The sequence below is a fragment of the Gossypium hirsutum genome, chromosome D10 (genome assembly GCF_007990345.1).
Source record: "Gossypium hirsutum isolate 1008001.06 chromosome D10, Gossypium_hirsutum_v2.1, whole genome shotgun sequence".
Classification (NCBI taxonomy): Eukaryota; Viridiplantae; Streptophyta; class Magnoliopsida; order Malvales; family Malvaceae; genus Gossypium; species Gossypium hirsutum.
In genome coordinates this window covers 24,436,673-24,497,620 of record NC_053446.1, presented here as the reverse complement: position 1 = coordinate 24,497,620, position 60,948 = coordinate 24,436,673, and the positions used below count along the sequence as shown (strand labels likewise).

The window sequence follows — 60,948 nt, the reverse complement described above, 5'->3', positions numbered from 1 at the left end:
AATAAGCAAAATCTTGTGTTTAGATTCGAGAAGGTCGTACCCTAACATACTGGGTTTCGATTTTCACGATAAATCTAAATACACGAATCTTTTCAAACTCAAGTTTTAAACGATCTCAGGAATTAAGAAAAGATCGTGTCCTAACTTACTCGGCATGATCCCTTTTCTAAACCCGAGATAATTAAATGTCTTTTTAAATAAGTAAATTTTTCGGCATGTATTCTCGTATCGGGAATTCGATACATTGTGTCCTAACGCATTGGATATGACATGTCGTTTTCTCAAGATGAGGATTTTTCTAAAAAATAATAAAGGCAATGTTTTGCGTTTGGAGATTCGAGAAAACGTGCCCTAATGTGCTGGGTTCGATTTTTCTGGTTCGATCAAATAGCCAAATATCCTTTTAAAATTTCGAAGTAAGACAATATTTTGCGTTTGAAAATTCGAGGAAATGTGCCCTAATGTGCTGGGTTTCGATTTCTCGTTTGACCAAATAGCCAAATATCGAGGGATTTACCAAAAAAAGCCAAATTTTTTATAAAATTACCGAAATAGGCCGGTTTTTTAATTATTTACCGGACTGGGCCATTTCCCCTAAAATCGCGCCACGTCGGAGCGATGTCAGGGGACGGGGCAGAAGGTCGCGTCCACGTCAGCGCGACCTGCTGACGTGGAAGGAAATCACGCCCTCAAGGGAGCGATTTCCTTCCACGTCAGCAGGTTGCACTGACGTGGACGCGACCTCCTGTCACTTAGCGCGGTATCGGGAATGCGATTTTGACCCTGATTTTTACGTTTTATGGCTTTTAGGGTTTAGGGTGCAGGCCTTTAGGAGTTAGGGGTACAGGAAAATTTTTTTTCGAGTTGACGTTTCTGGTTAAATAGTGGGAAATCACTTCTACTAGGATGCTATTTAAGAAGAAATTGTGAAATAGTGGCCTCGTGGACGCGATTTCGCTACAGTGGTCATGTGAGAAATAATTTTTTTTGACGTTTTCTGAGGAAATAGTATAAAATCACTGATACCAGGTTGCTATATGAGAAGAAATTGTGAAATCGCGCCCTCGTGGACGCGATTTCGCTACAGTTGGTCATGTAGGAAATAATTTTTTTTTGACGTTTCTGAGTAAATAGTGTCAAATCGCGCCCTCGTGGACGCGATTTCGCTACAGTTGGTCATGTAGAAAATAATTTTTTTTTGACGTTTCTGAGCAAATAGTGTCAAATCGCGCCCTCGTGGACGCGATTTCGCTACAGTAGCAAGTTTGGGCTGAGGCTATAAATTAGGCAGAGAATTTTCTTAGAATGCATAACTCGGAGCAGAAACATTTTAGGTTAGGGTTAGGAAATTTAGAGTTTCAAAATGAGTGAACGTATTAGTGTTGTTATTTACTACGATGGTGAGGTTTGCCACACCGAGAATGGTGTTGTTTTTTTGTCGGAGAATACGGTGCGACTGTCATTTAGCCAAAACATAGATTTGACAGAACTCCGTAAAAGAATTAGGCGTAAAATCTTCGGAACCACGCCAATGAAAGTTCAGTCAATGACGTATCGATTTTGTTCTTCTGTTGATCCGGTGACATATGACTCGTTCGACATAAAAGGTGCCCGTAGCTTGGAGGCAATGGTGCAGACTCATCTTGCTAGCGGAGCAACTTATATTGAGTTATATGTACAATTTACGTCACCAAATGATGTACTTCCGTCTGGTGTTCGAGATGTATACACGACCCCTGGCCGACACTTGATTAGCGTGTTACAAAATACAGAACAGCCCATGTTCGGTAGCGGTGTCGAATGCACATCCCCCCCAAGACACTCTGTCGGTGGATGGGACATGTACGTCGGTGGCTCGACGGTTGACGCTGGAAATACGAGCTGGAGAACCGCATCAAGTTCTACAGGATGGCAAGCTACATCCAATTGGGGGCGTTATCAAATGCCTAGAAGAAGGGATGACGTACTACCTACGACATCAACTGGTGAGGGGACGTCGTACGCTGCAGATGATTGTGGGTTAGAAGGTGAGTCCGATGTGGATCCACCTCGAGAGCCCGGGCTGAATGGTGCAGAGGTGGGATTATTTTCTGAACCGGAGCCTATTCTAATAGAAGGTAAAGATGGTGATATGAGTGCAGATGATGAAGAAAATCCACGATTCAGTGCATATTCACCTCCAGCCCACATGCATAATGTCGATCTATCAGCAGATGATGCGTTAGAGTTTCCAGATCTACCACACCGGGTGCGCGATCGTACAAGTTCGGGAGTAGATGTTGGTGAACTTGAAGTTGGTAATCAGTTTACCAATAAGGATAGTTTTATTGGTGCTTTGAAACAGCATAGCATCAAAAACGGCGTTAATTACCACATCGTTAAATCAAAATCTGATAAGTTTGAGGCGAAGTGTGCGGTGCAAGACGACACATGTTCATGGAAAATCGTCGCCTCGTTAAGGAAGAGGACAGGGTTGTGGGAGATCAAAAAGTACAAAGGTCCACATACATGTGCTCCAGGTACAGTATTGAATGTGTATGAATAATTTTTGGATTTTCCAATGTTGCATTACTTAATGTACTCCCTCCCTATGCAGGTGTTTCAGAAGATCATCCGAAAATGGATTCAGCTATGTTGGCTAGCTTGATACTGCCCACGATAAAAGCAGATCCTCGGACTTCAGTGTCGGTGATAATTGCCAATATCCGTAGCCAAATGGGGTACACGCCCTCTTACCGCAAGGCTTGGATAGCTAAGCATAAGGCATTGGAGAAGATGCATAGTGGGTGGGACGCCTCTTATAATGAAATATGGCAATGGTGTCAGGTGCTAGAGAGATACGTCCCAGGTGCCATCACAGACCTTCAAATGGAACATGCGTACTACAACGGCCGATTGCTACGTGGATGCCAAGTGTTCAAACGCCTATTTTGGACCTTTAAGCAATGTCGAGACGCATTTCTGTACTGCAAGCCGTTGGTACAAATTGACGGTACCTTCATGTTCGGTAGGTACACTCATCGGTTACTGGTTGCAGTGGCACAGGATGGCGGTGGGAGAATTCTTCCAATTGCATATGCAATAACACCGAGGGAGTCGTCTGATGACTGGGATTTCTTTCTCTCTAGGTTAAGGAGGCATGTGTGCCCCCAACCTGATATCTATGTTATTTCAGATCGGGGCGCCGGTATACTAGCTGCATTTGATTGAGAGGGAAGCTTGTGGCAGCGTACACACCATAGATATTGCCTGAGACACATTGCTTCGAACTACTACAGGCAATATCCATCTAAGACGGAACGACGACAAGTGACCAACATGGGTATTTACTGTATAACTGTATTATTTCGTTTGTCAAATTGAATTAGTTTTATTCGTAGAAGGGGTATAAAATATTCGCTATGTTCTTATATTGGTAAGGTATGAAATGAATAAAGATCGTTTCCACGAGATGTTGGCAATCTTGCAATCCCAAAATAGAGAAGGGGCGGACTACCTTTGCAACATACGTTTCGAACAGTGGGCACAAGCATACGACGGAGGCCTACGATATGGCCATATGACGTCGAACCTGGCAGAATGCATAAATTCTGTTCTTAAAGGAACGCACCATCTACCGATAACAGCGGTTGTGCGAGAGATATATTTCCGTTTGGCGGCGCTATTTCCAAAGCGAGCAGCTTCTTATGCAGGCCAGATGCAGGGTAGGCATGTATGGTGCAGTAAGGTAGTTCAAGAAATGAACAAGGCGAAGGCGAGGGCAAATATCATGCACGCTGTGTGTCACGATCGAGACAATTTATGGTTTCGCGTGACGGAGTTCGATAGACCGCACCAAGGCGTTGTTGGCGGCCAATATCGTGTACACTTGCGAAACAGGACCTGTGACTGTTGGAAGTTCGATGCACTTCGTTATCCATGCGCTCATGTTATTGCAGCCTGTCAGAATCTCCGTCTGGATCCGCTGAGTTATGTGGACAAAGTGTACAAAGTAGAAAACATGTACAACGTATGGAGACACGTTTTCCCACCGGTCCCAGATGAACGTAAGTGGCCGCCCGTATCTCTTGCTCCCTTTAAGCTGTTACCGGATAGAGAATTGCGTCGCAAGCCGAAGGGTCGACCTTTCTCCACTAGAATACAGAACAATATGGATATCCGAGAAACAGCCAGTCAACAGAAATTGTGCGGATGGTGTAGGAACCCAGGCCATACAAGTCGATCATGTCCTAATCGCAATAGTTGAATGTAATTATAGGAGAAATTACCTTTTATTCAATTATGTATTGATAATTGTATTAAATTTTGGTTAAATTATCAAATTACTACAATTTCTTAAATGTTAGTACGAGTCAAAACATTTTACGAAATCCAACATTATATAAAACTACAATTTAATTAGGGTTTTTAATTAAATAGGGTTAGGGTTTTTAATTAAATTAGGTTAGGGTTTTTAATTTAATTAAAATAAGGTTAGGGTTTTTAATTAAATTAGGTTAGGTTAGGGTTTTTAATTTAATTAGGTTAGGTTAGGGTTTTTAATTTAAGTAGGTTAGGTTAGGGTTTTTTTATTAAATTAGGTTAGGTTAGGGTTTTTAATTTAATTAAAATAAGGTTAGGTTTTTAATTAAATTAGGTTAGGTTAGGGTTAGGGTTTTTAATTTAATTAAAATTAGGTTAGGGTTTTTAATTAAATTAGGTTAGGTTAGGGTTAGCGTTTTTAATTTAATTAAAATTAGGTTAGGGTTTTTAATTCAATTAAAATAAGGTTAGGGTTTTTAATTTAATTAGGTTAGGTTAGGGTTTTTAATTTAAGTAGGTTAGGTTAGGGTTTTTTAATTAAATTAGGTTAGGTTAGGGTTTTTAATTTAATTAAATTAGGTTAGGGTTAGGGTTATAAAATTAAGTAGGGTTTAGGGTTTTAATTTAATTAAATTAGGGTTTTTAATTAAGTAGGGTTAGGGATTTTAATCAAATAATGTCAAAATAACTCGGAAAAAATTCTATTTGTATTACATCGTCATAAACTTCTAATTCATTACATCAAATGATTTATTTTAATACGGTAATCTATGTCTATGACCGGGGGATTCAGTTCCACATAACGGCCGTCGACGGTTACGCGCTGGATTCCTCCTTTCTCAGCTTCCAGCGGCGGTTGTTGTTCTTCCGGTGGGGATTCTGGTTCTTCCGGTTCGGCATCTGGTTGTCGGACTTGGGACGATGATCCACCTTCAAAGAATAGTGTATGTGGAGGTGTTTGCATCATGAACGGCGACGGAGTCTGAAAGCCATGCGTTGCTGGCAATTGGTAAAAAGGAGAGCTCCCCGACGGCCCCCTTGCGACCCCTCCTGCACCGATGGCCTAGTTATCGGTGGTCCGCTCGGCATTACAGGAAATGGAGCTGATCCGGGCATTTGGCTCCAACCTGCCATAGGATTCGGAAAAGGATACATGTACGGGTTAGGGTACATATAAGGGCTAGGAAACATACTTGGCATCATAGGGAAAGGAGAATGCGTGGGTATCATCTGTTGAATGGCTGCGCCAGGTGACTGCGTTGGTGCTCTCGTTGGGGACGGTGATTTCATGGTCGCTGATGATGAACCGGGTGAATGTTTGGGCCTCGTTGAGGGGCTGCCCTCGTAGTTTTGTCCCTTTGGATTTTGAGGCCCGCGCCTTTCCCTTCCGACACGTATTTGCCGCCGCCTCTCCTCCGGCGTGAGTAAATACGGCTTCCCATGGGCCCTAAACCATGGCATGTATTCTGGAACGCACGCTAACTCGGGAACGATGATTGGTTCCCGAGTAGGTAGATATTCATTTTGATTTTCCCACATTTCTGTGTACACTGACCAGTACAACGGCCAATCCGTACCTAATAGCCGAAGGTCGATTTTGTGGTGCTCGTCAAACTCCTCAGGGTCCGCAGGGATCGGTTGTCTACATCCAAACTGTCGTAGGACTCTGTCTGTCTGGTGGGGCTCCACGGTTGCATAGTTGATCAACACCACTTTCACGTGCCAAGCGTTCGGATTTTGTAAAAACTTTTCCGGGATTACTGCCCGGGCTGCCGGATCCTCGTATGGTGTCAATTGAAACTACATGAACATGATAGAAATATTACATATATACATAATACTAAATTCAATCCACTAGCGAATGTATGGAAATATCTATTTGCAATAATACTTACTTCTGCTTCCGAGCGTTGCTCCAATAGAAGCCGTATATCTTCAAGTTCAGTCGATATTCCACGATAACTTGCCGGATGGCTCCACCTAATTAAATAAATTTTTAGCATTCTTTTATTCTTACAAAATCTACATATCAATTTCAAAATGTAATATAAAATTTACCTCGTTACGAGTGGGAATGTATATGGGTGGTTCACTTGAGGACGTAGAAATGGAAAGCGAAACCGTGCCCATGATTGCAGTAGTGACAGGCAACCTCCGATTTTTTCTCTCCTCGGTTTGGTCGCCCCGCACATCTCCCGATATAATGTTGCCAAGACGGCAGACCCCCAACTAAATTCACCGGCTGCTCTAAAATCAACGAGTTTTAGCAGCCACCTTAGATGTACACGGCTCCGTGATGTGTCAGCCATGAGATAGCCTCCAATTATTTGAAGAATGTATGATCGAGCATATCGGATTCTCTCAATCTCGGTTGAATTTTCATTGAGACCGGGGAAGGTGGCACGTAACCAGCCCATCTCCACCTTACCTCCATCCATTTTATCCGGAACGGCGCCCAAAAGCTCGTAGCACACCGCCTCCCAATTGCTAGCTTGGGCAGACCCGGTCACTGGGTGCCCATCCACCGGCAATCCCAAATGCAGATGGACATCTTCTAGAGTGATAGTGCACTCTCCACATGGAAGATGAAATGTGTGCGTCTCAGGTCTCCACCTCTCGATCAACGCACTGATCAGTTTCGGCTCCAACTTGCATCCCCGGCCTACCGTCGCCACGTGCCAAAATCCCGCTTCCCGCAGGTAGTTCTCTACTAACGGTGATGGAGCATGCATATTCCGAATATTGCATTCCAATACCCGATCTTCAGCCTTTTATAACAAAAAATATATTAATAAATATCTAAAAATACATAAATAAAAATATCTTTAAAAAAATTTTAAAATTTAAATTTAATACTTACCATGTTCATTTGCTCCCCCGATATGTGATTCCTATCAAGACGAATCAATGATCCGGCCATTGTTGAAAATATTAAAAATTTTAAAATTATTTAAAAAAAATAAAAAAATTTTAAAATTTTTTTAAAAAATGAAATTTAATGGAAAAAGAAATTTAATATGGATTTAGAGATTTTTTGAAGGAAATTGAGAGGATTTTGGAAGGAATTTGAGAGTTTGAGAGAATTTTGGAAGGAAATTGATGGAAATTTTGAAGGGAATTGAGAGAAATTTTGAAAGGAATTGAGAGAATTTTTGAAAGAAATTGATATTGAATTTGTTTGTGAAAATAAAAGGGGTGGGGGTTTATATAGTAAAAAACAAAAATTGATCGTTTGGGGGGGCAACGGTCAATTTTTTGACCGTTGGACACTGTTCACGCGCGTCAGCACATTGCGTCCACGTCAGCAGGTCGCGCTTTTGGGGGAAACGGCCCAGTCCGGTAAATAATTAAAAAACCGGCCTATTTCGGTAATTTTATAAAAAAAATTGGGTTTTTTTTGGTAAATCTCTCCCAAATATCCTCTTAAATCTTAATCCATGTCATTCAAGTGTTTTTTAGGATCGTATTTTAAGTCTCTCTAAAGTTTTCAGTTTTTCGACACTAAGACATTAAGTAATCAACTAGGTACCAATTTTGGGCATATCGAGGGTGCTAATCCTTCCTCGTGCGTAACCGACTCCCGAACCTATTTTCTGAATTTCGTGGACCAAAATCGTTGTTTTAATAAAATCAAATCGTTTATTAAAAAAATCACTTTTCAAGGTGATCCGATCAAACATTATCAAAAAGGATTGGTGGCGAATCTCATTTTCGTTTTCATTTTCAAAATCCAAGTCGACCCCGTTTTCATCAAAAAATGGTGTCAACAGGTTGGCGACTCCACTGGGGACAAACACGAGAGTCAAGCCACGAGTTGATTACTTTTTGTCAAAAATCAAAAACTTAGTTTAAATATACGATCCTTTCGTTGTATTTTTGTTCATCTTTATTACGATCTTTATCATTGTGATTTATAATCGCTGTGTTAGTTTAAGTTCGGATATATTTCTGTGCATTGCATTGCATGACCGTTGGTCATACCCTTTTAAGTAGGAGTGAGAAACTACGCCTTCGTGAGGTTTTCACCTCCGCATGGGATAGTGAATCGCTTCCGGGATACATCTGTACCTATGTCTTGGTGAGATTTTCATCTCCGCATGGCCATAGGGAAATGTATTCCCCTGAACTGAACTCAGTCCATATGAGCCTATAACGGGTGAGGACTGAGGAATCTGCTGGTTCAGGTACCCTCACTTTAGAACCAAACCACTTGTAAAAGACCTTAGGAGCCCACCCTAGGTAGGACTACTCCAAATCCCTAGTGGTTACTAGACTAGGTACTTTTGTTTTCCTTGTTTGCTTCTGTTTTGTACTAACCCATCTTGTTTTGTTTTGATTATGATTGCATTGTATTTGCATCTTAGGAATGAGATATTGATTCAAATCCAATTACTAAATTAGAAAGCTTGTCATGGAATACGAATTTCTTGATAAAGTAGAAATAATACGATTGCCTGAATATATTCTGAGAAACACAAGAAGGAGGATGGAAGAGTTCGTGACCTTGCTTCGTGGCCTAAGGATTCAAGACGATTGTCCAAGAACCTTCGACGTTCCAACTCCCTTAAAGAAGCTGACGAGCCTCCTGAAGATGACGACCAAGATCTAGAAAAGAAGCTAGCAGTGGCGTCTGTTGGAAATTGGTGAGATTATCATAAACATGCAGATGAAGGAAAAGATTGATGTTCTCTCTAGGAATATAAGGGCGGGGTCGTACATGCATCTGCTTTATGTAAAGGAATCTGCTTTCTAGAAAAGTTTCCTAAATATAATTGAATCAAAATCAATGTCTCTCTAGGCATTCATTTTATGTATCTGCATTACATGCATTATAATCCATTGAAAGAGTCTAATTGAGTCAATTTATTTCAGCTAATCTGGAAAACCAACCAACCAAACACCCTTACGGCACTCGTTGCAAAACTAAAGAAATGGATCAAAGATTAGAGAAACTGGAGCAAATGCAAAAAGAGATGCAAGATCAGCTACAGAGGCAAATGAAGGAACAAATGGAAAAGATTCAGCAAGACATGACACAAAAGGTGCTGGAATCTCAAAATGACATGATGACTAAGCTAACGCAATTACTGACAAATAGAGTAAATAAAGGGAAAAGCCCTATGGTTAATGATGATGATGATGAAGGACCTCTATATCCTCCAGGCTTTACACCTCCTCATGCGCAAGTTCAGACCGAGGTGTACCCGCGCAAATCCTCAGTCACGATCATGCCTCAGCAGTTTCAGGTCAGTGCCCCAATGAACTTCCAAAATGGACGGGGCTCTAACCTTGGCAATAACCCTGTTAATCTCGCTACCCTTGACTTCGATGAAATAGCTGAAAAGGACAAAGCAAATGAAGAATTGTCAAAACAGTGGGAAGATAGGTGTAAATGGTTGGAGGAAAAATTCAAAGCCTTGGAAGGTGCTGATAGCTATCATGTAATCGACGCTAAAGATCTGAGCTTGGTACCAGACTTAGTACTTCCTCACAAGTTTAAAATGTCTGAATTTGAAAAATACAATGGACCTAGTTGCCCCAAGGCTCACCTCACCATGTTCTGCAGAAGGATGACTGGCTACGTCAATAATGATCAACTGCTAGTACACTGCTTCCAAGATAGTTTGGTAGGGGCAGCATCTAAATGGTACAATCAATTGAGCTGTACCGAGATTAGTTCATGGAGGGACCTAGCACAAGCATTCATGAGGCAAGATATTACCCCTGATAGAATTACGTTACAAAACATGGAGAAGAAACCGAGTGAGTTTCAGGCAATACGCACAAAGATGGAGGGAGGTCGCTATCCAAGTTCAGCCGCCACTCCTAGAGAAAGAAATGACGATGCTCTTCATCAACACATTGAAGGCCCCGTTCATCACTCACATGTTGGGAAGTGCTTCGAAGAGTTTTTCAGACTTAGTCATGAGCGGTGAAATGATTAAAAGTGCCGTGAGAATTGGAAAGATTGATGCTGGAGAAAATAATAGAATGTCAGACTTAAAGAAGAAGGAAAACGAGGTGAGCAATGTGAACACTTACAACAAATAGATTACACAGCCAATAAAGGTGATTGCTAGTTAGCAAGGTTCATCTAGACAAGAACCTTTTGTGAAACAAGGTACTGAGAACCTCCAGTTCACGCCAATTCTGATGATGTATAAGGAGCTGTATCAAAAGTTATTCGATGCGCACATTGTTTCCCCTTTCTACTCAAAACCCCCACAGCCTCCGTACCTCAAATGGCATGATGCGAATGCGCAATGCAAATATCATGCGGGAAATACGGGGCATTCCATAGAAAATTGCATTGCCTTTAAAAAGCCGATTGAAAGGCTTATCAGTAGGGGCGTCGTAAAATTTGATGACGACTCCAGTGTGGGAAATCCATTACCCAATCATAATTGATAATGGAGTCAATGCAATGCATGGAAAAGAGTGGGAAATATTCACATCAATGAAAAACAAAGGAAAAGGGACATTGTTAGATACCCGCCCTTATAAACCTGGAGTGTTCTAAGCAATTAGCTTGTGGAAGAAATCCCTGTAGTTATCAGAGCTTATTTAGAGTAATGTTTAGAATATTTTTGTTGTTTTTAGCCTAAAGCGATAGAAATTCCTTTGTGAAATAGGCTAATGTCTGAACGTTATTATTCTAATAAAATACATCTTTGCATTCACTTTTGAGCCAATATTCTTTCATTCTTTTTGAATAATTATGTCTGATTATTTCATTCTTTTAGATTTTCTTCCATATCATTCATTCATTCATAATCATATTGTATAAATAATTATTCATAAATTTATACTTTCTTTTGTATATTCTTTGGTACTTATTATGAGTCCCCAGATATCAATGACATAAGTGACACTGCTACAGACTCAGATTTTCCTCTTGAGCGAGGCATGTGTTTAGACGGATCTCATAACTTTGGAAATGACACAGATCGTAGCTTATCTCCAAACTTGTTGAGGATGCTAGAACAAGAGGAGAAACAGATCCTACCTCTCAAGGAATCATTAGAAATTGTGAGCTTGGTGAATATTGGAATTGACCTGACTGCAAAGACGAAGCAAGGCCTTGTTGAGTTACCTCTAGAGTTCAAAGATGTCTTTGTATGATCATACCAGGATATGCTTAGGTTAACCGCTGATAATGAAATCTGCACAATAGCGCGATGTTAGAAATTTGCAGTATGAACGGTGTAATTCTTTGCCGGGGCAATGCCTTTCTCGTTGAGTCAGCATAGCTTTGCCTTTGAAATCGAGTTTCCGTCCCTTCAAGATGTTGTCAGATTTTATCCTGATTAAGAAGGAACATCCAAAGTTTTCTGTCGTAGTGGCACCCCAAAAGGCTCGATATCAAGGAAAATTCTTCGAAAAGGGATAACAAGGACTTGCCTAATCCTATGGGTTCAGATCCAATTCAAAAAAAATCAAAGTCAAAAATAAGAGAAAAAGAAAAAGGAAAAAGAAAACGAGAGGCCAAGGCGAAAACCCGCAAAGGGCGCTTTGTGACCAAAGGTGGTTTTGAGTTGAAAACCCGAAAATGGCGACTCAAATTTTGAGCAAAATGAGGCATGGACATCACCATTATCGAAGACTTCTAATGGGCATTGCTTTGCTATTGATATCATTAATTACTTCATCAAATGGATAGAGGTTACTACATGCGTCAATGTCATCATATGCCGATATAGAACTCTAGAGAGGATGGTATTGGAAATTGTATTGAACTTGAATGACAGCACGATAGTTGAGGGCTGTAATCAGTTCAAAATTAGACATCACGGTTCGTCACCGTACTGCAAAACAATGGATTTCAAGAACAAAAAAAAGGAAATGAAAAACGAAAATGAAAAAATGAAAAATGAAAGAGTAAAAATAGAGAGGCTAAGGGGAAAACCCGCAAATGGCATCTTAGGCCAAAGGGGATTTGAGTTGAAAACCCGAAAAGGGCGGCTCAAATATTGATTAAAGTGGGGCATGAGGTAATCAAAGCAACTCGAATCTTGACCAAATTAGGCATGTGGTGATTTTGCTATGCCTGAATCAACAGGAAAGGATAGGCGACATCTTGGGGCATCGACAGAGCACTGTAGATCTCCTAAACACATGTCCAACTCAAAATAATCTTCAGAAAGTTTGTACAGAGAAGTTCAAGTTGCGATATCTAGGACGCCCAATTCTCATATTATTTTTTGTTCTTGGAATACTTTTTTCCTTTCCAAGATATACATTCCCAATTAATTTCTTTCTCATCCTTCTTTACTATTTTCGATAATTTGTTCTTTCGAGCTATGCTCAGAACCAACTTTATTCTTATCCATCGTTATGACCTTTTTGCAAACATGTTGCATTGGAATAATGATTAATGGACTAATAAAACTTTCACAAAAGAAGTTTTGCATATTACTTTGAAAAGTTTCTAAATAATATAGGAGCCTAAAACAGGACTATTGTTTAGAACACACTAATTTTAAAGGTTGGAAATCTGAGAAGGAAGAGTCTGAACTTAGACTTTCTCTTTGAATTTCATTGTCGAATGCATTGGTTGAACAAAATGATAAGATGACAGGTTAATGACAAAGCTTAAATGAACAAGCAAGCAATGATCATCAGGTAATGGGAAGAGGTTACCTCAGAGAAGAGAGCCTTCATTTGCACACAAGTCTTTGGTACGACACCTTGGGAATGGTGTAAGGAACTAGAACGACTCGGATCTTGTATCCTTGAATTGTGATAATGAAGGATTGAGGAAAGGCCACATATTTCTACGCTTGGATTACAGTGGGAGAATGATGGTACAAATTTTGTGTCCCAGTGGATTTCACAGTGGGGGCAATCTGACTAAAGTGATTCTTTGAAGAAGTCGGTCAAGCGAGAAGACGTAGCACGTCAGCGTTAAAGCCTTAATAAACTTCGAGTAATGACAACCTAAGCGGGATCATTCTCAAAAAAAAATCTGCATTCATGCAAACACCATTCACACATGTCTAGTTAGGAGCATTTGATTCATTCTGATCATGTCATCCTAATCACTAGGCATAATTAGGTTCATAAAATAGAATATACAGGTCATGTTCCCCAGAGAACAGATCAGTGAAGATCGAAAACAAAGCCTTGCCTCCATCGGTTGCAGTAGAGCTGGTTAAAGATAACAGATCTTGCCTTCCTGCGTTAACAGCGAAGCAGATCGAAAACAAAGCCTTGCCTCCATCGGTTGCAGTGGAGTTGGTTAAAGATAGCAGATCTTGCCTTCCTACGTTAATAGCAAAGCAGATTGAAAACAAAGCCTTGCCTCCATCAGTTGTAGTGGGGCTGGTTAAATATAGCAGATCTTGCCTTCCTGCGTTAACAGCGAAGCAGCTCGAAAATAAAATCTTGCCTCCATCGGTTGCAGTGGAGCTGGTTAAAGATAACATATTTTGCATTCCTGCGTTAACAGCGAAGCAGACCGAAAACAAAGCCTTGCTTCCATTGGTTGCAGTGGAGCGGGTTAAAGATAACAGATCTTGCCTTCCTGCGTTAACAGCGAAGCAGATCGAAAATAAAGTCTTGCCTCCATCGGTTGCAGTGGAGCTGGTTAAAGATAGCAGATCTTGCCTTCCTAAGCACTAGCTGAGCAGATCGAAGATGGCGAATTTTATCTTCCCCAGAAGTAGGGAAACAGATTTAAGCCACAAGTCCTATGTCCCTGACCAGCAGTGGAATAGGTTGGAAATTACAAGTCTTATCTCCCTAAGCAGTAGTGGAGCAGATAGAAGAAATCAATCCTATCTTCCTGAAGTTGCAGTGGAGTGGATTAAAACCATAGATCTTATCTCTCTGAAGTTGCAGTAGAGTAGATCGCATCCCGTCTTATCTCCTTAAAGTTGTAGTGGAACAGACTGTAGATAGCCGATCTTATCATATCAAACCTTATCTCCTTGAAGTTGCAGTGGAGCAAGTTGAAGATACAAGTCTTATCTCCCTGACGTTGCAGTGGAGCAAACTGAAACCATAAATTTCGTCCCCCTGAAGTTGCTGCGAAGAAGATTGAAGCTACAAGTCGTATCTTTCTAAAGTGTAGTGGAATGGATCGACGCAACAAGACATAGTGGACTGAATGAGGCTACTTAAAGAAGAGAAGCGTCAAAAGAAGTCAAGACTCAGCGAGACTAGGCAAAATTGGTCTTTCTTAGTCTTTGCACTGTTTTTGTTACACGACAACGAGTAAAGAGGGGCAGCTGTACAGACCAATTTTACCCAGCCCAGTTCCAGCAGACCCAAAACCCAATACCCACTAAACCTAACCCAAAAATCAGCCCAGTACACTTAAACAAACCCAAACCAATTAAACCTACCCAAACCCAAATTACAGGCCCAGAATTAAACCCTAGCCCCTAACCTAGGTGCCGCACGTCCCTTCAGCCACCTGCCCTCTGCGCGCCGATGCCACCACCTGCCCACTACCCCGCCCCACCTACTCTGCCACCCGCTCTATCAAGGCCTACACGCAGGCAATGAAGGACAAAACAGCAGTAGAAATAATAGAAAAATTGTAAAATGGCTATTTAAAAGCCATTCAAACAGGTCTAAAATGGGAGGATATTATTTTCGGTACAAAACTAATTGAAAAACCATTGTAAAAGGGGGAACGATTTCAAGAAATAAAAAGTAAAAAAAATATATTAAAGGACTCTTTGTTTCGGTATAAGATTTATTTCCCTTTTATTTATTTATTTATTTATTTTCTTTCTTTATTTTCCTTCCTTTTGAAACTGTTTATATACATACATATATTTCTTTAGTTTTCTTTTTTAACTATTATACATATATATTGAAAAAGAGCTATAAAAAAGAAAAAAAAAAGGGAGAAAAACGCACCTTTTCAACTTTCCGGCCACCGTGGACGGCGGCACCGTCGCCGGTCGGTAGTCGGCCCGTCCTCTGGCCGGATTCTGGGCTGAGAGAGGGGAAGGGGAGAGATTTTGAGAGAAATAAATTTTTTTTTTAGAAAGAGGGCTGAAAGTGAAGTGTTTTGAGAAAAAAACTTGGCTTAAATAAGCTTTCAAAACGACGTCGTTTTGGGTAGCCTTCTCAGGCACCAAAACGGCGCCGTTTTAATCTGACCCGTTAGCCGACCCGACCTGCTCCAGGAGGATCCGCGTGTTTTCGACGGAAGGGCTAATTGCACCTTTAGCCCTTTCGCTTTTTAATGGTTTTATAATAAAGTCTTTTATTGTTTTTAATTTGGCCCAACAGTTTTTGCGCTTATTCCAATTTGGTCCTCAACGAAATGACGCGCTAAAGGTTGGGAATATTTGCTCAATCAGTCCTCCATTCTTTAGGCGCATTATATTTTGATCCTTTGGGACCCTTTTTTTTGTTTATTTTCGTTTTAAACCCCTAATTTTTATTCTAAAATTCGATTAAACCCGTTTGTAATTATTATTATATAATTACTCATTTTTTTATATTTTATAATTCATATATATATCCGTACATATTCATATTTTTATTTTTTATTTATATGCATATATATATGTATATACTTACATTGTTTTATTTTATAATGTACATATTTGTATCTCTTTTGTCTTTATGTAATATACATATACACATGCGTATTTTTATTTATATATACGTACTTATGTTTACATACCTTATAAATTATATACATATATATATAAAGTTATGCATATTTATATTTATATATACATATCCCTATGTAATTTTGAATTTATAATTTACATACATATATACATACATGTGTTTTATATATATATAATATGCATATTTTTATAATCTATCTATATATACATATACGTCCCCATATATTTTTCATATTTCCATAATTTTATGTATATACACATTTTTTTTATGTTTTTATAGCTTTATACATTTTCTTTGTTTATTTCTTTATTTACATTTTCATTATTAAGAATGAATGTTTTAACTTTATGCTTACATTATTGTATTCATTATCTTGTTACGTGTATTAATATCAAGTTTCATTTCTACTATTTCATGTTAGATTAATTTTATTCGATGCATAAATTATGATTTTTGAATAAGCAAAATCTTGTGTTTAGATTCGAGAAGGTCGTACCCTAACTTACTGGGTTTCGATTTTCACGATAAATCTAAATACACGAATCTTTTCAAACTCAATTTTTAAACGATCTCAGGAATTAAGAAAAGATCGTGTCCTAACTTACTCGGCATGATCCCTTTTCTAAACCCGAGATAATTAAATGTCTTTTTAAATAAATAAATTTTTCGGCATGTATTCTCGTATCGGGAATTCGATACGTTGTGTCCTAACGCATTGGATATGACATGTCGTTTTCTCGAGATGAGGATTTTTCTAAAAAATAATAAAGGCAATGTTTTGCGTTTGGAGATTCGAGAAAACGTGCCCTAATGTGCTGGGTTTCGATTTTTCTGGTTCGATCAAATAGCCAAATATCCTTTTAAAATTTTGAAGTAAGACAATATTTTGCGTTTGGAAATTCGAGGAAATGTGCCCTAATGTGCTGGGTTTCGATTTCTCGTTTGACCAAATAGCCAAATATCCTCTTAAATCTTAATCCATGTCATTCAAGTGTTTTTTAGGATCGTATTTTAAATCTCTCTAAAGTTTTCAGTTTTTCGACACTAAGACATTAAGTAATCAACTAGGTACCAACTTTGGGCATATCGAGGGTGCTAATCCTTCCTCGTGCGTAACCGACTCCCGAACCTATTTTCTGAATTTCGTGGACCAAAATCGTTGTTTTAATAAAATCAAATCGTTTATTAAAAAAAACCACTTTTCAAGGTGATCCGATCACGCATTATCAAAAAAGGATTGGTGGCGAATCTCGTTTTTGTTTTCATTTTCAAAATCCAAGTCGACCCCGTTTTCATCAAAAAATAGTGTCAACAGGTTGACGACTCCACTGGGGACAAACACGAGAGTCAAGCCACGAGTTGATTACTTTTTGTCCAAAATCAAAAACTTAGTTTAAATATACGATCCTTTCGTTGTATTTTTATTCATCTTTATTACGATCTTCATCATTGTGATTTATAATCGCTGTATTAGTTTAAGTTCGGATATATTTCTGCGCATTGCATTGCATTGCATGACCGTTGGTCACACCCTTTTAAGAAGGAGTGAGAAACTACGCCTTCGTGAGGTTTTCACCTCCGCATGGGATAGTGAATCGCTTCCGGGATATGACATGTTGTTTTCTCGGGATGAGGATTTTTCTAAAAAATAATAAAGGCAATTATACGAGTCACAAAGGCCTTAGATGCGTATACGAAGGAAAAAGCAAATCAAGATTCACTTACTTGTTTTCAAGAAAATCAAGAAACCGAATCTTGGTCCAATTTTGCTGTTTTGAGTGATTTCAAGAATCAAGAAAATCAATATTTCAAATCTTGGAAATATTGGTCCAAGAAACCGAATCTTGCAACTAAGGCGCATTGGATCTCATTTACAAGTATCAACGAACCAATTTCGGGAGAGAACGGATTAAAAGCCCAAGTTCTTGAAGACACGGCCCAATAAGATGTTCCAAGCCCAACCAAGAAGTTTAAACTAGACTTTGTTGAAAATCAGGCCGAATTGTCAAAGTGGCCCAATTTGTTAAGTTTTAATTTTTTTTAAATATTTAGTTTTAATTTTTTGACTTTATGAATAATTTTCTATGTAAAAATTCACTTTATGAATAACTTTCTATGTAAAAATTCAGTCCAAAAGGCCCATTTAAAAGCCTTGGACGAATTTCCTTTGAAAGTCAACAATTAGGTTTTTGTTAGTTTTCCTAGTAGGGCTAGGAAAGTAGTTAGGAGGCCTATATAAATGGCTTGGCCAGCCACCCTACATTACACATTACAATACATTAAAATTTCAGATTTTTGCTGAGTAAAAATTCTCTTAGAGTTTTCTCCAAGAATTCTCTCTTGAGTTTCTTTAGAAGTAGTTTTAACAATCTTTTTGATTGTGGGAGTCATCTTCAGCCTTCTTCTTGCCATTGTTCTTCATTGGAGGGGAGATTAGAGCCGTTTGAAGGGAGTTGTGAAATCTTTCGGGATTTCAAGGCTTCTTAGGACTTTATCTTTTATTTCTTGCTGGTCATTCTTTCTTTTAAGTTCTGCTTGTGCCGTTTTCTTTATCTAACTTATTTCAATTCTTTTATTGTGTTTCCAACCAACTTCAACCTTAAAGAAATCGATCAGCACTCTTCTTGGAAGCAAGAAAACGTTCTTCAATCATCATTTTCCTTTGATCTTGCCGTCCAAACAACCTATCCTCATTTTATTTCAATTTTTAGGTTGTTGAGATCTGTTGCGTTTTAATTTTTTGTTTCGTGTTCAATTGATAGATTCGACAGATTGGAGTCTTCTTTGGGGTTCAATTACGTGTTCTTGATTCTCAAGAATCCTTATTAATACTTATTTCGAGTCTCAATTTGATTCTTTGCTGATTTGGGAATTTTATTTCAGATCTGGAAATTCAAAGATCTAATCTTTTATTTTTTTCTGTTTCATTTCAGATCTGATTGTTTCGAACTTTCGTAAGAGTTTCTCGTGACTTGGCAACTCGATCTTGGTCCGCACGCAACCCTCTATCAGGCAATGTTTTGCGTTTGGAGATTCGAGAAAACGTGCCCTAATGTGCTAGGTTTCGATTTTTCTTGTTCGATCAAATAGTCAAATATCCTTTTAAAATTTCGAAGTAAGACAATATTTTGCGTTTGGAAATTCGAGGAAATGTTCCCTAATGTGATGGGTTTCGATTTCTCATTTGACCAAATAGTCAAATATCCTCTTAAATCTTAATCCATGTCATTCAAGTGTTTTTTAGGATCGTATTTTAAATCTCTCTAAAGTTTTCAGTTTTTCGACACTAAGACATTAAGTAATCAACTAGGTACCAATTTTGGGCGTATCGAGGGTGCTAATCCTTCCTCATGCGTAACCGACTCCCGAACCTATTTTCTGAATTTCGTGGACCAAAATCATTGTTTTAATAAAATCAAATCGTTTATTAAAAACAATCACTTTTCAAGGTGATCCGATCACACCTTATCAAAAAGGATTGATGGCGACTCCCATTTTCGTTTTCATTTTCAAAATCCAAGTCAACCTCGTTTTCATCAAAAAAATGGTGTCAACAATATCTTTTCAAAGTTGGGACTTAGCGAAAACCTTCACATTTTTCTTTCATTTTCGCAAGATTAGGCATATGTATCTGCATTGACTTTATACCTTTAAATGTTTAGGCTATTGGTCTAGAAACTTCACGAATTTGATTCTATTTGAATTGTCTTTTTTATTTTGATCAATCTATTCCATATTTGTATTTCTTAACAAATTCAAGATCCTCATTTTTTTTCATTATTAAACTGTCCTACTAGGACTTTGATTCAAATACATCTGCAGTTAACTTACAATAAAGTGAGTTATCCTTTTTGAACTTCTGATTCATATTACTTTTTATGACGATCCATCTAACTATTATTTCTCTCCCCTAATGTTAGGAAAACTGTCAAATCAAAATTGTAATCACCAAATCATGTCATAATTGAATATCAATTTATTCAACACAGTTAAGAATACAAGAAGACTCATAACTAAGGTATATTCTCAACTTTCTTTAAATATTCATTTTGTGCATTGTGGAGGAACAACTTAAACATATATTGCACATTCAAAAATTCTAAAATACATTATATTTAACTCTGACCAAAAACCAATTATAATGGAAAATATTTATCAAAACTTATTGGCATGATGTGTACAAGTGTCAATTCATATAAAATTACACAGATAATGATTAAACTAAAAAATTTTAAATTGGAAAAATAGGAGGGTTGAATCTTCTTAACTTTTAAATACATGGACAAATCCTGATGTATGGAATCAAAGGCCTTCCTCGTATCAAGAGGGGACAAATTTCCCATCACAACCATTTACCAACTCTTGAGCATAAGAACATTATTTACAAAACTCCAACCCTCCATAAAAGCACCATGATTAATAGATATAATAGATAGCAAGCATGAAATTGGTCTAAACTTAGGAACTTGACCTGGGTTTGGGACCAAAGCAAGAATAGTATAACTAAAAGACCCTAACAGCTGACCAGAATCAAAGAAAAAATTGACAGTCCTCACCACATCAGCTCCCAATGCTTGAAAGAATTTGGCAGTATAGCTATAGAGAAAATAGTGGATTTAATATCCTCATCTACAACAGGACAATCCAAACCAGACTTAAGATTCTCTTCTAACTTGCGATTACAATCACTCTCATCTAAAACTCAAATTATGATAAACAGCTTAAAAATTCCAAAAAAAAAAAAACAGACTGAACCGGTATCATCCCTACCATGTACAAACAGAAAAAACTGTAGTTAACCAGTAGTAACAAAACATGTAATTTTTCCTCGTATACTGAACAATGAACAATTTGTGACTGATGTTATGAAAATACTGATATATTAAATAAGTTTTTCCTCATATGTTAACATGAAATGTTTCATAAATATCAAGCAAACCCTTCAGGTTTCTGACTGACCGAAATATCTTCCTGAAATTGTGGCCAAAATGTTTAGCATAATAACTTCATCATCGACCTCACACTTCCCAGCTCTCAAGTTAGCACACTTCCGGAGCAGACTACGAAGAGATGCACAAGTATCCGCATCCAGAGGCGTGTCGATTGCTGCACATAAAGCAAATAGCCACACACAGTTGCTCCTTGATAGTGAGCTCATGTTCTCAACCGAACTTATCCATTTCCTAAGCATCGAAACTCGAGCTACTGAGTCCATCTTTCGGATTGTGGACAAGGTCGGGTACTCACCACAAGCATCACTGATAGAGGTTTTAGGACATGGATTGCTGTGAGACGATGAAATCTCGTTGTCTGCAGCATTCAATAAAGGTACCTGGTCAGAACGGACTTCACTGGTTGCGTGACTGTTCAATTTCTCGATAACGCCACTGGCCGGCAGCTGAAACAAATCATCCTCTCGAACAGATAATTTTGGTAGCTTACAAGAAATCTCAGTATTGAGATCCTCCATTTGTAACAGGGCCTGATATCAAGAAAGGAAACAAAAGTTAATTTTTCTTTCAGGTTTTGAAATCTTAAAAGATAGCTTTAGAATTCAAAGAAATGAAAGCTTTTCTCCTATGTTGTTTCAACTTTATTTTTGTTGTACCCATGTTCGACATCCATGTTTGATATATATTTGAACATGAGTAGGGAGAAATATGTGCAAAAACTCAGTTTTAAAGACTCCATTGTACCAGAAAACTCAGTTTTAAACACTTTGAAAAGAGGATGGGGAAAAGGTTCGAAATAAGCATTGTTAAGGGATCTAAGATCGTTCATTCACTCAATGTGCACTTCATATATTATAAATATATATAAATATATCCAATTTCAAGGTTACATGTTTCTCTTCAAGATTATTCAATCAGTATACAAAGTCAAGTAATGATGGCAGAAGAAACAAAACCCGAAAGTACATACCAGTCGTAGCTCTGAAAAATCTGCAAGAAATGCATCCTCCCAATGTTTCAATGGCAATAAATGTTCCAGGCACTTAGCAATTTCAGGAATCTGGGGCATATAAACACTTTGTTCCTTGTCCAATATAGTCCTGTCAGGCTTGGCGATCTTTACTTTCGGAATTTGAGCAGCTTCCCACCTAAACAGGAAGTTAAGGACTATTAGTTTGATACAATTAGAATAGTCGTATTAACCATAGAAAATCTCTATTTTGTGACGTAAGATCTCCAACTGTCAATCAAAAAGCAACTCCAATGAAAACTAGACTTGAAATCTCGCAAATAAATGCAATAATGTCGAAGAGGTTTCCAATATGATTTATTATCCCAACAAAAATTAACTACAAGTAACACTTAATTTTGTATCTACGGCTCCACGAAACCAACAGGATAAGCAGAGAAGTCACCATGAGATATTGAGAATAAAGCACTGGAAGAATGTCTGAGGATCAAAACCATTCTAATGCCATAACATTGAATTGGCAACAGGCAAAAGGGCCGAAACTTGTAAGCCAAGGTTAGATGATATTCCATACTAAAGACCTAAACAAGTGTTGAAGCTTCCACATCTGCACCTCCACACTCCAACAATCTTAAATTAGTCAGACTCAGACATATGTTCAGGTTTCCTGAAGCTTGACCCTGAAATGTTGCAATTGCAAGGCTACAGGGGAGGACAGCAATTATACTAATAAGTACTGGAACTCTACAAGTATGCAAATTCTTTCACTTAAATGAGGACATGTTTGAGATAGTTCAGCAGCTGTTGTACTTTCTTTAGCATGATTTGAACTGTGATACAAACCTAGGAATAGGTCTGTGAAAATGGATAAACCTATGAAAGCAAAACAGCATTGCTGATAAAGAAAATGGATAAATCAATTGACAATTTAAAGATAAGGAAGGATTACCTGACACGCCTAAGATATTCTAATCCATCCTCCGGAGGACCAGAGTCGAAGTCAGGTTCCCCTTCTACCATGAAAGCAGGCCTAAGAATGCTGGTGTAATCTTCGTCACTGTCATCACCTTCATTACATTCTTCTTCCGCATCAACAAAGGAATCAACTTCAACATCACGAGTAGGAGAAAAACTGAAAGGATATATATTTTCCGTCTCATTATCCTCCATGTATTCTAGTTCATTACCCACATATTCAGAATAATCCCCTGAAAGCGATCGAAATATTTAACGAGTGCTTGTGCATATCAGAATATTGAATCCAAATAAACAGCAAAGCATTTCAAATATGCAAGTAAAAGCCAACAGCAAAACATTATAAACATGCAAGTAACAGCACAGGAAAACATTGCAAAATGCATGTAACAGCAAATGGCTAATAAAAGCTTTTCCATCGCACTTCATTAAAGAATATCATCACTTTATTACTTTCTAGTTACAAAGAATGTAGCATATCATCTGTACCACTAACACACATTAGATCTAAAATACCCAACAGCAAGACTCCAATGTACAATAGCCTATTGGAACTAAACACAGAAATAATGCACCCAAGTACACACAAGAAAATCCTATCAGTTCAATTGTTGAACATAAGGTCTTTTTCCAGATCGCTTCAGGCCATTCTTCAATGTACAAAGATATTGAGACCATTCCTTGTTCCTCTTCCAGCAACCACACCTGTTACAACAGAAAATGAACCCATCAAGTTGACACTAAATGAGCTGGATTCTGGTCGATGACTGCTCAGAATGTCTACGAGTTTCCATATCAATTAAAAGACACTAGTTTTTTATATAAAAAAGAACTGAATAATAGAGGAAAAGCCTTTTTTTTAAAGATAAAACTATGATTTTTTTTTTGGTACAAATGGCCTCTAAGAAGTAAAAAAAAAAGAGCGTAAAGAGAAGGAAATTAGATGGAAGACCTTAAAACAAAGTACATTTTTGCCATCAAAACCAGCTGAAATTCTGTTAAAGAAATCTACTTGAAGTTATCAAAGCCAACCAAAAAGTCATACCAAATACTAACTTTATGAAATCTTTGTCTGCAAAATACTTCCCATGTTTTAACTTGGACAAAAGAAATATTCATAAAATATATAAACTCTCTGCTGTAGTTTGAATGAGAAAATGAGAACTAATGGGATGAAACAAAAAATCCCCATTTTTCAGTTACAAAAGGTCTGGCACCAAATTGTAGACTAAAAACTAGTCGGTAGACAAGTATGAAAGGAATATGACTAAATATATACTACAAAATAGAAGGCGTCTTCTCATATCAAATGATATTCATTAAAGCTTTAATCACTTATACAGGGATACCCCTGAGCTATACCAAGGAAAACCTATGGTATCAAACTCACAGTATGTCATGTTTTATACCAGTTATCAAACAATGTATCAAAATCTCAATCATCCATTTTTCAGGAATCAAAGACTGAAACATTTGGTATAAAACTATACAGACTCATTCCGAGAAACTACCATCTTATTGAAGGTTCAAAACTAAATATAAAGCAGAAGGGAATGAAGGGCACCACACAAGGCTTTCCACTATATATCACACAATAAAATTCAAAAGACTGATATAGTTTCATCACCATCAGAACTATATGATATCATTGATGTATTTATTTTGCAGAAGTAAACCATAATCCCAAATAACATCAATAAAACTCTATCATATGATGTATTAGAACTAATGCTTTGGACTCTTGCTATGTTAAGGTAGATAGACATTCAACAAGGTAATAGATAGTGATAAATACAACCAAAGGAGCACTTAAATGTTGAAACAACACATCAGGAAAAAAAAAAGAGATATAACACAAAACGTACTTATAATTGCAGGAGACTCTGCCTTCTTTCCAAAGCGATGACGCGTGTCAGAGCTCGAACCCGAACCTGAACCGGTGTTCTTCTGATGCTTCCAGCTTCCCAAGTCCTCATACTCTCTGATCACATCTTTACCAAGACTATTATATACATCCCTCCAAAAACTCCTTTGTTCCCCAACCTTGGCAAACCTCAAAGCCTCTAACTCTTTTCTTGAGTACATTATCTTATTTTGAGTTTTGCTTTCTGTCTTACCCTTTTGAACTTCAAAAATTTTGGTTGATTCCATATGTCTCATAGCCACTGATTCCCCTAAGACCTCTTTTACATTCTTTCCCTTTCTTCTTGATCTTTTAGCTTTCTTACCATCAATTTCATGTTCCCCCTTCTTCTTCTTCTCATCTTTTACACTGCCATTTCCAGTTTTGGGGAGTGGAAATGATCCAATCAAAGCCGTATCATCGATGACTTCAATCTTTAAAGACCCTTTAACAGGCAAGTCAAGACCTTTGGTACCACTAACGCCGTTTCCATCATCAATCTTGGACGAGTTCGTTGCAAAACCAAAGACGTTTCCAACTTCAAGCTCAGTCAAAAGTCGTTTCTTTTCAGCTTCCAAGACATTTTCAGATTCCAAAGATTTTCCTTTTGCCACCCTTTTCTCCTCAAATTCCAAACCGGTCCCGAGATGTTCCTTGTTATCAGCTTCAATGGTGTTGACTTGGATATCAACTTCTTGAACTCCAAAAGAATCCTCTTTGCTTTCCACCTCATCCACCTTTTCTTTCTCGAAAAACCCAGAAAGAGAGACATCCTTTGGAGCGAAAGAATGAAGACCCATTTCTTGGTTTTCCTGAGAAAGAAGGGAAAAGCACTTGGGTTTCTTCTTTGGACTGCTATGATCCATAGCAGTTACTTCTTGGCAGCCTTGAAGGCCCGAATCCCGGTGGTCGGCGGTGGATTCATAGAGAGAAGGGGAAAGGTGAGGGGGAAGAGAAGTTTCTTGTTGTTGTTCAGAGCCAGAAGTTGTTCTCCGCTTAGAACAAACGTGTGAATCGGATTCCATCGCATAATCAGCCATTACTGAGAAAGAGCGAATGAATAAAGTGTTGGAAAGAGACGCTGGGGTTTTAGGGTGGGAGTTGGGAGGGAAATATATAAAGGAGGAGCAACAGAGGTAATCGAATTGAAAAAACAGATTGCATTGGGTTGTTTCGGTTTTCTCTTCATTTGGCCCATAATTTATACTCATTTTCTTGCTTCAAAGTATTCTCCATTATGCCTCACTTAAATTTAGCTCACTGCATTTATTTTGAATAATTTAATAAATTTATTTTTTATATTTATAAATTCTCATGATGACAAATTTTTCTCATCGGCCAGTGTACTACTTTTCGAGGTGGTGGATGTCATTTCTCCAATATTCTTATCATTCCACGAAATGTGAATATAAAACTACACTATTAAATTTAATTGTGTGCAAATCCAGTCATAATTAACCTACAAAAAGTAACATCATCAACAAACTACATCTCTTTGGAGATGATAAAGCATAGGCAACCATCTCATGTTAACAAATAAAATGTGAAAGGACAAGAACTACAATTAAAATTTCAAACATCAAAAGAAACCTAATTCTATGAACCTACTTATGCTTTTTCTATAATAAATTGTTATGATCATAAGTAATTTTAAAATAATAAAAATGAGTAAATGAGTAAAAGTTGTAGGTTGTTAGCCTACGCGGACAATTACAATTAAATTAACATATTTAATATAATATTTGATATTTGAACTTGACTTTTTTTTTTAATTTGGTACTTAGACACTTTTTAATCTAATTTGATATCTAAATTTGACAATTTTCCTAATTTGATACCTAAACTTCTTCTTCTTCTTCTTCTTCTTCTTCTTCTTTGTCTAGTTTGATACATAAACTTGTCAAACGTTACACAATTTACTCCTATAAACAAACAATATTATTTTTATGAGACAATAAAAATAACCGATGTATGACCACCATGTGGCAAAGGAAATGGAACCTTTTTTTATATTTTAAATGTTCAATTGCTTCTAATTTAATTTCTTTTAATTTTTAATTTAACATAATAAATTTCTTTTATTTTGGGTTTTTAACGCTCTTGTTTTTTTCTTCAACATCATCATTAAGCTTAGCTCAAAGCATAATTTTTTAACATGAGTTCCATCTTATACTAATAATATATTTGTGGAATTGAGGGCTTTGTGATGACCATACCTTAATTTAAGCATGCAATCCCTCTTGAATCATTCATGTAATCTCAACCCCAATGAAAAGTAAAATAGAGAAAACTTCAAATAACTGTAACAATTCCTGCCATTAAATTCCATGTAATCCGTCACATGTTGATAATACATTAGATATATTTGACAAGTTTAGGTATCAAATGTTATATTAAGGTAATAAAAAACAACCTTCACGAAACATTTAAATTTAAGAAAATAAAAATATTATATTAGGATAAACCACGCCATTAGTCACCCAACTAATAGAGTATTTTTATTTTGGTAATCGAAACTACAATTTCTATTCCATTACTAACATTTAAATTCAAATGTTGGAACGAATGAAAACAAGTAAGAAAAGTTGGACTGGAGTGGAACTCCTTAGAACTTGAAGCTGTTCGTAAGGATCTAGAATAACAAACATAAACATATTAGAAATCAAAGATGAAAGGAAAATGTGAAGGGTTGAATTATTTAGAATTAAGACAAAGTTAATAGAATGTATAAGTGCTGAGGATTAAATGACACATCATCATTTCCATTAATACTTATTAACATTTTAAAGATATTTGAGACGAAATTTAAAGTTTTTATAATTTAAGGACCAAAATTCAAACACGCTAATAGTTAAAGTGACTGATAATTAAATTTACCCATTATATTATATTTAACATCAGAAACTTTTTTTTTCTGAAGACACTGCATATTTTTTAATTTGATTTAATAAATATTACTTTGAAAATTTTATAAAAAAATACTAAAAGGTAATTACAATTTAAAAGGAAAACAAGTTCTCAATTTAAATTATAAAATAAAAGATCATTTTTCATGAAAATTATTTACGATTAAGATGACGAGAAATAAAAATAATTTAATTTAATTAGTGAAGAAGTAATCACTGGTCCAGAATAGAGCTAGACTTTGGTTTAATTCATTGTGCTGGGAAATAAACCGGACTGCAATAATAATAATAATAATAATAATAATAATAATTTGTTAACATTTCTATGTACCACAAGACCCAATCCCTTGCTTAATTGTACAACTCAAAAGGACATCGGCACCCGGTGACCAAACCCGGCAGCGGAGAGATCATATCATATATATCAGGTGATGTTAAACAATCCAACCCAATCCTATACATGGTTGTCGTATATGACCAAAACCAAACAAACAAAAAGAAAAAAGCAGAAAGAAGTAAATACATATAATATGTTGAATACATATGGAATTTGTAGTCAGAATGGAAATGAACTGTGCATAAGTTGCAGAAATTTCAATCCAAGGTGAAGGACTGCATTATCTGTTTTTATGTCTCTGATGCCGCTGCTGCCGCTTGTCCCTTTGCCAGAGGTTGGAGAGCCTTAACGACGATGACCATGTTCGGACGGAACTCGGATTCATACTGCACACACAATGCTGCCACAGCTGCCAGCTGCATCAACAGAAAAATATATGTAATGGAAATCGTCGAGTGCTAGTTTGGTTTGCATGTACATGTCTTAGAGAGTTCGAAAACTGAAAACCCACCCCCATCCCTAAGTTACAAATTTAAACTTGGGCGTTAAAAGATAAAAAAATACCTTAGCAACTCCTTTAGGAGGATACTCTCCATTTAGTTTTGGATCCACACATTGTTTAACTTTATCTTCACTAAGTCTCGGAGTAGCCTAAATGGAGATACAGAAAACAGAAATGTTGAAGAGTTAATCAAATATAAAAGGAAACGAAAAGATCAAGTCCAAGTTTTCATTTTTTCTGGTACTCGGTATCCAATACGTATGTTTGACACATTCAAACATGTGTACAGGGATATGACCTAGCATAGAAGCTTTAGACAAAAAATAAAAATAAAGATATACCGTATAGACACATAACTGTGTCCAACACTATTCAAGTTCGAGTAACATGGAAAAAACATGCAAAGGAAACAGAAATGCACCATCAAATTAGACAAAGGGAAGGGAAACGGTGGACCGAAAGAAGAGAAAGCAATAAGCTCACCCATGTAACAAGACTCTGCTGTCCACGAGGCATTGTATGGTCAACAGGTTTCCTCCCAGTCAGAAGTTCTAGAAGGACAACCCCAAAACTGTACACATCACTCTTCTGTGTCAACTGTCCAGTCATTGCATATCTGGAAAAAGTTGCCATAAATCAGCTAAAATTGTAAATAAAGATGCAGCTCCTCAGGCATAGTGATGCATTACAAAAAAAAAATGCTGGTTCCCCCTCAATCTCAAGTCCCTTAGTTTTAGCAACATGGACAGTGGACTCTACATACAGGCAACGACCCATTGGTGCTAGGCTGCATTTGTATATCTATCATGAAAGTGGCAGAAAGGGTTGGCAATTCTTTCCAGTAGCAGCATCAATTGGGGGAAATAGTCGACAACAATGAGTTAAATAAAGAAAAAAGTATATGATAAACTCTAGATGCAAACCAGTTACAATTATCTGCATATTGACATTAAACCTAACTAATTTTATACAAGATACCAAATAAACACACAGCACCAGGGATGACAGGCTGGTTCAGAACAAATAAACATAATGTAGAGGAGCTTAGAAAGCATACTCTGGAGCATGATAACCAAATGTCCCTAAAACTCGAGTAGAATGAAGACGAGCAGCCATGTCAGGAGATTGGTTTGAGAGGTTAAAATCTGCAATTTTTGCTTTGAAGTCTTCGAAGAGAAGCACATTGCTAGATCTAATATCTCTGTGTATAATAGCAGGTTGAGCCTTCTCATGTAAGTATTCCAAGCCCCTTGCGGCATCAATAGCTATTCTTACCCGCTGCATCCAGTCAAGCACTGGACCTGCTTGTGCCCCTTGAACCCCCTTCCTTCCTAAAATCACCGGAAATTGGAAAAAATAAGAAAAGAAAAACAACAAGCTAATGGAGCCTTCTTTGTATAACAAGACGTTAGTTGGATAAATCTAAATCAGGAACTAATTTTAGGATGGCCACACAAACCGTGCAATATGTCATGTAGTGATCCCATAGTTGCAAACTCATATGCAAGGATGCGGAGATTTCTTTCAACACAGTAACCTTGCAACTCGACAACATTTTCATTCTTCAATCTTGAAACCATGGAAACCTAAACAGATTAAATGTGTACGATTAAAAGTGTTATGAAACAAGCGGAAAACACAATATGACAACAATCTGAATCTGCATTAACGATAAGAATAAAGAAAGAAAAAACTTATTAAAGACCCTTCTTTCGAATTACTTACAGACCTGGGTCAAAAACTCTACAGTAGAGTCAGGCTCAGCGGAAGTATCTAGCTTTTTCACAGCCACAGCTTTTCCATTGTCCAAATTTGCATAATAAACTCTGCCATAGGAACCCTCACCAACCAAAGCCTTTGATCCAAAATTGTCAGTCTTTTCTTTCAACTCTTCCAGTGATAATGCGGGTACTTCAATAGGTGGTGCTGATTTATGCACTTCGGGCTTGACATCAGCTGCTACCCTTGTGTCTTTTTCCTGCCCTGAAAACGTGTAGCATGAGAGATCAGAAAAAAACTCTTAAGAAAATCATCAAAACTGATGAGAAATTGAACAATTAAACAGAAACAAGGAAAAAAGTTATTCTAAAAACCTTTTGACAGAATATCAAATTTAAGGTACCAGAGTAGAAGATTGGATAACATATCCCAATAAACTGAGGCAAACTTTTTTTTTTCCATTCGAGGAATACTAAAAAGAAAATTCAGAAAGAAAGAAAGATTTGAAGTCTTGGTTGACATTAGGTCCAAGGTTCGGATCTAGACAACCTAATCCCTCTCTCGTTTAATTAAAAGAGAAATTGATCAAAAGCAACCAAAATTAATCCCTAATTCTTGAATAATGAAGGAAATATTGACAAGAAACATAGAAGCTTCCATTCTGAAATGCAATGATTAGAATGCAAGGTAGATTTCAACCAAAATATGACATTATGAAACAAAAGAAAAAGGAAAATCATGAGAAAATAGAGAACTTCCTAATTTCTTTGCATAAATCAAGAGTACTTGAACAAAAGTCAATTGACAAAGACATACATACATACATACATACATACATACAAAGAGTACTCTATCACATATATTATAGCATTTGTATTTACCAGTTTAAGGTAAACATCAAAATAACATACCGTCTGATAGAAACACGGGGCTCTTGAAGTGCTCACTTTCATGTGATCGATAATTCTCGTTTACCTGACGGGTACAACAAAGCCACCGACGCATCCTTGCTCTTTTCTTCAAATACAAATCGTCAGTATTTTCTAGTTGAGGAGGAGCATGTACCTGCATAATTCCATAAGACATTCATTCATAATCCTACACATTGTAAAATTAAGTAAACTATGATAATTAATTCCACATGCGGTGCAACCAAATTTGCCTAATGCCGGGATTAAAAACAAGCTTAAAAAGGATACGACACATAACAGAGATTCAACATTCATCCAACAATGCAAGCAGTCAATACTCCAATAATAACATATTTAAAATAGAACATAGAAAAAGAAAATGTTGATAAATATGTAGGAAAATAATTAAACCACAGCATTATCTGATCAAAAAGCAATAAATTTAATTAAAAGAAGAAGAAGAAGAAGAAACTAAAGTCCAATTGAATTAATTATAATTCACAAATTAAACGTAATGAGATGAATTTTCGATAAAAAAAATTAATACATATAAAATTAAAAGAGAAAAATTAAGGCTTACCAACAAGCCACGCCAATTAAACTAGCCTTGGATTAAAAGGAAAAACAGAGAATTAAAAGTGAAAATGCAAATAAATAAAAGATTAAACGATAACCCAGCCTTGATTCTAAAATGGGTCGATGAAAATTCACGAAAGAAATCAAAGAATCAAAAGACCCTCAAATTCTCAAAACAAAAAAGAAATATCTGGCTTTTCTCTCAAATTCCTCTCCTTTTTATTGCAAATAAAAATAAAAATCTCCTCTCTTTCTCTTTCTCTTTCAAGGGTTGGTTTGTTATAAATTCTTTTTTTTGGTTTTTGAATTTTGTGTTGGAGAGAAAGAGAGAGAAACAAACAGAGATAGAATGAAATTGGAAGATTTTGATACTTGAAGGATTTTCTTTTTTTCGGTTTTGAATCTTTTTTATGGAAGAAAAAAATGACAGAAAGGCAACGCGCGAAATGATAAAAATTGAATGGAATATTTCTCCCTTTTTTTAAATTTAGTTCTTCTTTTGGTTAAACTTTTCCATCACTCCCTCTACTTGGTGAAGGTTGTGGATTTAATCCATATGCTTTAATTTGATATTTTTAGTCCTTTTACTTTTTGAATTTTAAAATTTCAGTCCTCACCAAGTGGTACTATTCAATTCATTTTGTTAAGTTCTTCTATTTCCAAAGTCTGATGTGGAGAACATATTACCATATGCGCAATGCCTTGTCAACTTGTTATTTTCACATATTACTCAGTTAATGGATTAATAACGATCATTTGTGTTAAGATTGAAATTGCAAAATTCAATAAGTACATAGAGTTAGAATGATCTAATTGGAGAATATGGACTAAATCCATAACTATACGCATAGCATAGGATTAGTAATTGAATTTAACCAAATAAATTTAACTTCTATTGTTTGGGTTAGGAAAAAATTCAAAATTCAAAAAGTACATTATTAAAATTAACTAATTTGAGACTAAATTTGGTCAAATTAAAGTATAAGGACTAAATGCATAGTTTTTGCAAAGTATAAAGACTAATAGCAGAATTTAACCTTTTCTTTTCTTTTTTAGTTTCTCTCTATAATGATTAATAAATAATTTTTTTTTATTTTTAATGGAATTTGTTTAGATTACCCTATATAAAAACTTGTACATTGGATAAAAGATTTTGAACGGGAAATTTTAAGATCATGAATAAATTTTTAAATATATTTTAAAATGTATTATAATTATTAATCTAATCAGTGTGGGTTCAAATCTTGTTGTATATATTTTTTTTTGTTAAAATGAAAAATTAAAATATCTTCGAATAATTTGACTTATTTTAATTATGGAAGAACATTTTCATAATTTTTTAACCGAGTTAGTACCTGAATAACCCGTGATACTAACTTAGTTATGGGTTTTATTAATAGTATAGATAGTAGTTTATAGGCTTAACTCACATATTGGTACTTAAACTATACTCAGTTACTCGTAAGTACTTTTTTTTTTGTTAGAAGTGGTACCTAAACTATTTTTTTCTAAGTTGGTATCGTCGTTAGTCAAACCGTCAAGTCTATTTTTTTTAAAGGCTTAACCCATAAATTGATACCTAAACTATGTCATTGTTCTCATTTTGGTACCTAAACAATTTTTTTTTGTCATAAATGGTACTTAAACTATTTTTTCCCAAGTTGGTACATTTGTCGTTAGTCAAACCATTAAGCTTATTCTTTTTAAAAGATAACCAATTAAAAATTACCATGTAGCAAAAAATTGTATTATTTTCTGTATATGCCTTTAAAATATTAAAAATTCATAAAAATTTAAAAAATAGAGAGAACTAATTTTTTCTGGTTCAACTGATTTTTTTTAGCTCAGTTTAGCTGATTTGTTTTGGTTTGTGAGCCAATGATTCAACCTTTATCTCCGAACTAATTCCCAGTCCAACCGATCGATTCAGTTTAGTTCTGAAAACATTGGTTTTGTAACAATCTATTTTTTTTAGTGGTGCCGGAAACAGTAGTTTCGGGACCACCAAATCCGACAAGTATGTTCGTAAACATTATTATTTAATATTTATGAGTCAAATGTGATTTTTTTTTAAAATAGGTTTTTGATTTGATAATTTATATTATATAAGTGATTTATTAAGTTCAAGCGGTTTAATAAAATAAGGTATTGGGACCTTTTTTTATAAACTAAGCTGTAAATATTTTTATAAATATTTACGGAGTGTCATTAAGGTGGTCTTAAAGTTTTGTTAAGAAATTTCAACGTTTCGATGGTTAATTAATTAAAAAGGATCAAATTAAAAAAATGCATTCCTGACACCCCGTTCCCATAAATCGGACTCGTAAATATTTTTGATAAATATTTACAAAGCTAGTTGTGTAGTTAATTAGGTTTCGATTAAGTGAATTTGCTTGAATTAAAAGTAATTAGGTATAAGGACTAAATTACATATAATGTGAAAGTTAAATTATAGATTAAAGAAAAATTAAAGAGACTAAAGAAGCAATTATGCTATTGTTCTTTAACGAGGTGACATAAGCTAAGATATTTATAAATTTAATATATATATTATAATAAAATATGTTTTACTTAATTATTATATTATATTATATTATATTATATTATATTATATTATATTATATTATATTATATTATATTATATTATATTAAAACAAAATAAATAAAGAATAAATAAAAAGAAGGAAAGATAGAAACAAATAAAAAGAAGGAAAGATAGAAACCAAACAGGGAAGAAAGGAAGGAGAAAGCTACGGACTTAGGGGCTTCAATTGTTCAAAGTTCAATTGGTTAGTCAATTTAGTTTTTTTTCCTTTTAATTTTTATGTTTTTGGAATCTCGGTATTAAATACTACCCGACCCATGTCAAAATTTTAGAAATTATTGAGTTTTTAAATGTTGTTGATGTTGAATAATTTTAGTATTAGGGATTAAATTGATAGATTTTTAAGTTAGAAGTGAAAAAGGATTGAATTATAGAATAAATTGTAAATTTTGAGTAATATGGACTAAATTGGAATTTAGACAAATGTTGAGTAAAAATTGAAATATGCAATATGAAATTAAAATGTATTGTATTGATGAATTTTAATTGTTTTAATTTCGTAGCTAATTTCGTACTGGAATCCTCGACTAAAAAGGGAAAAGATAAAGTCGACGAGGAATAGTTCGAAATTTTTGGTTTGTATTTCTATAATCTGAATTTAGTTGTTAATTGTTATAATTCAATTTAATGTATATGATAAGTGTTGAGTTAAGAATTATTGTGTTTTGCAATTGAAATGGATTGATTTAGTATGTGATGAATTTATTGAATTTATATTGATTGAATTGGTATATATATTGAATATATTGATTATTTGAATTGAAATGAATATTGGTTGTATTTGAAAAGTGAATTGAAACCCTATTAACTGTATCGGGCTGAGTCGGATATAGATGGCATGCCATAGGATTGGATGAGTTCAAGGATTTCTTCGACTTCGAGTCGATGAGACACTGGGTGTCAATTTACTACTTCGGATTATTTCGATGAGGGACTGGGTGCCAAATTGTGTGTTTGGTTGGATTCGTGTATCCGTCCGAATCCGAGTCGTGTTAATAGGGGTAAATAAGTAATAAAGTGTTATAATTGATATTGAAATGGCATGGTATGAGAAATGGAAGTGAAATAGTGAATTGAAAATAGAATGTGAAATATGTTGCAAATATATAGAATATATGAGTTATATACTCATGAAATGACTATGGCATGGATATTGCAATTGTATGATGAAATGTGAAATAAATTGCGAAAAGCTTTTTATATAGCAAGTATGAGAATTGAGATATTTGTGAAACAAATAAAATATGATATAGTTGTTATAATAATTAAATATTAATATGTGTTTATATTTCAATTGTATATTTGTAATTTTTTATCTTTAAATATTCGGATTATAGAAATACCATTGAGTTTATACTCAACGTACGGTTTTGTTTCCCGTGTGCAGGTTAGGTGCTTAACTTTTGATCGCCGATTCAGCATCTAACAACAATCCCGAACTCAAATGTGGTGATGTTTATCCTTTGTGTCGGCATGTACCTAGGGTGTCTAAATAATAATTATTTTGTGGTTTGATTGTAAATGAGGTTATAAGTTTATATTTGGTTGGTTTTATACATATAAATATGTGTTTGTTTTTGAAGTCATACTATGGCATGATAAATTGAACTAAATCTAGATAGGTGCATGTGAATTTAATTCTATATTTAAGTGCTCATGAACTAGACAAAATTGATTTGGATTTGATATGTTTGTAATTTGGATTAAAATGATGCTTTGATGACTTGTTTTGATGATATGAAATGTTTGAAATTTCTGTCTGTTTGATCTGTAAACTCCGGTAATGCTCCGTAACCCGGTTCCGGCAAGAGATACGAGTTGGGGGTGTTACAGGTTTTGATTGATGAAAGAACTTTTTCGATCATATCAGGTCAAGCAAGTAGGCAGTGAAGTTTAAAAAAAAGAATTAATCACTAGTGTCTCAATCTCGGGAGGACCAATTTCGAACATTGTAGGCATTGTCAAATATTTAAAGGAAGAAAAAATAAAGAGAGAAATAATGTAAAATAAAATAAAAAAGAATCAAAAAAATATTTTTAAAAGTTATAATGACATGACAATCTATTATTGGCTAAATTTTTTTTAATGGATATAATGTTTTGGTGTAAAATAGTTAACGGAAGAACAGTTTAAGTGCCACTTGTAATCAAAAAAGAGTTTAGGTACTAACCTAGAAAAAAAAGTATTCTTTAAGTACTAATTTATAGGTTAAGGGTTTTTTTGAAAAAAATAGATTTAATGGTTTGATTAACGAGTGATCAACTTGAAGAAAAAAAAGTAATTTAAATATCATGTGTGACCAAAAAAAGTTATCAAGATGTGAAAAATGACATAATTTAGATGTAATGATTATAATTTTTTTTTACAAATTAAATTGTATTATTATAAGATTTTATATATATATAAAATTACTAAAAAGCTCATACATAGTGAAACCTATAATTCTATGGCCTTTATATTTTTAACTTTTTCATTTGAACCAAAATTTCATTTAATTTTGTCAATTGAGTAATAGTTCGGTTGACATTGTTATTATTGTTAATGTCACGGGGTTAGAATTTTAGTCTGCCAAACCACGCAACCTTAGGCGATTTCTTTACTTTAAATTCGCCTAAGTTAGCTTTACTCTCGCAAAATAAGAATTCTTGTAGAATTTCTCTAATTCATTGAAACAAAGCGGAAGCAAGCTCGAAATGAAAGAGTAAAGACCAAATGTTTGAGTAAATGCTCTCAAATACATTCACAACTATGAATGGAATCATTACAAATGAAGCGGGAGGTCTCTATTTATAATTGAGCTCTCCCAAAACCAACAGTACAGATTGAGTTACATCGACAGTCAAGATTAGAGTCTATCTACAATTGAGAATCCTAAGAGATTTAAACTTTAAAAAATCTTATCACTTTAAGATTTACACTATTTACCCTGATAATTTTAGTTTTATTAGAGTGTTTCATTGGGCTTCTCCATATGTTTCATGAGTCGGGTGAGTTCAAACGGATTAATTGAACCCTATTTCATCAATTGACCTCTATGGGACGCTTTTTGCGCAATCGTCGTGGGTTTTGATCCGCGATCCATAACACTAAGACATGGTACAAAAATATTATGAAAATAATTAAATATGAAATGACACAAACAAGTTACAAGACCATAAGATAAATTAGATTATAGCACAATTTAAATGTGAATGAAAAATATTTACGTAAGAATTAAATAAATCTTTGGTTGAAATGATAAACTAAAGGTCTAAAAATTATAGTGGTCTAAATTCAAGTCTTACCATATGGACTTTTTTATTGATTTTATATAAAAATAAAAGCATTCTTATAATAATTTGTTTTGTGAAATGAATGACTTTTTAATCATTTTATAATTGAGTTAGTGACCAGTTGACTTGTGACACTAACTCAATTATGAATCTTTAGTAGGGCTAATATATATTTTCCCCTTGAACTGAATTACTTGTAACTAGTTGGTACCTAAATGTTTTTTGGTACTGAACTTGGATTTCATCACACACTTTGGTACATCTAAAGTAATGTCATTAGAATTTGATGAATTGACACCAGTAACTAGTAATAGGCTATTTTACCTAATTAACCTCAAAAAAATAAATACTTTTAAAAATGACCTTGTTTGAAAAACTACAACGGAAATAATCTAAAATCTATAGGGTCGGGCAGCGCTGGCTATCTCATCGTCAGCACCACCCTCCATCATTTCTTAATCATGCCTTAATGATTGCCCCGTCCAATAAAAAATAATATTTTTTTAGTGCCGGCATTGTAATGGTCGGCACTGATATGTACTTTTTTAAATACCTTAAAAAAATATGGGTATTCTACGATTTAAAAATAAAAAGGAAAAAATAATATTTTAATAAAAATAATTTTTTATTTTTTTGGTGCCGGTGTTGAAGTGACCGACACCACTTCAAAGCTTTAAAAAATAATAATTTTTTGCTTCTCTGGGTGCCGATGTTGAAGTGGTTGGCACCGGTTCAAAACTTAAAAAAATGATTTTTTTTTGTGTCGGTACTGAAGTGATAGGCATCGGTTCAAAATAAAAAGAAAATTGATTGAGGAGGAAAAGAGTTGAACTCTGATTGTGTCAGTTGGCCCGATGGACATTGGTGATGGATGATTGCATAGTGGAGTGAAGGCAGGGACAAGGACAAATGGAGAAGAAAAAAGAGAGGTGAAGAAGGAAGAAAAAAAATTAAAAGCTCAATACAAAAAAATAACATTGGGAGGTATTTACTTTATTATTATGAAACTAATCAACTAGATATCTAAGTTAAATTTGAAAAGCAATAAATAACTTTAAATACATATTTCATTACTCCATGTAAATATTATCTATTTCAATAGAAAATTTTAAGAATTTATTTTTAATTATTTGATTAGAATTTATGTTGAAGATAACTAGATATATTAATTTTAAAAAAACCCCCCAAAAAAACTATATAACATCATTTTTAACTATATTATCTCAATTTCTTGATTTTTAAAATATATTTTCCCTATTTTTTACTTTCAATTTTTGTTATGTTTTATGGAAACTAATATTCTTTTTTAAAATTTGCTTATATTCTCGGTACCTTGTATTTACTTTCACTTTCATTTTCTTTTGTTACTGTAGGCATTAATATAAAAATGACTAAATTTTTTTTTAAAAAATGATCTATTAACTTTTTAACTTTTAATTTTTTTACTAATAATATTTGTATTTGTGTTTTAGTAATATTTTTATATTTTTTTAATCTCAAAGGTACATACATTCAATGATTTTTTTTAATTTGACTATTAAATTAAAAATATTTTTTTCTTTTATTGATTTGTCTTAAATAATTGTTAATTAATTATTATTGTATTTAAGGCAGCTTTCACTATTTTTTTTCTTTTATTGATTTATCATTGTAACTGTTCCCCAATAATGGTTACAGATTAGTTTTGGTTTCTTTTTTATTTTTTACTTCTCTTCTTTCTTCTCAATTTGCCCTAGCTGCCTCATTCACTCCACTATGCAGTCAGCCATCATCGACATCTTTCGAGCCAATTGACACAATTGAAGTGTAGCTCTCTTCCTCCTCAATCCTTTTTTTTTTAACCGGTGCCGACCACTTCAATACCGATACCTATTAAAATAGTATTTTTATCTTTTTCTTTTTAAATCGTAGAATACCCATGTTTTTTGAAGGTATTTCAAATATATATATGGGTGCCGACCATTACAACACCAACGCCAAAAAATATCATTTTTATTGTACGGGACAATCATTAAGGCATGGTTAAGGAATGATGGAGGGTGGTGCTGGTGGTGAGATGGTCGGCACTGCCCGGCACTATAGATTTTAAGTTATTTTTGTCATAATTTTTCAAATAGGTTCATTTTTATAAATATTTATTTCTTTGAGATTAGTTGGGTAAACAATCTCACATCATAGCACATTGAAAGTCCTAATAAAAAAATATATTTTAAAATATATAAATTTATAAATTTATAAAAAATATATATAAATTATTTTAGGTCGAGAATGAACATGGACAATTAATTGTGTGCATTCATTCTAGACTTTTTTTAAGTAATTTTATTTTTATATAAAATATTAGCTTTTTATATTATCACTTTAAAATTCAAAATTTAAAAAAATATAAATTTATTAAAATTATTTCATATATAAAAAAAAGAACTTAGACAAATGGTTGTCTAGAATTAGATTAACCTGGACAACAATTTGTGCATATTCAATCTAAAAGTGCTTGTTTTAGTAATTTTATTTATTTATGATAAAAAATTGGGTTTTTATATTATTATTATTTAATTAAAAAATATGTAAAAGATATAATCTATTTTTTTTAAAATAAGATAAACTTTACAAATGATCATCTAATTATTAGTGCGTTTCTATTTTGATCACTCAACTATAAGAAAATCAAGTTAGACACTAACATTACTATTCTTTTTTTTTTTTGGTTACTCGCCGTTAAAATGGCAACAAAAATAATGATGTGGCCTTTTTTTAAACTGGTATAATAACACATTAAGTCTTCAATACTAATACATCCTAAATGTAACCCTCTAATTTACAAATTCTATCAATTTTATCCTTAAACATATATAATTATCATAAAAATAAAAATAATTAAATGATTAATATATATTCTGAAAATGTATAAAATATAATATTATATAATATTTATTGAGATTCCTGTAGCTTTAAATAGACCTGTCCGCCCGGCCCGGCCCGACGGCCTGCCCGAATATGAGAGGGTTCGGATAAAAATATAGGCCCGAAATATGGGCTTGGGCAAAAAACGAGGCCCGTTTAAAAAATGGGCCGGGCTCGGGCTCAACTTTTTTGGCCCGAACCCGGCCCGAATATAATAAATATATATTTTTTATTTTTATTTTTTAATTTTTAATTTTAAAATACTTTAAAAATATTTTTTTTATTTTTTTATTTTTAAAATATTTTTTTTGTGTTTATTAAAAATCAGGCCGGGCCGAGCCTGGCTCGAGCTTATTATTTTTTCCCAGGCCGGACCTGGACAAAATTTTAAGCCCATATTTTGGGCCGGGCCGGACCCGAGCCTAAGAGTTGGGCCGAATTTTTTTCTGGACTTGGCCCGAACCCGACTCAGCCCATGGACAGGTCTAACTTTAAAGCACTTTGAACTAATGGCTATTGGCTTGTAAGTCAGATGATTTGCAATACTGTTCCACGACATCCAATGATGAAAGAAAATTGAAGGCAAAGGGATAGAAAATTAGAAAGATTAAAAAAATATATAATTTTTTTCTATAGATTCACTTGGTAAGAGGGATGGAAAAATGGAAAGGAAAATATTTTTTCTTTCCATCCATTGCATGGTAGAGAAGAAAAATTGAATGAAAATTTCTCATTTTTTCTGCTCTTGTCATTTCATTTTGAAATGATTGATATTTATATATCAGGATGTTTCAAGATTTAACATCATTTATAACATAATGCTATTTAAAAAACTGCATTTTCTAGATAAAAGTGTCTTCTTCCTATCAAGCCTTTGTTTTAGCCGTTATTCATTTTCCCAGGAAACGTCAAGAAAAGTTGAACTAAAATCAATCATGATCTACAATACCAAGCTTACAAAGTGAAAGATTCATAACTGCCTCCATCTATTATACAATCTATAATAATTTTGTATTTTGTACTTTTTCAAAATATATAGTAATTATATGTGTTTAAGAATAAATTCGATAGGATTTGTAAATTGTTAAATTTATTGAATTATTTAGAATTAGGATTAAATTGATAGAATATGTAACTATTGAAGACTTATATGTTATCATACCAGTTAAAAAATATCCCATCATTATTTTCATTATCATTTTAACGGCGGATAACCAAAACACAAAGATGTTAATAGTTGAGTGAACATTTATATAATTTACCCTTAAAATTATATATAAAATTATTTCACTTTGAGAATAAATATGAACAAACGAATGCCCAAATTTATTCTTGAGAATTAATTATATATATATTTTTATAAATTTATAAGATTATAAATTTTTATTAGGGTTTGCCACGTGTCATGATATCAAGCTATTACATGTCATTGTATAATTGGTTGCCAATGTCACACCATCAAATTCTAATCGTGGTACTATAAAGATACTATAAAGGTTAGTGCATGGGAATGTAGCACATTTTATGACTAGTAGTTTAATTCTTTGAAAAGCACTTGCGACGAGAGGATTAGTCATTGCTACCAACAGTGGACACTTTGATTTAAAAAAAAATCCTTATATTAGAAAAGATATTTTAGTAAACATTTACTTGGTGATGAAAAAAATATATAGTTTGCTAGAGTCATGTTTAGAAGTCAGTTTTTTCATTTTCAAAATTAGCAAATATTTATGAGGCGTTTACATTAATTTATTATTTGAGTAATTAAAATTATTTAAGTTACAAAATTCAACTGGATTTGAATTTAAAAAATCAAATTATTTATTAGAGTTAATCCAAAAAACTTAGTAACTCGATTCTATTAACTTAAAATTCGGACTTTTTTCGATTTTTTTAATTAAACTGAGTTTTGCTCAATACTTTTAAAACTGAATTAATGATTGAATCGGTTAGGACACCACTTGGCTAGTTCAATCAATTCAACTGGTTCTATTAATTTGATTAAAAATTATTAAAAATGAAAAATAATAGAAAAACCCAATTCAATCGGTCCGTATTGATTCCCGATTTAACTGATTCAATGTTATTCTCCAAACTGATATCTCAATCAATTTTCAGTACAACCAATTTAATTCAAGCATGCTCTCCAATTCCAAAATTTGGTCCTCCATAGAAAACAATATAAAAACTATAAAAAAAAAAAGAAAAAGAAAAGTAAATTTAATTCAGGTGATATGTTGTACCAGATTTCGACTGGATCAACTACCACTGAAATTCTTATTTAAGATCCGACCACCCATTTTTGATTCACAATTGAGTTTCTTATTCCATGATCAAGAAACCTAGGTCCAAAGAAACTTGTTTGTCTTTAATATAACAACTGACGCTTCACTAAGTTTTGACAATTTCTTACTACAAATTCACAAGAAATAACAAAAAACCAACATTGTCTTTACTTAACATTTCTGTCTATGATGTAGCAAAAGAAACAAACATATCTGTTTATGAAACTTGTATACACAAGTACCTTTCAAAGCATTGTCACTAAAAGGAGAGCACATGTATTTACAAAACTGACATGATGCATGCATGTACGGGATCGATACCCGCCTTAAGCAGAAACCGGAGTTCGTTCTATCGAAGCTTTTGTCTGATATTGTTCCTTTAAACCCAACATCTTATTTAATGCACCAATATAAGCCTTGACACTGGAAACAACGATATCCATTCCTGCCCCAGTTCCACTGGCACAAAAAGGAGATCGATTTTAAGCACTGAATTTCAGAAGTGGAAGTGGAAGAAGTACACATGTCAAATGGAAACAAGAATACAAAGAAACCATACCTGAATGTTCGCTGAACAATTTCACCGGTCAAAATATTAGTTGATATGCGGCTTTTCTCAGCACGAATTAGAACGCGGGTGGTGGCTATAGCATCAATGCCTTCTGTAACGGCATTCATGGAGTACTCAAGAAGTGTAACTGGTTCCTGCAAAATGAAGGAAAAAAAGCTTTAAGTACTACTCAAAAATCTCAGCAAAAACATGTAGAAAGAAGCATTCAAACACCGAGAAGGGTTGGGAAGATGGAGTGCATGGTGGAAACCCAGAAAAACAAAGGGCAGAATTATTTACTATTGTCCTCAAATTGAATCCCTCCTTATATAATAAATGCCACAGAACACCATTATGGACAGGGGAAACCATTCACCAAAGAATACTCAGAATGGTACCAAAGAGCCTGCAGCCTGAGATTATGGATGTTGGAATTCGAATTCCAGATCTCCTGGATGCCATCCCTTACTAGTGGCTGTATGAACCAATTGAAATAAGCTTCAGGTTCAAATAATATTTTCACACAAGGCGGAAAGGGGAACGGGGTACAAAGAAAACAGAAGACATTCAATTAGGAAACCTTAAATTCTAACAGAAATTTTATTGACTATAGGTTACAACCTACAAGCCCTAGTGATGAACCACAGGTTTCTAATAACAGGTAAGGAGCTTTTATTTTTATGGCAAGCACGACAAGATAAGTTTGGATAGAACATGTCTATTGACCGACAAATCAAATAAATACAAGCCATATTCTCTGCTACTAAACTCAGGTAACACGACACAATGTTGCTCCGGCTCTTCATTTTTGTTGAACCATCTGTATCTGGCACATTTTTGGACGTATATATGAGTACATGACCTTCTAAAGATCCCACAAATATAGAAAAAGTTGAACATACACGTACCTGTATCCAACACTCGCACACAAGAGTTTGAGTAACATAGGCACATGAAGAGAAGTAGGGAGTAAATGAAAATGAAAGAAAGTTCACTAAAAGGATGAATAGACCACACTGAGGTTCAATATTCGAAACTGAAAATTATGAACTAAATGGCTCCATAGTTGGAGCCAATGAAACCCTATAAAGAAAAAGTAAATCCCAAAAGGACATTCATGATAATAAAATCAAGAACTCATAGACAATTTCTTAATAACCCTAACACTGAATCTTGCATCATATCTTATCCAATACCCAACAGAAAATTCTAGAAAACAAAGGAAAACTTCTAATCTTCAGTATCAAACCTTTGTAATGAGATCAATAGCTTTATAAGCTGAATCTACTGGCCCAGTTCCAACTGAGCATGCAACATGCTCCTCGCCATCAGCACCAATGAGTTTAACTGTGGCAGTAGAAAGGCCAAGAGTTCCACAAGTAACCTGCATTTAATGTTTTCCATTAAAAATTAAGTTCACATAAGATGATGATCCACATTGTAAAATAAACAGTTCCAGGGATTGCTGCTATACTAGAACTGAATTCCACATTTTATATCACAGATCATGGCTATTTTACATCCTGGATCACTTTGGTGCAAAATGTGGATCAGCAAAACCATGGACCTAAATTGATAGGTAAAATAGGAAGAAAGAAAAAGAGGATCTGATAGGAAAAGCATGTGACCAATCAAAAATAAAAGGAAAACAGAAGAGTCTGGAAACTTTTAACATGAGGTGCGAACAGTGAGGCAGAACAGCTGGAGGTTAAGAGAACATGAATTACAGCCACTATTTTGGATTTTGAATTGTTATTGGGGCTTCATGAAGTTCATAAATTTGTTATCAGGGTTTAATCAAGCTTATAATTGCAGAGTTTTATTCTCGACTTTTCACTGGTAAGTAAATTAATTGGAAGACACATCATTTAGGGAATGAAGAAAAATTACTACAAAATATACCATAATTTTTCTCTCATTAGAGGAAAATTAAATAAACTGAAAGCAACCAATCTAAATATAATGCATTTTCTTATAATCATGTCTATTACTGACTATAAACTACATATACACTTATCTCTATATTATTCAAATTAAACCAAAAGCAAAAAATATATAGAGTTTAAAGTAATACAACCCCAATAATGCTTCATATAATATTGCAATCCAAATAGAACTAGTGAAGCGTACGCCCACTGTACCATGAAAAACCCTTTGCACATCCATGTCACATTCCTGTAACTATGGTTCAACTATCTCTAGTTACCTGCAGATCATGAAGCTTCCAAACAACTTCAGGTTGAAAAACTTCATCCGAAACCAAGGCTATTAGATCAGCATCAGTGACTCTCTAGAACACCAGTAAATAGAACATGTATAGAACAACAGTTAGTGTTGCCTTTTAAGATCAAAATATAGCACAGAAGAATACACTTCAGCTAAAATAAACTGAACTTCCAAACAACAGAAATCATGCATTTTTAGCATCGCTTTAGAACAACAGTTAGTGTTGCCTTTTAAGATCAAAATATAGTACAAAAGAATACAACTCAGCTAAAACAAACTGACTAAAAATGCCATAACCAACAAAATTTGATACAAGCATTCATAACCAACAAAGACTGTTACTTTCCACTACCTTTCCATAATCACTATATGATCTTGAAAATATATTTTCAATTATGTGGATCACAAATCCACCTACATCTGTCACTAACTATTTGCTAAGCCATCCCTGATAACAAGAATCCTTAAACCAGGGATACCCAGGAAATCTTGCAACATATCACCTGCCAGCAACCCCTATGTCGTCATTCTCTAAGCCCACAGACAATTTCTCAAACCAACATCATATCTTTAACCATTAAATTAAAAGGTTAACCATGTAATAATTCCATGATGGATTGAGAAAGATTGGTGTTTATTGAGTTAAAATTACATTCAGCAACAAAAATGGAGCTTATGACTCCACCAGCATATAGTAAACAAGAAAAAGAAAAAATACATTTAACAATAAAAGCATTATCTATTTCCTGTCTCAGTATTGTATCCCAATCTTTTTTTCATTCCATACAGATAAGTAGTTTAGTTGCTGAGACTAGAAAACCAGTTTTTCAAAATTACTGAAAAGGTATGGAGAACTAGAAAAACTGTCAAAAAGGTAAGATCCATTACTAAATTGTTGTTATGCCAAGGGAAATTTTTATACAGACTCTATGTACAACCTCTCCTCAATTTTCATTTTCTTAGAAATTATCATTGGAAAGGAGAATTCCACAGTTGAAGACATCTCATTTTTAAAACACAATTCATTCAGTTTGGAATGTTATAAATAGTTGCCTGAATGATGATATTACAGGAAAAGAAATCCAGGAAATCAGTAGAGAATTTTGGTCACCTTCTTTTGTTCAGCTACTGCTTTGAAGCGCCAGAATATGTTGCCAAGCTGTTCATCGTCAAGCTCATAACCAAGCTGAGATAAACAACAAGAACTAGGTGCTTAGATGAAGAAAAGAGAGGTAATTACATGTAACATGCTAAATAGCACCATACCTCTTTCAATCGGTCTTTTAAAGCATGCCGTCCACTTTACCATAGATTTGCAGAATAAAAAGAATTAAGAGAGAAATCATGAGTTTCGTAACAAATGAAATCGTAAAAAAAACAAATGAATAGGAAGATACCAACAACATGAATGTCATAAATATCACAACAGAACTGCATAAATTAAAGTAGTAGCAAAATATTGAAAGATGGAATCAATCTCGCAAAAGAAGCTGACAACTCTTTTTTTGGTCAGGAGAGAAAGAAGTCTGTATTTGACACTGAGAAACTTCGCAGAAATCTAACAAATGGAGTGACCCTTTATGCTTCAAAAATCAAATATTTTTTGTAACTTGCCGAGCTATTCAAGAATATTAGGTAAAGTTAAATATATTTATCCAATATACTAATAAGATGCAACCTATTGTACCAGGCCGAAATACTTCTTCTGCCTAGCAACTCAGGTGATATTAATAACCTCATTTGACTACCTTAATAAATGTGAATGATCACTTTTTTTTCATATGAACAAGAAAAAAGCCAAGGAAAAAACCTATTAAAAGATCACCCCATACTACTGCAGGGATTCCACTATCCTCAAATAAAGTTGAAAATATACTCATCAAGATTGGTATAAGATATATTCAAAAACCTAAGTATAGTATTCTTAGTGATGATGATAAAATATGTAAATATGTTAAGTCCTCAACCATTTCTGTCAGATTTGTTGTGACATCACATCCAACATTGAAAATCAACTGGTAAACCACTTATAGCATGTTCTGCTCTAAAAAAATCACTATGATCCATCTACATCGCTTTAAACACTATTTAAAACATATCAAATGACAAAATAAATATATTACCACAAAAATGGAGGAAAAATTTTGAAAGATGAAATACCCACCTAAGTTTTCCTAGGACAATACCAGCTTCATTAGACCGTTCAAGCCCGATATCTTCAGGCGAAATAATTTCATAAGTACCTTTGTGCTTAAGCATTCCATCCTATAGAATAGAAAGCAAATATAGATTATATTTCTTATTGCTTTTAACTTTTAGTAAGCATACATATTTAGCTTGGGATTAAAAGTGAGTTTGATGGAGTTGGGTCTTAACTACACCATCAATAATTGTCAACAATTTCACTCAGCAAGCTTGATTTGTAGAAGAAATCACCATTGTAGCTAAACGTATCAAAAGTGTTATCAACTAATATTGTAAATATTCACTTAACAGGAGAAATGAAGAAAACACAAAGAAAACAGAAGGGCAACCAGTAAAACACATTCAAGCAAACTTAAAAAGCACATTAGTATTCCTCGTAAAAAAAAGTTAGCTAGGAGAAAGTGTTACATTCCTACCACATCAATTGGTGGCCCATCAAATTATGGTGAGGGCAGCATTTGAAATTGCCATGTTAGCATAAATGAATACTACTTTCTAATGATAACCTTGACTAGAATAATAAAATTGTGGTCCCATTTATGCTATCATGTCATTTTTTTAAGACTTGCAGTCAGAATTATGCTAGAAAATACTTGTGTATTATTTTCGCTTGTCATCATTGTTTCACTCACGCAATGATAACATGAGAAGGAGTAATGGTCCAAAGTCAACAACATCCTCATATTTGCATATATGCATATACATACACACAAGCATAACTGGAGAAAAAGCAACACAAGAAAGGAAATTGACAGATCAAATAAAAATGCTACTAAAGGGCCAAACAATGGAAAGATTACAGAATCTAGTCACCCACCTGCAACTTCAAACACGTATAGATATCATTACACATGCATGACTTAATATTACCATCTAAAATTAGCAACTTAATTTCTAAGCACTCTGGTTGAACAAGGGCTTTGGTAAACAGCATCAAACTCCAATCTTGTAAGAATGGTCCTTAAAAAGTTCTATATTTAATCCTCAGTTTGCCCCACTAAATTCTGCCAAACAATAAATAGACCACAAGCTCAAACATGCTCCTCAGCTAACATTGTTTCCCCAGAGCAAGAGATTGCTACTAGCTAGCTACACCCTCAAACATTTTAAATAATAATAAAAGAAAAGGTGTACAGAGTCCATTATTAATTTCTACCATGCATCTAAACTTCGCAAACTCTTAATGGAAGGCAAAAGAGAATATAACTTTGGTTTTCTTAAGATTAAACAACAAAGCTGTATTCACAGTAGCAAAATTTACAGACGGACAAAATTATAACACATGTTAGTGCATTCTATTAAGTGCATTTTATTAATTTTCAACTACAATGGTAAATACAATTCCAAAAATTAATCAATGAGATCAGCCATAAAGAAAAGCTTCACCAATTGACAGAAAACATTCAGAGGTTCAGTGGTTCACAACATATATGCAGTCAAATGTTGGAAAAACCAACCTGGTGGATACCACTTTCATGAGCAAAAGCATTGGCTCCGACAATAGCCTTATGAGGTTGTATGTGTAACCCCGTGTAGTCCTCTACCTAAAAAACCATATTAAGTCAACAATAACTCCCAGAGCTAATTCAATCAAAAGTAAGGCCAACTAATTGAACCAAAGTTCACAAAAGAATACCATTTTGCTTGACATCACAATGTGTTGAGTATTGATTCCAGTATAAAGACCTCCTAATACATGCTCACCACGACATTTTATTGCCATCACAACCTGCATAAACAAAAGTAGCAGCCCAACGGAATCAAAACAGTAAAACAAGACATAGGTAATCTTACAATTTACAAAAACTGTCCAACTAGTTTCGACACTTGCAACCAAAATAATTTTTCTTAAGTCGCCACAACACAAGAATAAAGAGATTAACAGCTAAAAGACTTTTATTTACAAAATTTAAATGCTTAACATAGGCAGACTGCAAAACTAGAAAGACAAAAGTTATCAGATGGATGCATAAGCACCCTCATTGTCAAGACCCCGTTCCCCCTCTCTATCTCTGCAAACAAAAAATGAAGTGGATTAATGTAAAATAATTTTCATATCTCATATATAGAAGCACGTGATCATGCAATGAGCCCTTGTCAACTGAATTTCAGTGCAATGTGTCTCCATCTAAAGCAGATTTGATTGACAACAGGTCTTAGGTTGCACAGACTCAAGATCATGAATTATTCACCTTAAATGTCCAAGAACATCATATGGTGCTAAAGAAAACCAGGCTTTTTCCCATCTACTTCTGCGTAACTGAAATCCCAAATTCACAATCATTATAATATTGAATAAAGAAAAAGCTCACCTCCTCCAATGAAGCATTTCCAGCTCTCTCTCCAATGCCATTGATTGTTACTTCCACCTGCCTTGCACCTGCACAAGCTCCCTGAATTCATGTAGCAAAGATGTAAATACAGACCAAGTATACCTCAATGTGCATTAATTAACAAAGTAAACCAGGACCATACCGCTAGCGTGTTGGCAGTAGAAAGCCCAAGATCGTTTTGGCAGTGTGTTGAAATAATAACATTCTCAATTCCAGGGGTATTGGCCTTTATATCAGCAATTAATTGGCCAAACTCGCTAGGCATAGTTATGCCAACAGTATCAGGTATGTTGAGAGTTGTCGCTCCAGCCTTGATCACTTCACCCAAAATCTCATATAAAAACTCTCTGTCAGATCTGGTAGGATCCAATGGAACAACAATATCATGTAAGCAAGAGGGGGAAAAATCTACCCTTTTTCATTTATTTATTTCAATAGTAGCTTATAGGACATGTATACACTGATACTACTGCAAAATGCCTCTGGCAATGTTAAACACAACTCGATTACACAAAGCAGAAAAAAAAAACACAAGACAACATTAATACAAGAATGTCTTAGAATCTAGATAGTACAAATTATTAACATATCAAAATTTATATAAATATAAAACACCATAATTACCAGACAAAATACACAAGCACAATACAAATACATAATGGTCAGTTCTACAAAACAAACTTTTTTTAACGCCCATTTCTACAATAACATGCATGCTCCCCTATTGCAGCGATTTTTATGACCAAGCACATATCTTTCACCAAAAAAAAAAAATGGCTTCAATTAAATACAGAAAAGAAATATACATAAATTAAACAATAGATTATCTTTATCCGTATTTAAACTTCTACTGCTTATTTTGATTTTAAAATTTAATCTTCCTCTTTCTGTTGTTTCATTTCTTCAATAAAAATATAGACAACAATGGAATATAATCTTATCCTCGAACAACCATTTCACAAACATATGATAGGAAGAAAAAGAGAGAGAGAGAGATAAAAACTCGAACCTGCCGGCGTCTTCGGGGCTAAACTCGACATCATTACAACCCAAACTCCTTGCAAACCGAACCATACTTCTAGCGATATCCAAAACCTCCTCTTTACTCTTCCTTAACTTATACTCCAAATGGATACCACTGGTAGCGATAAACGTATGAATCCTGGGCCGTTTGGCGTACTTAACCGCCTCCCAAGCGGCCTTAATATCGTTCTCATTACACCTAGAGAGTCCACAAATGACAGGCACATACCCATTCTCATCCTCCGCATTTCCAACCTCTTTAGCAATGGCCGTAACAGCTTCAAAATCGTCTTTGGAAGCAGCGGGAAACCCAGCTTCTATTATATCGACGCCAAGCTTGGCTAGCTGACGTGCAATATCAAGCTTCTCCTTGGAAGTCAAGGTGGCGCCAGGAGATTGTTCGCCATCGCGGAGAGTGGTGTCGAAGATGCGCACGTAGTTGGGGTCTGGAATATGGTTGGGAATGTAAAGAGGACGGCGGAGGGGAGTGGGGGGAGTAGGGGCTAAAGAAGAGGAAATGAGAAGAGACTTGGCCTTGGGTAATGATTTGGAAGGAAAAGAAGGGAAACAGGGTGGGTTGGAAGAAAGGAAGTGGAGGGAAGTCGGAGAAGGGAAGAAAAGGGAGGATTTGGGAGAGGGAAAATGAAAGGGAGAGAACTTGGAGGAAATTAAGATGGAGGAAGCCATGGAAGGAGAGAAGGTAGAGAGAATTACAGAGGAAGAGGAAGAGTTTGGGTTTATATGGACAGTGTGTTGGTTGTGAATTTGTCTTTTCTCAGTTTGGTTGGGAGGGAAATGAGAGTGGAGGCGCCGCCAGCACAGAGGGGTGATAAGAGATAGAGCAGAATTTTTGTTTTGAACAAGATAGGGAGAGTCTTAAAAAGGATCAAAAATCTGTTAAGCCTGGGACCCACTCTTTCCATAACAAGCCAAATCCAAATTATAAAGGTTCATCATGACTGGGTTTTTAAGGTGATGACTACGGATGTCTTTTAAAAATTAATATTTTTTAAATACTAAATCCAAATTTTAAGAAAAGATTAATTTTTTTATGAGATGAAATTAAAAATATTAAAAAATCAACTTAAATTGTAATCTAACCAGAATTTCCCCAATAGTTCTTGGTCGGAGTTTTGATCGCCATAAACTACACTTTTAATCATTAAATTATGGATAATTTTTCTGTTAAGTGATTTTTAGTTGATATAATAACAATTTTAATCTTCAAGTTTTATACTTTAAATCAATTGACCTAATCATATATAAAAGGTTTAAGGGTGTAAAAAACCCTCAAATTTTTTGAAAAAAATGCAATTAAGCCCCTCCTTTTTTTTACTCAATTGAGCACTTGAACTTTCAAAATACATTAACAAGGCCCTCAAACTTCTTTAAAAAAAGCAATTAAGCCCATGCCTTTTTTCACTCAATCGAGTACTTGAACTTTCAAAATGCATTAAAAAAACCCTTAAAATGTTTCAAAAAAAATAATTAAGCCCCTACTTATTAAAACTTAAAAAAATAACAAATAATAAATTTTAGAAAAATTATTAAATTTTAATAAAAAATAAAAAATTTATTAAAAATTAGAATTTTTTTATAAAAATTGTAAAAAATAAAAAAACTGTAAAATTTTATAAAAATCATAAAAAAAAATTAATGACTTCTAGTTTTTTCAATTAAAATCATCACGTGTCGCAACACATCATAACATATGGTGAAAAATGATAAAAAAATTAATAAAAGTTATAAAAAAATTATAAATTGTTTCTTTGGGTACGATAATTGGTACGATAATTTTTATAAAAAATTGTACAAAAATTATATTTTTTTTACATTTTGTATATTTTTCTCACAACTTTATAAAATTTTACAATTTTTTATATTTTTTACAATTTTTATATTTTTTTATAATTTTTAATATTTGAATTTTTATTAAAATTTAATAATATTTATAGCTTTTATTAATTTTAATTTTTTTCTAATTTTTAATAAAAGCAGTGGCTTAATTACTTTTTTAAAAAATGTTTGAGAGTTTTTTTGATGCATTTTGAAAGTTCAAGTACCCAATTGAGTGCAAAAAAAAAGTACAAGCTTAATTGCTTTTTTTTAAAGGTTTGATGGCTTTTTTGATGATTTTGAAAGTTTAAGTACCCAAATGAGTACAAAAAAAAGGGCTTAATTACTTTTTTTTTGAAAAAAGTTTGAGCACTTTTTGCACCTTTAAGCCTATATAAAATTATAAAAATTGAAATTTCTTTCAAATTTTAGAAATTTCTAAAAATTAAAATAAAAGTAAAAGTAAATAAAAATTTCAAAAATAAATAAAGTGAGAGGAAACGAGGGGAAATTGTTTTTAAATCCTTCAAAATTTCTTTGTATTATCTGTATAAAAATATCTAATATCCATTCTTTAAAAAACATAGAAAAAAAATAAAAACATTAAGTAAAATTATTGGTTCTTTATTTTTACCTCTTATATTTCGTGATATAGCATTTTCATTACAATAAAGGAAATTGAAAATATAGGGTTTTTTTTTTACGATTTGGGTTTTGAAAAATAATTTAAATGAATTGAAATTTTGAATTGAGTCTAAAAAAGAAAAAATTACATTATTTTGTTAAAAAATTGGCATTAGAGTCTCACAAGGCTTTATAATATTAAATTCGGATGTTCTTTAAGGGCATGGAACTTGACTTGAAGATATTACTAATTTGGTTTTGAGAAACATTATTTAACTTTTTTTGTTTTGTTTTGTTATGTTTTTAATTAGTTATTGGATTCTATTAAATGATAATTTTATTTATTTCTCATACATATTAGTTTTTCAACAACAACATTTTCGAGACTTTATTTTTCTAGATTTTTATATAAGATATTCTATTTTTAAAATAATTTGTATACAAAATTGGGCTCAAATTGAAAAAAATATATAAAAATTGAGGATTAAAATTGTCATTTATCAACCAAGGGGTTTTTTACTTCAATAATATAAAATAAATAAATACAAGAATAATATAATGACACTAATATTCACGAATCTAGGTAAATTCTACTATAAATAATTAGTGTCGCTTGACCAATCGATAGCACCCCTTCCCTCTTAAAAACAATTATTTTTTTGGGTGCAACCTAACCAATCGGCAGCACCCGTATTTTAAACCCAAAATACGTATTTTTTTACATGTATAAGCATAAAAATGAAAAAAATATTTTTTATTAGTGTCACCGATATGTCAGGTGACACCATATTATTTATAATAAAAAATATTTTTTAAGCTAAAAAAAGTTAACATTTTAATTTTCGGGTATTGAAACCCGAGCTCGTGACCCGTCGATCATGGGTTCGAGTTCCAATACCTAAAATTTATTATGACAATTTTTTTCAGCTTAAAAAAATATAATATAAAGATTATTTTTTATTATTATAGAAGGACCCCCACACAAATTTTTTAATTTGAAGGGCCTCCCTTCCCCCTCACCACCGAAGGTAAGTTCCAAGTTTTCCCTTCTCTTTTTTTAGTGTAATTAATTATTTTAATAGTAGTTTGATATTTTTAAAGTAAGTTATTTTGGTAAGAAGTTAGTACTTATTATCTCGAAAATCAAACATGTATTAATTTTTTTAGTATAATTAGTTATATTAGTCGGTGTTTGTCTCTTTAAAAAAAATTTTATATTACAAATATTGGGATAGTCCCTCCTTCCCTCCTCACAGCCGAAGATCTCTCAAAGAAAACCAAGTTTTTTTTTTTGTTTTTGTTATTATTATAATTATTATTAGTAGTTTAGAATTGTGTTAAAAGTTTAACTTTTCAAGGCTTTGTTTTCAGCTTTATTAGTATACTAGCCTTTGGACTATATGTAGTTGTATTATATTTCACATTTTTATTGGTTGATATTATTTTTTAAGATAAACTGAGATAAAATTAATGGTTTAAGTATTAGTACTAATCGTGATTTTTATATTGTTTATTTGTTAAATCGAATATTAAAATCTTAATTGTTTTTGCAGATATCATATGAGTTCTTTAATTACTGCAGAAGATCACACAGTTAAGATAATCTATTTATCGGTAAGAGAATGTTCTAATGTTGTACGTATTTTTGGCATAGTTGCACGTACTTTTTTTATTTAATTATGAGGTCTTAACCAATTTTGTAATATGATTAGGGTTCGTACCGAGTGTTGAGGCCGCGTACCCATGGTCCGAGCTACCAACCGGATGCACAGATTATGCCCTACTTAGATGTCGCGAGATTTGGATCAGTGGCATTAATCCATGTGTTTGAGCTGAGGGGTGACTTAATATCGGCACTAGTTGAGTGGTGACGCCTAGAGACGCACATCTTTCATTTACCGTGTGGGAAATGCACCATTATACTGGAGGATGTCGCAATGTAATTAGGCTCCTCGTGGACAGTGATGTGGTAACCAATTCAAGCGACATAGTAGATCCTACGATGTTTTACTATGACTTACTTGGATGATCTCCAGGTGATGGTACCAATAAATTTACGGGTTTAAAATTTTCATGGTTGAAGGTAAATTTTGAAACATTATCGGATTATGCGACCGAGATGGAGAAGGTACAGGCTGCTCGAGCCTATATACTACAGCTTATAGAGGGTACTTGTACTGGATTCCGATACTAATAGTGTCCACTTGATGTACCTGCCCTTACTTAGTGATTTGCGAAGTGTCTGTTCCTACAGGTGGGGTTTAACAGTATTAGCGACACTATATCGTGATCTAATACTTGCATTTTTTAGTTATGGATTTAAGATTTATGACTAAAAATTTTAATCTCCAAAACTACACGTCATTTAAAAGTTTCCACATGGATGCGATACGGGTCAGCATTGTTATTTTTTTCCGTTAATTAGACTCGAAATTAAAAACAATTGCTCCAAAAAGAAAATACCTAAATTATCGGAAGGTGTAAATGTTAAAAGGGTCATTTTATCATTATGTCTTTAATGATAGAAGGGTTATTTTAATCCTTAAAACCAGAGAAATAAATTTACCTTCAATAAACTAATTTAAATTATAATGTCAGTCAAAACTTCATTTTAATGAAAGTCTTTTACGATTATAGTATAATCTCGATTGATTTTAGTTTTTTATTTTAATAATTTATAATGTTTGGATAAATAATTATAAAGGAAAGTAAATGAAAAGAATGAAAGGTTAAATAAAGGAATAATATATGTTTATTTTTTTATAATTAAAATTTGTGAAATAAATTGCATATACGCTACTTTTGTTTGGTTAAATTATGAAAAGTTGATAATGGTTTTTTATTATATTTTTTTATAAAATAATTAATAAGATAAAAAATAATATTTTGCATTTTAAAAGAAATGTCATATTATTTTACCTAATTTTTTCCTCAAATTAGGGTAAAAAAAAATTGACTCAAAGGATATTCAATTCCTTTCAGTTTTCCTTGCTTAAATAAAAGTGGATACAATATACAAATAGTCATTCAACTATTAACGTGTTTCTGTTTTGGTCACCTAAATTTAAAATTTTTCATTTTAGTCACTAACGTTATCATAATTTAGTATTTTGATCACTTATCCATTAAATCACTAACAAAAGCTTTTTTATTGGCATAATAACAAGTTCATCCCTACAATGTTGATAGCTTCTATTAATTTGGTTTGGGTTTAAAAAAATCAACAATTTTAGTCCTCAACTTTACACATTCTATCAATTCAATCTTGATTATTAAAAATTTAATTTTTTTTACATATTTTCAAAATATAATAGTAATTATTAATGAAATAATTATAGTCTCAATGCCAAATGTTTTAATTAAGTATTGGTTTATGAAATGTTTCTCTACGCAACACTTCTTAGTTATTCCTACTTCTCTATTTTCTCCATTTTTAATTTTATAAAAAATACAAATAATAAATAATAAATTTTCTTGTAATTAAAATGTTTTTAGATTTATATCAAATTATAATACTATTTAATTAGATCACTTTTTAAAAAATATTTTATTTCTATTTTTTCCTTTTATAGAAATACATAAAATAAATAATTTATATTATAACTTACATTAACATTTTCATAAAAAATAAATTATAAAAATAAACTATTTTATATTCGTTTTTATAATTTTTTATGGGCAAAAGAAATAAATTTCATTGGCTCATAAAAGCACATAAAATATATTTTATGTTTTGTACTTACATATTTTATTTGGTTATAAATATAAAGAAAATATGTGATATTTTATATTAGTTAGTGTAAACTTTATTTGCTCGAATTAATTATAAAAATAAATAAAACTAAAATACATTTCAATTATGTAATGTAAATAAAAAGAATATGTTATAATTAAATTTTACAAAATTAATATATTTTAATTATTTATTTATTATAAAGTATTTTTTAATATTATAATTTATTATGTTCTATGTAGAAAATTACATGACCTGAAAAGATGAAAAGTTGGGTGGCTTGATGCCTGGAAAAGCTTAAGTAAGTGTTACGGAGGCATGTGAAATATGGTTGTGCGTGCCCAATAAAACAAATGAGAGAGAATAGTAAAATAAATTTCGATAACCTCAATGCTCACCGGTCACCAGGGACTACTCATGCAATTGGGGAAATATTAGCTACTGCTACCACATATATATAGTATATATACTATAAATATATATAGCTTGCCAAAATTGGTAATCAACCCATGTTTCAAATGTATACAAGCAGGGTGAGGTATATATGTACGGGGTTATTTATTCAAATTTGAAAGTTCATCCGAAATTTAAGAAAAATTAGACAAAAATATTAAGTTCGAAAAATAGATTTGAGCAAAAAAATCAAGTTCGTTTAAAATATGAACCGGACTCGGGTTTGAACATTCAAAGCTTAAGTTTGACCTAAATTGAGCCGTTTTTAATTTTGTAAGATTTTATATTATGTTATATATATTTGTAATTTATAACACATAAAAATCAAATCTATAGTAATATATAAGACTATTATAATGTAAACAAAAAAATATTAAAATAATTATATATAAAAATGTAATAAATAAAAATATTAAATTGAAATATGTATTTTTAATTGTTTTTAAAAATAATATAAATAAATCTAAACTGAGTTTTGGGTTAAACAATTATAAATATGATCGAGTAAAATTTAAAACTCATATTTCAAATTAGAATAAATTTAAATAAATATAAAACATATTAACATTATGTTTGATTTGACCCATTAACATTTCTTCTTCACTTAAATGAGCGAGGGAGCTGGCGAACATATATGTAGGTCACCAAATATGTATTTGGGTGGAGTAGCTCGCATAAGCTACATGTAGGTGGCCTGTGGAGCTCATAAAAGTGGAGGGCAAAGGTAAACTCATACTCGGTTGGAATCTACCATCATTAATGTTTGTAATTTTTTTAATAGATTATTTAATAAAATTCCATCCCTTACATTATTATTTATATGTGTTTTTAATGATTTTTATACGAAAATCAAAATATATAAATAAATATTAACTTATTGATTACTTAACGTTTAACTAATATAAGTTGTATTATATAATCGAATTATGATGTGAGAAGACAATTTGTATTAATAAATAATTTAAATTGTCCGTACTCTGAATAATTAAAATTGAGCAAATTAATTTAAGAGATAATTATAATGTCTATCAAGTTTGATTGTGGAGATATTTTGTCTTGGATATCGAATTAGATAAGTTTAAAAAGGATAAGGACATAAGTATGGCTGTCTGGACTGACAATAAATCAAACAGGATTTAAGTTGAATTTATTCTAGATCTGTTTATGAAATTATTCACTTGTGATGTTCCTAGTATGATTTATCTCAATCCTAAATAAGTGACTGACAATGTGAATGTGGCTCGTATACTTTGACATGTTGAAAGCTTGAATATAATTGGTAATAAAGTCAAAAACCGATATGTTGGTGTATGACTTACACATGACATAACTTTACTTACAACAGTGAAATTCGTAACCCAATTAGGATAAATAATATTCTCTCATTAGCATTACATAATTGATAAAAAAGAAACGTGATCACACGCCATTTGTCTAGGACAAATGATGTAATTGCTATGTATTAGTAGTTATCTTTTCCTTAAAAACTGTAACTGTTATCATAAGATAAAATAGAATCATATTGAATTAATGATTTAACTCAAAGAAATTAATGACATTTTATGCAAGTAACACATATATAACAATGCCATTAGATGAGAAAAGTTACAAGTTGTTTTCATAATGGTATATACTTAAGGGAGAATTCGATAATGGTATTTTTAAAAGATTGTCTCAATTCCTAAATAATGTTGAAATTTAATTGCAAATTATTTGAGCTCTAATTGCATATGTCCAATTAACCCATTCAATAACTCAACACAACCTTATACGTATTGCATTTGAATTAATACGTTAAAAGAATTAAAATGATGAATAGAAAAATAAATTGCATATATCACTATATGTAGTGAATACATGCGAAACCTTTCGCATGAGACGAGATAATTTAGTGATTGATTTGATTTTTTTGAATTATCATTTAATTAATTTTAATTAAATAATTAAAATTTAAAGTGAAAATTAAATTAATTATTAATTATAATTTTATTTGATAAGACAACTAATTTTATTATTCATGTATTCTAGTACCATAAAATAATCATAACTTTAATATAATAAAAAATTGAGTTTAAAGAATAATTTAATTAAATTAATTAATTAAATTTAATTTCGCTAATCAAATAAATATAATTTTGAGAATAAAAATACTAAATACACAAATGAACACAATAAGCACATTCGATTCATGATGGGCGCAACACCTATATGTTTCTAGATGAGTGTGCCAACCACCCTTGACAGTTTCAGAGCTATAAATAGGGATTGAGCTAAGTCCAAATATACCAGTTATTGAGCGTAATTGCTCCCTCAAGAAATAAACAGATTTGTTATTTTAAATAAATACTATTTTCGTATTTTAGTGAGAATTTAAGGTTTTAACTTACAAACTTGGGAAAAACACTAAAAAAAAGTCTAATTTTTAAAAATTTATCAAAATGGACCCGGTAATAAATTAATTATCGGATTGGCCCAATTTCCCGAAAGCGCGTCCACGTCAGCGCGATGTCAGGGGACGTGGCAGGAAAATGCTTCCTCAAGGAAGCGCTTTGCCTACGTGGCAACAAAACGCGCCCTCAAGGATTCGTTTTCCTGCCACGTAAGCGCTCCCCTGGGGACACGTTTTGGCCGTGCGTGAACAGTAACAACGAATACTTTTTTGACCGTTGGTGACCCCCCAACGGTAAAAAAAACTATAAAATCCCCCACCCTTTCATTTTTTCCACAAATAAATCATTTCTCTAATTTCCTCTCAATTTCCTCTCAATTTGCTCTCAATTTTCTCTCAAATCCGTATTTAAAAGAGCTTTAATTTTTTAATTATTTTTAAAAAAATTTAAATTTTATTTTTTTGAATTTTTTTTAAATCGTAAAAATTTGTACGAATTTAGCAATGGCCGGAGAATTGATTCGTCTTGATGACAAGCACATATCCGTCAAACAAATGAAAATGGTAAGTGTTAAATTTAATTTTTAAATATTATTTAAGATTTTTTTATTTATGCAACTTTAAATAATTATTAATTTATTATTTGTTATAAAAGTCTGTAGATCGGATATTGCAATGCTATATCCGTAATATGCATGGTCCTCCATCACCGTTGGTAGAGAATTACCTGCGATAAGCAGGTTTTTGACACGTGGCGACGGTAGGCTGGGGATGCAAGTTGGACCCGAAACTTATCAGTGCGTTGATTGAGAGGTGGAGACCCGAGACACACACATTCCATCTTCCATGTGGAGAGTGC

At 33.4% G+C, this 60,948-nt stretch overlaps 3 protein-coding genes across 6 annotated transcripts; all 3 read right to left on the bottom strand.

The window, feature by feature from the left end:
- Positions 1-20,674: 20,674 nt before the first annotated feature.
- On the bottom strand, positions 20,675-25,892 carry LOC107914698 (uncharacterized). Its single transcript, XM_016843703.2, has 4 exons — positions 24,663-25,892; positions 22,772-23,030; positions 21,823-22,000; positions 20,675-21,382 (listed from the first exon to the last, which is right to left on the bottom strand). Exons 1-4 carry the CDS (start codon positions 25,738-25,740, stop codon positions 20,843-20,845), a joined length of 2,055 nt encoding a protein of 684 aa, XP_016699192.1. The 5' UTR covers positions 25,741-25,892; the 3' UTR covers positions 20,675-20,842.
- A 2,003-nt stretch (positions 25,893-27,895) lies between these two features.
- Positions 27,896-32,074, bottom strand: LOC107914700 (PTI1-like tyrosine-protein kinase 3). Of its 3 annotated transcripts, none has more exons than XM_016843705.2 (8): positions 31,656-32,074; positions 31,076-31,229; positions 30,175-30,428; positions 29,905-30,031; positions 29,503-29,776; positions 28,929-29,061; positions 28,508-28,594; positions 27,896-28,359 (listed from the first exon to the last, which is right to left on the bottom strand). In XM_016843705.2, the coding sequence occupies exons 2-8, from the start codon at positions 31,167-31,169 to the stop codon at positions 28,234-28,236; spliced, it is 1,095 nt and encodes a 364-aa protein (XP_016699194.1). In that variant the 5' UTR covers positions 31,170-31,229; positions 31,656-32,074; the 3' UTR covers positions 27,896-28,233. The 3 variants fall into 3 exon arrangements, with proteins under 3 accessions (XP_016699194.1, XP_016699195.1, XP_016699193.1); XM_016843706.2 differs by having other exon boundaries at positions 31,842-32,061; XM_016843704.2 differs by lacking the exons at positions 31,076-31,229; positions 31,656-32,074 and adding an exon at positions 30,539-30,694.
- A 10,705-nt stretch (positions 32,075-42,779) lies between these two features.
- Positions 42,780-51,910, bottom strand: LOC107914697 (2-isopropylmalate synthase 2, chloroplastic). Of its 2 annotated transcripts, none has more exons than XM_016843702.2 (12): positions 51,041-51,910; positions 50,174-50,387; positions 50,011-50,091; positions 49,335-49,427; positions 49,156-49,242; positions 47,658-47,758; positions 46,760-46,793; positions 46,605-46,679; positions 45,474-45,557; positions 44,517-44,651; positions 43,277-43,422; positions 42,780-43,176 (listed from the first exon to the last, which is right to left on the bottom strand). In XM_016843702.2, exons 1-12 carry the CDS (start codon positions 51,739-51,741, stop codon positions 43,044-43,046), a joined length of 1,884 nt encoding a protein of 627 aa, XP_016699191.1. In that variant the 5' UTR covers positions 51,742-51,910; the 3' UTR covers positions 42,780-43,043. The 2 variants fall into 2 exon arrangements, 1 of the variants encoding a protein (XP_016699191.1); XR_001688960.2 differs by lacking the exon at positions 42,780-43,176 and adding an exon at positions 43,568-43,742 and having other exon boundaries at positions 43,280-43,422.
- Between the last annotated feature and the right edge of the window lie 9,038 nt (positions 51,911-60,948).

Excerpts from the sequence above, each read along its gene's own strand:
- LOC107914700 (XM_016843704.2), bottom strand. The coding sequence starts at position 30,686 with ATGTCAACCAAGACTTCAAATCTTTCTTTCTTTCTGAATTTTCTTTTT. Across the intron at positions 30,032-30,174 it reads CTGTAGAGTTTTTGACCCAG|GTTTCCATGGTTTCAAGATT; the intron begins GTCTGTAAGTAA and ends TAATCTGTTTAG. Across the intron at positions 28,360-28,507 it reads CTCCTAAAGGAGTTGCTAAG|CTGGCAGCTGTGGCAGCATT; the intron begins GTATTTTTTTAT and ends CTGTTGATGCAG.
- LOC107914697 (XM_016843702.2), bottom strand. The coding sequence starts at position 51,741 with ATGGCTTCCTCCATCTTAATTTCCTCCAAGTTCTCTCCCTTTCATTTT. Across the intron at positions 50,092-50,173 it reads CTACTGCCAACACGCTAGCG|GGAGCTTGTGCAGGTGCAAG; the intron begins GTATGGTCCTGG and ends ACATGAATTCAG. Across the intron at positions 45,558-46,604 it reads CAGTAGCTGAACAAAAGAAG|AGAGTCACTGATGCTGATCT; the intron begins GTGACCAAAATT and ends CTGGTGTTCTAG.
- LOC107914698 (XM_016843703.2), bottom strand. The coding sequence starts at position 25,740 with ATGGCTGATTATGCGATGGAATCCGATTCACACGTTTGTTCTAAGCGG. Across the intron at positions 23,031-24,662 it reads AGAGTCTCCTGCAATTATAA|GGGATTATTCTGAATATGTG; the intron begins GTACGTTTTGTG and ends GATCGCTTTCAG. Across the intron at positions 21,383-21,822 it reads ATTTTTCAGAGCTACGACTG|GCCCTGTTACAAATGGAGGA; the intron begins GTATGTACTTTC and ends TCTTGATATCAG.